The sequence below is a fragment of the Ochotona princeps genome, chromosome 16, assembly GCF_030435755.1.
Source record: "Ochotona princeps isolate mOchPri1 chromosome 16, mOchPri1.hap1, whole genome shotgun sequence".
NCBI classification, from domain to species: domain Eukaryota; kingdom Metazoa; phylum Chordata; class Mammalia; order Lagomorpha; family Ochotonidae; genus Ochotona; species Ochotona princeps.
Window position 1 is genome coordinate 51205811 of NC_080847.1, and position 71505 is coordinate 51277315.

At 50.0% G+C, this 71505-nt stretch overlaps 1 protein-coding gene and 1 long non-coding RNA gene across 2 annotated transcripts; both read left to right on the forward strand.

The window, feature by feature from the left end:
• The first annotated feature begins 11902 nt into the window (after positions 1 to 11902).
• Positions 11903 to 15853, forward strand: LOC131482156 (transforming growth factor beta-1 proprotein-like). The gene is made up of 4 exons (XM_058673929.1): positions 11903 to 12269; positions 13261 to 13421; positions 14946 to 15063; positions 15843 to 15853. Exons 1-4 carry the CDS (start codon positions 12023 to 12025, stop codon positions 15851 to 15853), a joined length of 537 nt encoding a protein of 178 aa, XP_058529912.1. The 5' UTR covers positions 11903 to 12022.
• A 907-nt stretch (positions 15854 to 16760) lies between these two features.
• On the forward strand, positions 16761 to 44096 carry LOC131482233 (uncharacterized). The gene is made up of 3 exons (XR_009246827.1): positions 16761 to 16838; positions 18125 to 18247; positions 44021 to 44096. It is a non-coding gene; the product is annotated as an uncharacterized LOC131482233 (long non-coding RNA).
• Positions 44097 to 71505: the final 27409 nt, after the last annotated feature.

Here is a 71505-nt window from a genome sequence, read left to right on the forward strand (position 1 = left end):
AACTTGCTCCCTTTTGAAAGGTCCCTTTAGGGACCTGCCCCACAGTTCACATTTTCTGGCCGTTGTGGATATCTGGGGGATGCACTGGTAGATGGAGGATTTCTCTCTAACTTATACCTCTTTTAATTCTGCATTTAAAATCAAGGTTGACTTCAGAAATAATCGCAGGTGGAAGGGGTAGGCAGACAGAGAGAGCTTCCATCTGCTTGTTTTCTCACACAATGGCTGGAGCTGGGTCAAACCAAACCCAGAGCAAGGAACTCCATCACGGCCCCAGCATGTGAGCATATAGTGCTGCTTTTTCAGGCTCATTTGCACGAAGATGGATCAGAAGTGGAGCAGCCATGGGCCTGGCGCAGTAGTCTAGTGGCTGAAGTCCTCACCTTCCACGTCCAGGTCGCATATGGGTGCGTTTGTGTCTCAGAGGACTCGCTTCCCATCCAGCTTCCTGCTTGTGGCCTGGGAAAGCAGTTGAGGATGGTTCAAAACCTTAGGACCCTGACCCACATGGGAAACCTAGAAGAGGCTCACAGTTTCTGGCTTTGGATCAACTCAGCTCTGGCCATTGCGGCTTCTGGGGAGTGAACCAGCAGACCGAAGATCTTCTTTTCTCCCTCCTCCTCCTCTCTGTATATATATTTAATAAAAATAAACAGATCTTTAAAAGAGAAGAAGAGGAGCAGCCGGTGGCCCAGCATTAAGCTCAGGCACAGGAGGGTGCCTCTGCCTGAACCCCACAAGGACTCCTGGCCAATGCTCAGCTGCTCTGCTTCTACTCCAGCTCCCTGCTGCCCTCTCTGGGAGAACAGTGGAACTGCAGCCAGCTGGCAAATCCTGATGCTGAGACCTGGGAGGGAAAAAGTGGGTTCCCCCTTCTTGGGTCACTATTCCCGAGGGAGGGCATGAAGACTGGGACAGGGGCTGGGATGGCTAGATAGAGAGGCACTCAACAACACCCGTGAGGGCTGGATGGTTGAGTTGGTTAGATAGAACTAAGCTTTAATACCCATTGACACGTACAAGAGCCAAATGGGATGGGGGACAGACTGGTCTTCTGCTACACATACTGGCAAATCAGGGTAGGGGGCGGGCCTGGTGGGGGTTATTGTGGGTCGCCCCGACTAGGCTGCAGCTCCCACTGGTTTGTGTGAGGACCGAGTACGTGCTGGGCAGAACCAGACTGGACTGCAACACCCATTGGTTCCAGTGCAACTCGGACTGAAAACAGAACCAACCCAGCAATTGCAACCACCAGCTGATCGTGGTGATGGACTGTGCCGGGCCCTGTGCTTGCTAGAGCATACAAGAAACTAGACTGGGAATACCTCAAAGTTTCTTTGGAGATCTCCCTAATCGAACTGCTGGACTCAGAACTCTAATCAAGAAAAGACAGAAGACAGAGCAGATCAATCATTCATCTCAGCTATATGTTGGCAGCGATATATGGGGCAAACGGAGACTTTATGATGGACCATATCAATCAGTGGACGACCTCATCGAGCGAAACTGGCAGCGATTCATAACCGGAGAACTATTAACACCACTCGAGCACATATCTCAGAGCATGCCCCACATCCAGGACTCGGGGTGGGCGGGAAACGGGTGCGGCTTCCCCCTCAATATCCCCCTTTACCTCAGATACAAGATGGAAACAATGTGGACATAATAGTATTACCCACTTCCCTATCCCCCTGAACCTTTTTTTTTCTTTTCTTTTTCTTTCTTTAACTGTAATTAACTATGTAAAGATTGTCAACAACACAATAAAATAGATTATAAAAAAAAATAAAATAAAATAAAACTCTTAAAAAAAAAAAAATCCTGATGCTGCTCCTGGCCTTCCCTGGGCCAGCCATGGCCTTGGAGGTCATTTGGAGAGTGAACCAGCAGCTGGAAGTTGTGTCTCCCTTGCTTGCCTAGAACTCTGCCATTCAAATAAAGCAATGGTTAGGGGATGGCACAGTGGCATTTCTGGCTAATGCTTTCCTTGTGTCACTGTCATCCCAGATGGATGCTGGTTCTGGTCCTGGCTACTCCACTTTCATTCCAACTCAGCCCTCATGGCCTGGGAAAGCAGCAGAGGATGCTCAAGTCCTTGGGCCCGTGCACCCATGTGGGAGACCCAGAAGTTTTGTTAGTTCCTGGGTTCAGATAGGCTCAGTTCCAGGCAGAGTGACCTTTTGGGAGGAGGAAACCAGCAGATCTCTCTGTCTCTCCTTCTCTTGGCATATCTGCCTTTCAAATGCATAAATAAATAATACATTTTATGAAATATTTTTAAAAATAGGCAGTACTTGAACTAGTATTCTGATGGGATGCCAGTATCAAAGGCATCCATCTCCTCAATCCCACAGGGCCATTCGAGGTGTTCGGCCTAACCCGCGAGATCTTGGGTGACAAAGTAGAAAATGTTCTCCACAAGGACATCAGTGGTGAGTATAAAATGCTGACCCAACCCATGACTTCAGTGATCTGGGTGTGAGCCTGTGTGTGCACGTATGGGACACCGTCACGCCAGACCTGCCCTGTGCCACTGCTCCATCCACCTGAGAGTCCCCACCCCACACAGGGATCACGCCCAATGACCATGGTCACCATGATGACAATGACAACAGGAACCGACCCGTGCTGTTTCTCCTGACCCGCCAGCTGAAGCAGGCCCAGCCCATGAACAGCACCCAGCACCCCTGAGACCCAGGTAAACTCAGGCCCTTCACTTTTGCGTTCCTCTGACATCCCTGAGGGGACTGCCTTGGTTGAGGCCTCTGTTTATCCTAAATTTTGGGCCCTGGATGCTGGTGTGTGGGATTTAGCAGGTTTACCATGTAAGTCCTGAGGGGCTTGACTGCTGAAGCAGGGACAGCAGGCAGTATCTGAATGCCAATGCGGAGCTGGTGTTCCATGTGACAAGGTGACCTTATTGGAATTGGCCTTTGTCTACAGGGGGATACGCTGAATGCTGGGATTCCAAATCTCTGGAGTCAGTGTCTGTGACTGGCAGTGAGGCCATTGGGGAGGAGGAAGCTGCAGTGTGGGGGAACCTGGAACTAGATGATGGTGTGTTTCGGGTTCCTGCTGCACTGGCAGATCAGAGAGCCCAGGGCCGGCCCCCTGGCCTCCTGGGACACTGGGCTCTGAGTGGTGAGAACCTGGGCTGAAGTGGTAGCAACAAGTGTCCCTCTGACATATATATCCTTGAAGCATGAAAATGAAAATGCTGAGCCACAGCATGCATGGCGCCATGCAGGGATGTAGGAGTTCCATTACCTTCAGGTGGGGCCTCGCATATTCTGCTACCAATGTCCAGGGTTGGAAGAAAGGTTGGATCGTGGGATCTCAGGGCAGCCAGGCACCTGGATTGCAGGCAAGCGGGAAGGATGCCCAGGATAGCAGCGTCTGGGGAAGCTTGAGAGCTATGAACTAAGAGAGCATGAAGTCAGGTGGACCCAGAGAACTGAAATTCAGTGACAATGATGAGGGGAGAGAGAGCTGAGCAGGGACCAGTAACCAGACCTCTTCCCTGCAGAGAGCCCTGCAGTAATGTCATGGTCTTTATTTCAGGGTGTTCCAATGCTGTGCATTGGTCCCTTCCCCATGGTTCTCTCACCATCATGTCTTACTCCCTGTGTCTGAACCCCCAGAGAGGGAGGGGCTGAGGGGCTGTGGATCCTCCCCTCAGCGAGGTAGGCCAGGGGCTCAGCACCGAGGCAATTGCTAAGAGTCAGACCTGAGTCTCCTCCGGACGATGGATGCATCTTGCTCTCTTCCAAATCGTGGAGCAAGACCACGGGGAGGCAGCCCACAAACACCAGACCCTGGGAGACCAGAGCCAGGGACATCCCTCGCACACAGGGACTAGGGATTCAGAAAATTAATAGAGAAATGGAATCAAAGGCCTTTGTTTTTCATGTGCAAGAAGGTTCCTGAAGTCTATACATAGTTCAATTTGCATCAAAAAAATAGTTTTTCTAAAATACTATCTATCTGTAGATACTCTAGGGGCCAGCTGTGTGGTGTCACAGGTAAAGCCTTCCCTCCTGCCCTAAAATTAGGCATTATATACACATGGATATCACCCCATATGGGCACCTGTTTGAGTCCGGACTCTTCCCCTTCTCATCCTTCTCCCTGCCACCAGGCCTGCAAAGCAGCAGAAGATGGCCCCAGGGCTTGTGCCTGAGCACCCACGTGGGAGAGCAGCATGAACTCCTGGCTCAGGCCTGGCCCAGCTCTGGCCCTTATCTCCATTTGTGGAGTGAACCAACGGATGGAAGCTCTGTGTCTCTGTCTACTTCTCCCTGTAACTCTGACTTTCAGACAAAATGCAAATAAATGAATAAGCAAACAAATATTCTCTGTTATATATATGTAATAGTTCTTTAAATGTAGATACAGAAATATATGTAGAACACACAAGGATATTAATCCTATATGTATTTAAAGGATATTTGCACCATCAAATCGAAACTTTATATTATGGTTAGGATAGTTATACTTGCATCTAATTATGCATGATATCAATTATAAAGCACATACTGAGGTGGATATAAATACATTATTAGAGTAATTGTCAAGTAGATAATACTTATACTATTTTAATGAGCATTATGCTAAATAGTATACAGAAATATAATTAGCTATTAATACACATATGAATTATAGAAAATATCTGCTAGATATTAAACTGGCATATTGTGTGCCCTTAGATATTATATATAAACAGATATTCTCTATGAAGGATATTGCGGTAACACTGTGGTTCTGTATGAATAGATGCCGCCTGCTCTGTGGGCATCGCATTGGGGTCTGGTTCAGGTCTGGCTTCTCCCCTGGAGATCATCCAGCTCCCTGCTCAGGGGCCTGGGAAAGCAGAGGAAGGGGGGCCAGGTCCCTTGTCCCTCCTCACCCCCACCCATGTGGGAGACCCGGATGAAGCTGAGGCTGCAGAGCTGGAGTGTCCCAGTGGGGCCACGATGGACCTTTGGGGGTGAACCTGCAGAAGGATGATCTGTGCCTCTCTGCAGTTCTTTCAAATCAACAGATGAATGAATCTGTGGGGAAATAAAGGATCCTGAGAGCTATTTAACAAAGCACAGATCTGGTTGGGACGTTGATGAAGCTTGGACTGACACAGCTGAGGCAACTGAAAAGGCCCGAACCCTTCAGGGTGATGACGAGAAGGAGCTAATATGATTTTTCACGGAGTTCTGTCTGCTTCAAATTGCCTTTGCTTTCTCTGAGTCCCACTCTGAGCCAAATTTAAACAGGCCACCAGGCCTTACTGGGCTCTGGCTTCCTCCTTGAGCAGGAGGGGTGCCTCCCGCAGCTGAGCACCCCTGTCCCTGTCCCCGTCGCTGTCCCTGTCCCTGTCCCTCTCTGGAGGCTCCAGAGTCTGGGATTTCAGGTGTCGCATTGGGCAGGCTCAGCGGGAGCAGTCTGAGGGAATATTCCCACCTCAGAACACCTCGGGCGCTTCCCACTGCAGCTGCTATGGCTTCTGTGCCTGTGTGTGAGCCTGTGTCATGAAATGTCTCCATGTCCACGGGGCTCAGGGCGCTTGTGGGGAAGGAACCCCTGAGGGACCTGGGAGGACTCTGGACATCCCTGGGGCTGACAGACTGAGGGACAGGACCTGTGTGAGAAGGGGAGGGCTCAGTCAGTCATGGCCCGGAGGCCACAGGCCAAGGCCACCCCAGGTCCTGCAGGTATACTCTGGATTCACATCCAGGTCCCCTGGAGTGCGTGTTCCCCACAGGTGCCCTGTTGAGGTGTTTCTCGCACACACGTGCTCATGCACTGTGGCTGCTGCTGCTGGAATGGGAACCCTGTGGATGTGACGGAGGTCTCCGGGGTTCCATGTTGGCACCCTGCCTGTGACATGGACAGGACAGCTGTATCTCCTCAGGGTGGCTGCCCCTACCTGCAGGGTCAAGGCCAGAACCTTCTCCCTAGCAGCCCATGCCCTCCCATGTGCTGGCCTTCCTGAGGCCTCGTCCCTGGGGGTAGCCCTGGTCAAGAGCAGAAGGAGCCACTGAGGCCCTAGCCAAGCTGCTGGGCTTCTTGGACTCCTGCCCCTTCCTCTGGCATGTGGCCAAGGTTAGGTGCTTGTCACTCCGAATGTCTGTTGGAGCCTGTTGCCCCTGACCTACCCCAAGGGGCTGATGGCTCCCTTGGTGCCTACCGGGGAAGCAGGGCGGGCAGGAGGGATTGTGCTGTGTTCTGCTTCCCTCACACTGGGCTTGCAGTGTGACCCATGTGAGTGTGAACTCCATCCTAGCTTCAGACTGTGGACCCTTCCCAGAGGACACGGGTAAAGCTACAGACGGTGTAGAGGGATGACAAGTGCCCTGAGCTAAGAACTGTGGAGAGCCTCAAGTAGTTGGTAACATTGGCTCCAGACTTAATAGGAAATTGAACCTGCATGTGGAGACAAGATGAATACTGGTACCATGCTAAGAGATTTGGAGATAACAAGTGGCATCACTTAAAAAAAAGATTTCTCTTTTGAAAGGGGGAATTACAAAAGAGAGAAAGAGAGAGAGAGAGAGAGAGAGAGAAAGAGAGAGAGAGAATGAGAGACTGGTAGCTCTTCCATCCACTGCTTCATGTCCAAAAGCACACAAAAGCCAGGGTTGCACTGGTCTGCAGCCAGTAGGCAGGAAATGACGTCTCCCATGTGGGTGCAGGGGTCCAAGAGCACTTGGGCCGTACTCTGCTGCTTTCCCAGGTGGCGTCACCAGGAACTTGGGGTGAAGTGCAGCAGCTGAGACTCAAATCAACACCCACCCACATGGGAAGCCACTGCCACTGATGGAGGTTACATCTGCTACATGACAGCTAGTGGCCACAGTTTGTCTTAAACGCTATGCCAAATGTCTGCTCCATGCAACCCCATTTAAATTTAGGTTTTGTTTTGCTTTGCTTTTGATTTTTGTGTCCTTGCTCCCCATACAAGCTGTCTCCACCTCAGGGCTTTTACTCTGAGATGGTTAGCAGTTAGGGAGTTCAAGCTTGCCCCTGTGAAATCATCGACAATGAATGAAAAAGTCACCATGCTGGATCACTCATGCCTCAATGCTCACCTTGCAATGGAGGCACCCGGTGGGGGTGCTAGTTCTAGTCTTGGCTGCTGCCATCCAGCTTCCTACTTGTGATCCTGGAAAGTAGTGGTAGAGGATAACCCAAAGCCTTGGGGCCTTCACTTGTGTGGGAAACCTGAAAGAAGCTCACGACCCTGACTTCAGATTGGTCAGCTCAGGTACATTGTAAACATTTAGGGAGTGAACCACCAGAAGGAAGATGTTTCTGTCTGTCTCTCCTTTACTGCATAATTCCTATCTACCTTTTCCAATACATAAAAGAAAGAAGAGAGTGTGGCATGATGGCATAGTGGTAAATCCTTGCCTTGCATGAGCGAGGACCCCATGTGGGTGCCTGTGCAGGTCCCCGCTGCTTCACTTCTGTTCAGTTCCACGCCTGCAGCCCGGGAAAACAGTAGAGTAGACGGTGGCCCAAGCCTTGGCACCCTGTGCTCCTGTGGGAGACTGGGAAGAAGCTCCTGGCTCCTGGCTTCAGATTGGCTCAGCTCTGGCCATTGTATTCACTTATTTACTGAACCAGTGGATGGAAGATCTTTCTGTCTCTCCCGCTTGCTGCCTTCCCAAGAAAAAATTTCTAAAAATCTTTCAAAAGAAGGAAAATGAATGACAATCCCTGGGGTGAACAGGACACTTCCTGGAGACAGGAGTTACAACTTCCCCTAAAAGAATCAAGGTGAAGAATGCCAAATCCATCTAACTCCTTCATGCACCTGGGATATACAAGAATGTTCTGGAATACCTCACACATATAGACATGCCATTCTTGGGCTTTATCAAACACTGGCATCACAATGACGTCTAACCTAGCTGTGAGCTCTCAGAGCCCAGGTTACCAGATGTCAGAGGCCAACCCGTGGATGTCCTGCTGACCCCAGAATGCTGGCAGCCTGAGCCTGTGCCTGCAGCCCTGTGGTGGGTGTTGTGGGGTTAGTGTGGAACAGGAGGGTTCTGGGTCCTTCTCCATAGAATCCGCTTCACTTCTGGAAACTTACAAGGAGGACCTAAAACCCCAGGCATGCACAGACACTTCAATGGAATGATAAGTGAAAGGAGATTGGGAGGATGGGGTTAGGGCAGGGTCAGGGGAGCCCTAAAGGGGCTAGAGAAGGCACAAAAACCATTTGTGGTCTGGAGGGTTGCTTGGAGGATGATTGATCTGAGAATTACAGGATAATTCCTATGGTCAGGTGTAGTAGGGAGCAGTGGGCAGAGAGGGGCACCAAGGGTCAGAGCTGGGACGTGGCAGGATCTCCCCTCTCTGGGGCTTTGTCAAGTCCAGACACACAGCCCAGGCCTGCAGGCAGGAGGAGCTTAGAAAAGATCACTTACTCAGTTGAAACATCTGTATCCCACATCTGCCCTCCAGGAGGGCCCAGGTGTGTCTCTATCTCTGACTCTTTATGGCCCGAGGCACCATGCACAGGTCATCTCCTGGTCCTGTGGGTCAGCTACTATCACGTTGCAGGGGTAAGGCAGCTGAGGGGTAATGGCAACAAAACTTAGGAAGGGTCTAGAACAGAACATCCTGGGGTTTTCAAGGCAGGTGATCCCAGGGAGGATGGTCCCTCCCTGAATGCTCTTAAGCTGTCTTTTTATTAATAAAACATTTAATAAGATGTTGTATTAGTAAATATTTAATGAATTATTTTAAAAATATTAAATAATTAAAAAGTAAAATCATTTTGGTGTGAACCAGTGGATGAAAGAGATCACTCTCCTTCTCTCTCTCCATCTTTTTGATAATTGAATGAATCTTCAGTAAATAGAGTACAGACTTTTCAGGTCTCCTCTTCAGGAGGTGGAGCCTAGGCCCATCCCTTGGGCCTATCTGGTCTTGGGGCCTGGCTTCTCAGCACAGTGCTGGGATGTGACTCCCTGGGCTCTGTCAGATATGAATGTTTCAGCCAATTAGGGAGTGAACCAGTAGAAGGATGAGCTCTTAATCTCTCGTTCATTCTGTAAATCTACCTTTCACACAGAAAACATAATATACCTTAAAACTTATTTAGGGCCCAACGCAATAGCCTAGTGCTAAAGTCCTGGCCTTACATGCACTGGGATCCCATATGGGTGCAGGTTTGTGTCCTGGCAGCCCTGTTTCCCATCCAGCTCCCTGCTTGTGGCTTGAGGAAGCAGTCGAGGATGGCCCAAAACCTTGGGACCCTGCACCCATGTAGGAGACCCTGGCTCTGGGCTTTAGATCAGTTCGGCTCTGGTCATTGTGGCTGCTGGAGGAGTGAATCAATAGACAGAAGATCTTCCTGTCTGTCTCTCCTCCTCTCTGTATATCTGACTTTGGAATTAAAATAGGAATAAATCTTTTAAAAATATATTTATATAAACCCAGCACCATAACCTAGTACCTAAATTCCCAGCTTGTATGCACAGGGACCAAATGGGTGCTGGTTCATGTCCTAGCTACTCCACTTCCCTCCCAGCTCCCTGCTTAAGGCCTGAGAATGCAGCAGTGGATAGCCCAAACTTCGGATCCTGCACCTACATGGGAGACTGAGAAGATCCTCATTTCAAATCAGCTTAGCTCTGACCATTGCGGCCGCTGGGGGAGTGAACCAATTAACAGAATATTTATATCTGTATATGTCTTCTCTTTGTATATCTGCCTTACCAATAAAATAAATAAAACATTAAAATGTCACATTCTTTTAAATAGGGTACAGAGCAATAAAATAGATGGTTAAGCTTCCACATGAAGCTCAAGCACTAGATGGGGGACCCAAGCACTAGATCAGGACCTTTGGGTCCTGATGCTCCGTGTCCAACCCAATTCTCTGTACAAAGCTGGCCAGGTATTTGGCCTCTCCACACGTGAGGGAGGCTTCAATGAAGCTCCTGCCATTTGGGATTCAGCCCAGCTCTCCCATGGCTCTGATAACTGGCTTGAGAAAATTAGAGAAGCTGGGACTCCAACTGCACCTAATATGGATACCATGTCACAGACAATAGTTTGGCTCACTGTGCCACTATGGTAGCTAATGAACCTGGGCTATACAAAAGTGTTCTAGAATGCCTCGCACACATAGGAATGTCATTCTTGGACTTTATCAGACACTGGCGTCACAATGACATCTAACCTAGCTGTGAGCTCTCAGAGCCCAGGCTACCAGATGTCAGAGGCCAACCAGTGGATGTCCTGCTGACCCCACAGAGCTGGTGACCTGAACCTGTGCCTGCAGCCCTGTGGTGTGTGTTGTGGGGACACAATGTTGAGCAGGAGGGCTCTGGGTCCTTCCCCATGGAGTTCACTTCACTTCTGAATGAAGAGGTTGGGGGGAAGAAACCCAGAGGCAGAGGAATTGGTGGTATCCAGGGAAAGGAGGCTGGGGGCCAACACCTTCAACTGCAAGAGCTCTAAACATTACATCTAGGCTCTGGTCATCTTCTGGCTACTCCACTTCCCATTCAGCTCCAAAATAGTACCAGGTTTTGCACATATTTTGGGGTCCCTGCACCCACTTGGAAGGATGAAGACATGAGATAAAGATGTTTCCAAAGAGGGAGTGATCTTTTCTAAGCTCCTGCTGCCTGCAAGCCTGGGCTGTGTGCCTGGACTCAGCAGAGCCCCAGATGGGGAGATCCTGCCACATAACAGCTGATGCGAAGCTGGGATCAGCCATTTTCCCAGGTCTGCTACATGTGTGCACTCAAGCATTTTCCACTCAAGGATCAGAAGTGCAAAAGCCAGGACAAGTCATGCCTGCTCTAGCAGGTGAAGGATTAGCCTAACATGGCACTGAACTATGCCCAAAATTAAAGTTTTAAAGCAGCAACCAACATTTACCTCTGACAGTCTTCTTGTAAGTCAGGGACATGTCTACAGCCTAGCTGGGTGACACCCAGGGTCTCTCCTGAATTAGCAGTCAGGTGTCAGCCCAGGCTGTAGGCACACAGAGACCACATTAGTGCTGGGAGAGCTGCCCCTCACATGGCCACTCACCCCAGGCTGCTTGCTGGCCTGTGCGTGTCTCTCTGTGGCTGCTTCTCTCTCCTCATCCCTCCCCTCCGCACCACAGCGTGGCACCACTGAGAAAGAGATGACATGGCACTTCCAGATTCTGTGTCTTATTCGCTAAAGATTTGCTTATTTAGGTAAAAGACAAAGGGGAGAGGAGGGGAGAGAGAGAGAGAGAGCCAGGAGAGAGAGAGAGAGAGAGAGAGAGAGAGAGAGAGAGAGAGAGAGAGAGAGAGATCTTCCATCCACTGGCTCACTTCCCAAAGGCAGTTGTAGCAGAGTCTTGCAAGGCTGAAGGAAAACACCCCAAAGCACAATCTTGGTTTCCATGCAAGTGACAGGACAAGATTCTGGAGCCACTGACCATTGCCTTCTCAGGGGCATCAGCAGGAAGCTGGATGAGAAGTAGAGCAGCCAGGGTTCCCAATGGGATCTCTTATGGAATGCATTATTCCCCAGGGCATCTGACAGACAGCTGTGCATCGGTGCCCAAGGTGGGAAAAACTGGGACATCTTTCAGGGGTATCCCTAGCTCAGGGCCACGTGGGTCATGGGCAGGACCAAGCTGAGAAAGGAACCACCAAACAACTGCCTGAGGCCAGAGTGTGAAGTGAGTGGCAGTTTTCACTGTGGGGAGGAGCAGGAGGAGGAGTTGGAGGAGGGCCAAATGGATTGGGATAAAAGTACATGTTGTGAAACTTTTCCACTGCACCTGGGAGCCTCAGTGCCGACTTGTCAGAGGAGGCAAGGTTTGGGGACACCAACCCACCCTCCTCCTACACCACCACCCCGGCTCTCCTGTTCCTGATGCTGACTAGGTGAAAGGATTTGCCTCGCCTGTCGGACCCAACCAGCTCCCCTGCTTTAGATAAAGACTGCTGGTATCACAGCCTGCCCATCACCGTCTTGGTTTTCTTGTGTATCGCTAAGACTCCTCCACCAGAGCCTCCTCATGCTGCCCTCTGGGCAACAGATGCTGCCACTGCTGTGGTTTCTACTGTGGATGCCCAAATTCGGGCTCTCTAGTAACATAGGCCTGTGGGACATATTTGCCAACCCAAATGATGTGAACATACCCTCCCGGTATACCAGAGCTTGTGAAGGAGTGAACAGGGAAACCACCGAGAAGGATGCAGAGACCAATGGTGACTCCTTCAATGATGACCTCGCCATGGAGTCAATGGTGGACATCAACAATGGTGAGCTGGGCAATGTGGGAGCACTGCAGGGCAAGGTAGAAGATACTGGCAAGAGGAAGAGGCACTCCTCCGGGACAGGGAACACGGTGGCAAGGGTATCCTAAAGGGGTGTTCTGAGCTCCCTATTCATTAGCAATGTGGTCTGAGATAGTGTGGCAGTAAGACAAGACCCACCACGTGCTGAGGGAAGGTCCCAGGGGAGAAGCCATGAGTAAAAATGTGGCCTACCTTTAGGTTCATCACCAAGTTGACCTGGAGTGACCTGCATAGAGGGCCACTCTATGGGGACAGGTCACACCCATAAGCTTTGGAAAAGGAAGCCGATGGAGAAAGTCGATGCAGAATTGTGGGTGGTTTGTAAATAGGAGTTTAAAGAAGCAGAGCTAGGAAAGTGACACCAGCAAGGTGCCAGGAGGAGTGGCCCCACCTCCACGGCACAAGGAAGATGTGGGACTGCAGGGTCCATGAGGTTCGAGCTGGTGGGCTTTGTGATGAACGGAAGAAATGGGTGTGAGGTAGATAAGAAGGAGGAGGTTGGTGAGAGAAGAGGAGACCCAGCAGGGATGTGCGCCTACGGTCATGTTGTTTTATGACAGAACAAGAGACATATAATAGGAAAGCCCTGGAAGCTGAGAATCCTGGGACAGCAAAGAGCTTCCAGGCCGACTCACGTGGGGAAGGGGCAGTTTAGGGGGCACAGGGAGGCGGTACAGCCCTTGGGACTGAACGGGTCCAAGGTAGAGGAGTTGGAATAAATCTGGACTTGCTGGGAGAAGTGAGTCACACAGTACCTCTCCGGGCAGGTGGAGAGTGGCTGCAGGCAAACGGGGAATTAGCACCCATTCTATATGGGAGGGCCCACCCAAAGGGAACAACTACTGGCCCCAAAGTCCCACAGCTAAGTGTGAGAGTACAACCCCAACCCTCTGGGCCATCCTGCAGCTTCCGCCTCTGCCAATCCCCTGATATTGTTCTCTGCTCCTTCTTCTAGAAATTTATCAACAATTTACAAAGAGCTGGCAAAGCGTGTACATGGTCTTCAACAAAACAAATCTCCGGAAAGCTGTGCCTGACCCATCGTTGCTGTGCTTGGCAGAGTTGAATATGAAGAGACAAAGGAAAACCCATAAGCAGCTACTGATGCTGTATGAGGTGAGACGGGAGCCTGAGCTGAGGCCAGGGTGGGAGGAGAGTGCTGCCCTGCAGAGAGTGGAGGAGCTCAAACCAGGGACTCTTGAGGGCTTCAGAACTCGCAGATTCTTGACAGCATGCTTCAGTGCTCACAAGGTTGGGGGTGTAGGAGTTGGACCTTTAAAGAAGACAGGAGTCTCAATCATGAAATCTCTGGGAAGGTTGGAGGCTCCAGAACCCATCTGTCCACAAAGGGACCCACTGGCCACATGCACCTTGCTTAACATGTAAATGAAGGAGCAGAAAGTATTATCAGGGCTCTCAAATCACAGAGGTAAGGGATATTATTTTTTAATTCATGTTCCTTGAGGTTTCTTTTAAAGATGTACATATTTACTTGAGCAAGTAAATTATTTCTGAGTGACAGAAATAGAGACAGAGACAGAGGTAGGGGCAGAGCTGGAGGTAACAATATAGATAGAAAGATCTTGCACCTGTTGCTTCTCTCTCCAAATGGTCACACTGACTAGGACTGGGCCAGGCCAGAGCCAGGAGCCTGGAATGCCACTTGGGTTTCCCACCTGGGTGTTCCACATGGGTGCCAGGAGCCCACGTACTTGGACCATCTAGTGCTGATTTCCCAGGGCGTTGTCAGGGAGCTGGAGCACAGGTAAGCAGCTGGGGCTCTCAGCTGTGTCCAGGGGGATGCCTGAGTCACAGGCCACAGCTCTACCCTCTGCACCACAACTCCAGCCCCTGACTTCTCTTGTCTGATTATGTATTTGGGAGACAGGAAGGTATAGATGGAGAGTGTGCCTATGCTGGTTCACTCCACAAAATCCTACAATGTGCAGGGTGGGGCCAGACACAATCCAGGAGCTTGGGCCTCCATCCTGGTCTCCACCGTGTGTGGCAGAACAAGTCACACATATTCCATTGCATGCCCAGGCGCATGAGCAGAGAGCTGGATCAGAAGTAGAACAGCTGGACTCACACTGGTCCTAATATGAGATGCTGACATCACAGGCTGTGGCTTAGCTCTCTGTAGCACACGCCAGGTCATGTTCTTGGAATTGTACAAGATTGTTCTAGAACATCTTACTCTCATGTGTGCGTCCTTCTTGGTCCTTATCAAGCACTGGGGTCACAGAATGAGGTCTAACATAGCAGTCATCTCGCAGAGTATAGACTCAGGACTGCGTGCTGTTTCCCCTGATGACCCAGAATGCTGTTCCCACATGCCTGTGTTGGGGCTGTGCTAGTGGGGAGGGGCTTAGCCTGGCAGTGGTACCTGGGACCTCAGGGGATTAGAACACCCCACTGCCCTCAGAGAGTGGGGACAGGTGAAGTAGCCCTGGGGATCCCAGATTTCTTCTCTCTGGGGGGCGGTGGTTGTAGAAGGGAGGATCAGTGGACTCCGGTGTGAGTGAGTGAGTGGGGGCAGGGGCTGTGGCTGGCATGGGAGCAGGTAGAGGGGCTGGCATGCTCCTTGTGTAAGGATGGACAAGTCTCTGCATTCCCTCTCCCCTGTTCTTTGTCCTCCAGAGACAAAGAAAGAATTCCTGGAACTACCGTAGCCTTCGTTTTCTGACCCACAACGACACATCAAATTGGTTGTGGTTTGATGTCACTGAAGTTGTACGACAGTGGATAAAACAAAAATGTGAGGATTGCTGTCTCTCCCACCCTTGCTTCTCCTGGGAACCCCTGCCTCGCACCCTGACCTCTCCCCTCCCCGATGCTACTATCAGACATTCAAGGCTGGGTGACACTGAGGGGTCTGTTAGGGTGACTCCATCCTAGAGCACCTGCTGTGCCTGCCCTGGGATGGGAGATGAGGAACAGACATAGCGTGACCTCACAGCCCAGTCCTTGCATTTGTCCCACACGACAACACGGATGGTCCTGCTGTAGCTTTGTCTTCTACCCATGGCCCTTATGGAAACACAGGCAGGTCACTTCCTTTCCATGTGTGCATCACATACCAGTATGTATGATGGTCAGGGTGACTGAGGGTTAAAGGTGGTGACAGCACACATGAAAGTTCTAGGACAGAGCATCTGCTACTTGGATTCTGCGCATAGGTTGGAGTTAGGAGAAGGTTCATTGCTGGGTCCTCTCAATCGCCTCATAGGATGTTTGTTGCTTATTTCAAGATTTATTTATTGAGACCAATGCTGTCACTTAGTGGACCCAATCCTCTGCCTGTCATGCAGATAACCCACAAATATCAGATGGAGTCCCTGCTGCTCCACTTCCAACCCAGATCCCTGCTGACACGCTGGGGAAGCAGTGGATAATGGCCAGGTCTTTGGGACCCTACACCCTTAACATGAAACTTGCCTCTCTCTTTTGCATTATCTGGCCTTTGGGGATATTTGTAGGTTATTCAGGTGGATGAAGGATCTCTCTGTGTCTTTCCCTCACCCCTTAACTCTGCAGGTAAATGTTAAGGTTGACTTGAGAAGCATTTGCAATGGGATAGGGGTAAGCAGACATGGAGAGACTGTCCATCTGCTTGTTCTCTCCCATAATGGCTATGCCTACGTCTAACCAAGCCCAGATAAAGGAATCCCATCAATGCCCCTGCACGTGGCCATCTGTTGCTGCTCTTCCAGGCACATTCGCAGGGAGATGGATCAGAAGGGGAGCAGCCAGTGGCCCAGCATTAAGCTCAGGTCCAGGAGGGTGCCTCTGCCTGAATCCCACAAGGACTCCTGGCCAATGCTCAGCTGCTCTGCTTCTACTCCAGCCCCCTGCTGCCCTCTCTGGGAGAACAGTGGAACTGCATTCAACTGGCAAATCCTGATGCTGCTCCTGGCCTTCCCTGGGCCAGCCATGGCCTTGGAGGTCATTTGGAGAGTGAACCAGCAGCTGGAAGTTGTGTCTCCCTTGCTTGCCTAGAACTCTGCCATTCAAATAAAGCAATGGTTAGGTGATGATGGCACAGTGGCATTTCCGGCTAATGCTTTCCTGTGTCACTGTCATCCCAGATGGATGCTGGTTCTGGTCCTGGCAACTCCACTTTCAATCCAACTCAGCCCTCATGGCCTGGGAAAGTAGCAGAGGATTGCTTAAGTCCTTGAGTCCTTGCACCCATGTGGGAGACCTAGTTGCTGTTCCTAACTTCTAACTTCAGATTGACTCAACTCCAGGCAGAGTGGCATTTTGGGAGAGTAGACCAAAAGCACTCGCTCTCTCTCTCTCTCTTTCTCTCTCTCTCCTTCACCTGTATATCTGCCTTAAATAAATAAATAATAAAAATTTTGCAAAATAGTAAAAACATAAATGAGGAGAACATTGATCTAGGGCTCTAATGGGATGCCAGCATCAAACCCATCTTTCTCCTTACTCTCACAGGGCCAATCGAGGTCTTCCGTTTAAACCGTGTAAGCTTGGGTGAGGAGGACGAAAATTATCTCCGCATGGACATCAGTGGTGAGTACATGGTGCTGACCCAGCCCATGGCTTCTGTGGTCTAGGTGTGAGCATGCGCGTGCATGCCGGAGGCCAGCTCTAGCCCAGTTCGGATCTTGATAAGGGGGAGTGGAGTCGGCAAAAAGATACACAGACACAGTCACCTGGCACCTTCTTGTAACAGCTCAAGAAACCCTATTTTTTTATTTACTCGAACACATCACAAGCCTTTGCACAAATGTTTGAATGTTCTAGTTTTAAAGTCAGGACTAAATGGATATGCACAGATGTTTGATTATTTTATTTTTTATTTTGTGTTCAACCAGATGTTCTTGAAGATAATTATATAGATTACCATACTGATTTTCTTCAGAGCAGGTCATTTATTCATTCTTCAGTAGTAGCCATTGGGCAACAACCATGACTCTGAGACCAAGGCACATACGATCACCTGCCCATCAGTAATGCGTTCCTACTACATTTCTGTTTCTACAACTTGCTCATCACACAATGGAAATAATACTCACAAGGGAAAAACCATAAGCATCCAAGACAAGTTTCAAATATTAAATCCCCATACAACTACAGACTCTACAATCCCAGAAACAATCAAACAATAAGTAAAATCATATCTCTATGATAGTAATAAAAGCATCCTTTAATTCCTCTAGCTAAAAATCATATAAGTGACTAAAACAGATATATTTCCTATGCGCCGAAGAATTTGGAAAGACAGGCTAGCCTTTAAGGTTACAGTAACTGTATTTATCGCCACAGCAGTATAGCTCATACTCCCATCATTTTCATTAATTTTCAGGATTCTTATCAAGCTAATTCCCAGAAGGTGTGCTACGTGTCTGGATCAGATTCTGAGGCAAGGGGTAGGCACACAATAAGGTGTCCAGAAATGGAAAGGCTTAACTGTACTCCTGTGTGTAAATTGTTAAAGGCCCACTCGCCAAGACATTATCAGCAACATTAACTTCCAGGCTCACATTGATTGCAAAAACCATCTCACAGGGACAAACAACAATGCCTCAATACATTATAGAATTCTTAGTAAGGTAGTTGAGTGTCCATGCAAAAGGGGTGAGACTGTGTCGAGGTGGTTGGAGAAACACCTGCCAGGCCTTGCCATACAGCTGGAAACTCCTTGTGTCCTTGGCCACAGGGGAGCTGTTCTCTTCACACCTTTTTGTCATCCACACCCACTGCACGGACCCCAGCATGTGCACTTGTGTGATGCCCTCACCCCAAACCTGCCTGGTGCCACTGCTCCAGCCACAGATATTTCCCACTCCATACAGGTGTCACACCCAGTGGCCATAGTGACCATCCTGACAAGGAAAGCAGGCCCTTCCTGTTCATCATAACCTCCCGGCCAAAGCAAGCCCAGCCCGTGACCAGCTCCCAGCACCCCTGAGACCCAGGTAAACACAGGGCTCTTCACTGGGGCCTTCGGCCGACATCCTGTGGGGACTGCGACAGGATAAGTCTCTATTTATCCTGAGAGTTGGACTCTTAATGCTGGATTTTGGAACCTACAAGGCTTACAATGCAAGTGCTAAGGATCTAACCTGTTGCAGCGGGGGAAATCACACAGCAACAGAATGCATGTAGGGGATCGGGAGTTTCCTGGGGCAAGGTAGCCTTGTTAGAGTCCGCCTTTGTGTGCATTGTGAATGCTAGGGTTTTGAATCACTGGAGTCATTGTCTGTGACTGACAGTGAGGACTGTGGGGAGAACGAACTGTAAGTGTGGGGAACCTAGAACTGTAAGACGGTGCGTGTCATGTTCCTACTGCACTGGCAGATCAGAGAACACAGGGCCAGGCCCTGGACTCCTGAGACACTAGGCTCTGAATGATGAGACTCTGGGATGAAATGGTAGCACCCTGTGCCCCTTCCATGCATACATCCTGGGGCAGAGAGCATGGAAAAGCTGACCCTGGGGCTGCAGGTCTCCATGTTGGGGTATGGAAGTCCTTTTAGCTGCAGGTTGGGGTCCCTCATCTGCTGCTGTCCGTTTCAAGGGCTGGGATGATCATGGAAGCTCAGGATAGCCAGGTGCCTGTATCACTGGCAAGTGGGATATTAGGCCGATAGAGTAGTGTCCTGCAATACTGGAGCTCTGTGGGCTCAGGGAGCTGAAAGTCAACTGGGGTCCAGTGCCCTGAAATTTAATGATGGGGGGAGGAGAGGTTGAGTAGGGCTCTGGGACCCACCCCTTCCCTGCTGAGAGTCCTGCTGTGGTGCCCTGGCCTTTATTTCAGGGTGTTCCCGGGCTGGGAGTTGGCCCGATCCCCGTGGCCCTCACCACCACATCTTCCTCCCTGGGCATGCACCACAGTGTTCCAGGAGCTGAGGGCCCACCCTCAACGAGACAGGCCAGGGACTCAGCACCAAGGCTGTTGCCAAAGTCAGACCTGAATCTCATCCTGGTGATGGATGCATCTTGCTCTTCTCCAAATGATGCGGCAAGACCACAGGGAGGAAACCTGCAAATTCCAGACCCGGGGAAACCTAACCCAGGGACACTCCCCACACAAGGGTCAGGGATGCAGAAAGTTGATACGGAGTTGGAATTGCAATCCAAAAGTTTTTCAGGTGCGAAAAAAATCTGATTTTCTATGCATAGTTCTTTGTAATACACATATTCTGTGGATTATGAAAACAAGTTTGCATCAAAAATTTATTTGACCAAATGGCTAGATATGTGTAGATACTCTAGGGGCCAGCTGTGTGGTGTCACAGGTAAAGCCTTCCCTCCTGCAGGGAGCACCTGCACCCCATATGGGCACCTGCTTGAGTCCTGACTCTTCCCCTTCTCATCCTTCTCCCTGCCACCAGGCCTGCAAAGCAGCAGAAGATGGCCCCAGAGCTTGTGCCTGAGCACCCATGTGGGAGAGCAGCCTGAACTCCTGGCTCAGGCCTGGCCCAGCTCTGGCCCTTGTCTCCATTTGTGGAGTGAATCAATGGATGGAAGCTCTGTGTTTCTCTCTCTCTCCTTGTAACTCTGACTTTCAAATAAGACAAAATAAACCTTTAATGCAAATAAATAAGTCAATAAGCAAATATTCTGTTCCTTAATAGTTACATTGATAGAGATACAGAAATATAGGGAGAACTATGTCAAGATATTAATCATATATTCTTATACATACATATGGACTTTATATATTATAAAATGGATATTATGTTACTGATGATAACATATATAGCTAAAGATAATATATAGATAAGATAATATATATAGATAAGATTATATATAGCTAAAATTATACATGACATAAAATACATATTGAGGTGAATAGGAATATATACTATAGAAGATAATTATGAATTTTTATGAGTAGATAATATTTATATACCATATGCATGAATATGATAGTACATATTATATATGTACTAAATATACAATTAAACACATACAAAGTATATCAATGTAAACAATCTATACTTAAAATAGATATTGTATATATATATGGACATCATATATAAACAGATATTCTCTATAAAGGGAATCACCGTAGCACTGTGGCTCTGCAGGAATACATGCGAACTGCTCTGTGGACACCACATATGGGGTCTGGTTCAGGTCTGGCTTCTCCCCTGGAGATCATCCAGCTCCCTGCTCAGGGGCCTGGGAAAGCAGAGGAAGGGGGGCCAGGTCCCTTGTCCCTCCTCACCCCCACCGATGTGGGAGACCCGGATGAAGCTGAGGCTGCAGAGTTGGAGTGTCCCAGCGAGGCCATGATGGACCTTTGGGACGTGAAGCAGTGGGAAGAAGATCTCTTCAACCTTGACTTTCAAAAAAATAAATAAATGTTGAGGGAAAAAATGGATTCTGAATGATATCTATCAAAGTGTAGACCTGGTCCTGGCTCATTGGCTCAATGGCTTGCAAGCCTGAGAATACCACATTGGTGGTGTTGGAGTCCAGCATGGAAAGACATCTTTAATCTTTTACAAAAAAGTTAGTTGAATCTCCTCTGGAAGGCCCGGGAGCAGTTGATATGGAGATGAATGGACAGGAAACTTCCTGGTCCACACGTTTAGATAAAGGGCTTCCTTGATGAACTGATTGTGTATTGGGGAGCTGTCTCTTGCTGTTGAAATTGAATGGATCGGACCTCCCTCCCCTGAAGCCTACTGGACAGCCTTTTTGAAAAAGTCCGATGCTGGTAATAAACTTTGACTACTGACCGTCTTCAGTAGTCAATGCGTGTTATTATCGGTTCCATGCACCAAACCCATCGCTGCAGGACAGCGAATGTTCCAGCTCCCTGCTTGTGGCCTAGGAAAGCAGTAGAAGATAGCCCAAAGGTGGGGACCCAGCACCTACATGGAAGACCTGGAAGAAGCTCCTGGCTTTAGATCAGCTCATTTCTTGCTGCTGCAGGCATTTGGGAAGTGAGCCAGAGGATGGAAGACCTTTCTCCTTATATCATTTTTTATTATTAAATTTGTAATAGAAAGGCAGATTTATGCACAAAAGGAGAAACAGAAAGATCTGTCCACTGGTCCTTTCCCCCAAGTGGCGCAATGGCCAGAGCTCAGCCAATCCAAAGCCATGAGTCAGGAGCTTCTTTTGGGTCTCCCGGGTGGGTGCAGTGTTCCAAGATTCTTGGGCCGTCTTCTATTGCTTTCCCAGACCATAAGTAAGGAGCTGGATGGGAACTGGAGTCACCAAGACACGAATAGGCGCCCATACGGAATCACAGCGTGTGCAAAATGATTGTTTAGCCACCAGGCCACCACACTGAGCCCTGTATCAGCTCTGTAAATCCAATCTGCTTTTGCAATAAAAATAAGTTAATCTTTTTTAAAAATGCAGAGCTGATGTGGATCTTTAAGAAACTCATAAAGATGCAGTTGAGGCCAGAACCCTTCTAGGTGATGTCGCAAAGGAGCCTCATGAATTCTCACCGAGTTCTGGCTGCTTCAAATCGCCTCTGCTTTCTCTGGGTCCCTGTTAGGAAATAACACCACCAACCCAAGCCCCCAAAAGCAGTGAGTCACATAGGACGTTTTTATACCAGCAGGAGAGGTGGTAACGGGGAAATGAGAGACAACAGAGAAGCAGAGAGCAGCAATAGAGAGAGAGAAAGAGAGAGGGAGAAAAAGAGAGAGAGAGAGAAAAGAGAGAGAGAGATTTCCCATCATAGTAGCAGTAGAGGACTCCCAGGGAGGGCAGTGGGTGAGCAGAGCACAGAGGACTGGCAGTCGGGAGAGCTGTGGCATTCACGTTGGGCAGGCTCAGCTGGAGCAGTCTGAGGGAATATTCCCACCTCAGCACACCTCAGGCGCTTCCCACCGCAGCTTCTGTGACTGTGTCATGAAAAGTCTCCATGTCCACACAGCTCAGCGCACGTCCTGGAGATGAACCCCTGAGGGACCAGTGAGGTTGCTGGGTGTCCGTGGGACTGACAGACTGAGGGACAGGACCTGCCCGCAAGGGGAGGACTCAGTCAGTCAGGGTCCCGGAGGCCACGGCTCAGGGCCTTCCCAGGTGCTGCAGGGATGGACTAGGTACACATCCAGGTCCTCCGGAAGGCATGTTCCCTGTGGTAGCTGTCCCTCGTGTGCCCAGCTGAGGATTTTCCTGTACACACGTGCTTATGTGCTCTGCCAGCAGCTACCGGCAAGGTGAGCCCTGTGGAGAACCACTGAGGGGTGTGACAGGGTCCCCCGGGGTCCACATCAGGGTGCCCCATGAGCCCTGAACAAGAGAGCTGTGTCTCCTCTGGGCAAGCGCCCCTTCCTGGAGGGCCAAGGCCAGAACCTTCTCCCCAGCAGCCTGTGCCCTCCCCTGTGCTGGCCTTCCTGAGGCCTCTTCCTCTCGGGCGGCCCCAGCTCAGGAGCAGAAGGAGCCACTGAGGCCCCAGCACACAGGACAAGCTCCAGGGCTGTTCAGACTCCTTCCCCTCACTGGGCTCTGGCCATGGCAAGACACCCTGGGAGTGTCTGTGTCACAGCCTGTCGCCCCTGACTCACTCTAACGGGCTGATGGCCCCGTTGGTGCCTGCTGGGGAAGCAGGGTGGGGCAGCTAAGAGTAAACAGAGCTGACGGGCCCAGCCTTCCCCCAGAGGCAGCTAATACTGTGGGCTGTTAGTAGTTATGCTGGATGATGTATTTTATATCATAAGTAATTATACATACAAAAATATTATAGTCAATAATATGGTATACATTTTGTAATATACAAATGTCAATATGTATAAGAATATATAATTAATATCCTTAACTAAGTTCTATATATCGCAGTATATTTATCAGTATAACTATTTGCATAGCAGAATATTTGCACATTGACTCACTTATTTGCATTAAACATTTATTTCGCTTTATTTGAAAGTCAGAGTTACAAGGAGAAGTAGACAGAGACAAAGAACTTCGATCCGTTAGTTCACAAATGGAGACAAGGGCCAGAGCTGGGCCAGGAGTTCATGCTGCTCTCCCACGTGGGTGCTCAGCCACAAGCCCTGGGGCCATCTTCTGCTGTCCAAGCCTGGTGACAGAGAGAAGGATGAGAAGGGGAAGAGTCAGGACTCAAGCAGGTGCCCATATGGGGTGCAGGTGCTCCCTGCAAGAGGGAAGGCTTTACCTGTGACACCGCACAGCTGGCCCCTAGAGCATCTACTGATAATAATTATTTAGGACAAAGTAATTTTTCTGATAGAAACCTGTTTTCTTAATCCACAGAAAATGTATGTTATAAAGAACTATGCATAAAATTCAGGAAACTTCTTGCACATGAAAAACTGGGACTTTCCATTTTAATTCTGTTACATTTTTCAATCCCTGGTCCCTATGTGTGTGGATTTCCGAGCCTGCAGTCTCCCAGGGTCTGGAATTTGAAGGCTTCCTCTTGCTGCATCATTTGGAAAAGAGCAAGATGCATCCATCACCAGATACATTCAGGTCTGACTTTGGCAACAGCCTTGGTGCTGAGCCCCTGACCTGTCTCGATGAGGGTGGGCTCTCAGCCCCTCAACCCCCATTTTCTGGGGGTCCAGGCACAAGGAGGAAGATGTGGTGGTTAGGGAGTTATGAAAAGGGGGCCATCTCTGGCCCAGGAACACCCTGAAATAAAGGCCAGGGCACCACAGCAGGACTCTCAGCAAGGAATGGGTAGGGTGCCAGGGCCATGCTAAACTCCACATATTCTCACTTAATTCCAACAATCTGGCATCAACTAACATTCAGTTATTTGAGCCCAAAGCACTCCAGAGTCCCAGGACATTGCTATCCTGGACATGTTTTGCAAATACCAGACGTCTAGGTGCCAGGCTGTCCTGAGATGCCACGATCCAACCCTCTATCCCAGCCCTGGCCGCTGGAGGCAACACACGTGAGGCACCAACTAGAGGTAAGGAGACACCCACAGCCCAGCATGGCATCATGCATTCTGGGCTCAGCACTTCTATTTTCATGCCTCCAGATGTGTGTGTGTGAGAGGGGCACAGGGTGCTGTCATTTCAACCCAGCATTCAGAGCAGTGTCCCAGGAGGCCATGAAGTCGGATTTGGGTTCTCTGATCTGTAACTGGCTTAAAAACCCAAAACACACCATCTTCTAATTCTGAGAACCTCACACTGCAGCTTCCTCCTCCCCGGTGGCCTCACTGCCAGTCACAGACACTGACTCCAGTGATCTGGAATCCCAGCAATCAGAATGTCCCAGTGCACAAAATGGCAGACTCCAACAAGGCCATCTTGCCGCAGACAAATTGCAGTTCCTCCAAACACATTCTGATGCTGCCGGATTCCCACACTGCAGCAGACAATCCCCTTAGGACTTACACTGTAAGGCTCCTAGGTCCCACACTCCAGCATCCAGGGCCAGACTGCACGAAGCACAGAGACCTCACCCAGGTCACTCCCTGTCCCTCAGAAATGTCCACTTAAAGCCACAGTGAAGGGCCCAGTGTTTACCTGGGTCTCAGGGCTGCTGGGAGCTGTTCACGGGCTGGGCCTTCTTCCGCCGATAGCTCAGAAGGAGTAGGAAGGGTCGTTTACTGTTGTCCTTGTCAGAATGGTCACTAGGATCACTGGGTGTGAGCCCTGCATGGGGTGGGGACTGTCAGTGGAGGAAGCAGTGGCACAGGGCAGGTTTGGGGTGAGGGTGTCACACACCTGCACACGCGTGCTCACACACACATCACTGATGCCATGGGCAGGGTCAGCATCGTGTACTCACCACTGAAGTCCATGTGGAGAGCCTTTTCCTCCTCCTCACCCAAGAATTCTTCCCTCAGGCAGAAGACCTCAAATGGCCCTGTGGGAGAGACGAGATGGATGCCTTTGATGCTGGTAGCCAACAGAGCACCAGTTCAAGTGCATTCTCTCTTTTTGTTACTATTTTGTAATTGTATGTATGTATGTATGTATGTATGTATGTATTTGAATGTGGATATACGAAGAAAGCAGTGAAAAAGAGAGATCTGGTGGTTATTCCCCCACAAGCTCATTCTGCCTGGAGCTGGGCCTATCTGAAGCCAGAAGTCAGGAGCAAACTCTGGTTCTTTCAGATGAGTGCCAGGACATAAGGACTTTAGCAAGCCCCTGCTACTTTCCCAGGCCATGAACTGAGTTGGATTGAAAGTGGAGTTGCCAGGACCAGAACCAGCATCCATCTGGGATGACAGTGACACAGAAAAACATTAGCCGGAAATGCCACTGTGCCATCATCCCCTAACCATTGCTTTATTTGAATGGCAGAGTTCTAGGCAAGCAAGGGAGACACAACTTCCAGCTGCTGGTTCACTCTCCAAATGACCTCCAAGGCCATGGCTGGCCCAGGGAAGGCCAGGAGCAGCATCAGGATTTGCCAGCTGGCTGCAGTTCCACTGTTCTCCCACAGAGGGCAGCAGGGGACTGGAGTAGAAGCAGAGCAGCTGAGCATTGGCCAGGAGTCCTTGTGGGATTCAAGCAGAGGCACCCTCCTGTGCCTGAGCTTAATGCTGGGCCACTGGCTGCTCCCCTTCTGATCCATCTCCCTGAAAATGTGCCTGGAAGAGCAGCAACAGATGGCCGCGTGCTGGGGCATTGATGAGATTCCTGGCTCTGGGCTTGATTAGACCCAGGCACAGTCATTATGAGAGAGAACAAGCAGATGGAAGTCTGCCTACCTCTTTCCTGTGAAACTGCTTGTCAGATCAACCTTAATTTAAATGCAGTATTAATGGAGTGGGGCAAGACAGAGAGAGATCCTCTATCCACTGGTCCTTCACCCAAATAGCCCCAAAGGCCTGAAAATGCCAACTGCTGGACAGGTCCCAGAGGGAGGCAAGTTTTTTTTTTTTTTTTTAAGGATGTAGGGACCCAAAGACCTGGCCATTATCCACTGCTTTCACAGCATATTCAGGCAGCTGGATTGGAAGTGGAGCAGCAAGGACTCCATCGGATATTCTTGAGGAATATATGCATGACGGGCAGAGGATTAGGTCAGCTAAGTGACAGCGCTGGTATCAGTAAATAAATTTTGAAACAAGGAACAAACATCCTATGAGGCTATTGGGGTGACCCAGCAGATGGACTATCTCCTAACCCCACATTCTGCCTCTAAACAACAGAATCCACAGTAGCAGATGCTCTGTCCTAGCCCCTTCATGGGTGCTGTCACTACCTCGAACTCTCAGCCACCCTGACCCTCCAACAGAGGTGGTTGCTGATGCACATGGAAAGGAAGTGACCCTCCCATGGTCAGACAAGAGACAAAGCTCCACCAGGACAGTCCATGCTATACGTGTGGGACAAAAGCAAGGACTGGGCTTGGTAGTCATGCTGTGTCTGTTCCTCATCTCCCATCCTAGGACAGGGACAGCAGGTGCTCTGGGATGGAGTCACCACTAACAGACTCTCAGTGTCACCCAGCCCTGAGTGTCTAATAGCAGCATGGAGGATGGGAGAGGTCAGGGTGCGAGGCAGGGGTTCAAGGAGAAGCAAGGATGAAACAGACCACGATCTTCCTCTTTTGGGTTCATCCACTGTCGCACAACCTCAGTGACATCAAACCACACGGAAAATGATGTGTCATTGCGTGTCAGGATGCGGAAGCTTATGGATTTCCAGGATTCGACTCTGTGTCTCTGGAGGACAAAGAACAAGGGAGAGGAAATGTAGAGACTTGCCCATGCCTCATACACAAGGAGCATGCCATCCCTCTCCCTGCTCCCAGGCCAGCCTCCAGCCACAGACACCACACACCCACCATGCAGTCCACAGCTCCACCCTCCCACAGTGCCCCAGAGAGAAGAGGTCTGGGATTTATGGTGCTGTTTAGCCAGTCCTGATTCGCTGAGTTGCACAGTGATCAAATTCCCCTGGAGGCCATAGGCCCCACTGCCAGGCTAAGCCCCTCCCACTAGCACAGACCCCTAGGCCAGGCACCTAGTCCAGCATTCTGGGTCTGCAGGGACACAACAGATAGATCTGACAGCCTGCACCTGAGAGCTCACTGCTATGTTATTCCTTATTCTATGACCCCAGTGCTTGATAAGGACCAAGAAGGACACACGTAGGAGCCTGAGGAGTTCTAGAATAATCTTGTACAACTCCAGGAACATGGAGACAATGTGGTGCTACAGAGAGTTAAGCCACAGCCTGTGATGCCAGAATCCCATATGAGGACCAGTGTGAGTCCAGCTGTTCTACTTCTGATCCAGCTCTCTGCTCATGAGCCTGGGCGTGCAATGGAATATGTGCAACTTGTTCTGCCACACACATTGGAGACCAGGATGGAGGCCCAAGCTCCTGGATTGTGCCTGGCCCCACCCTGCACATTGAAGGCATTTATGGAGTGAAGCAGCATAGGCACACTCTCCATCTATACCTTCCTGTTTGCCAAATACAAAATCAGACAAGAGAAATCAGGAGCTGGAGTTGTGGTGCAGAGGGTAGAGCTGTGGCCTGTGACTCAGGCATCTCCCTGGACACAGCTGAAACACCCAGCTACTTACCTGTGCTCCAGCTCCCTGACAATGCCCCTGGGAAATCAGCACTAGATGGCCCAAGTACCTGGACTCCTGGCACCCATGTGGGAAACCCAGGTGGCATTCCAGGTTCCTGCCCTTACCTCTGTCTCTGTCTCTATTTCTGTCACTCAGAAATACTTTACTTACTCAAAGAAGTATGTACATCTTTAAAAGAAACCTCAAGGAACATGAATTTTAAAATAATAAAAATTATCTCTGTGATTAGGGAGCTCTGAAAATATTTCCTGCTCATCCATTTACATGCTATGCAAGGTGCATGTGGCCAGTGGGTCCCCTAGTGGGCAGATGAGTTCCAGAACCTCCAGCCTTCCCAGAGATTTCATGATTGAGACTCCAGTCTTCTTCAAGGATTCAACTCCTAAAACCATTCTTGTGAGCACTGAAACATCCTGTCAAGTATCTGAGAGTTCTGAAGTCCTCAGGGGTCCCTGGTCTGAGCTCCTGCACCCTCTGCAGGGCAGCACCTTCCTCCCACCCTGGCCTCAGCTCAGGCTCTGTCTCACCTGGTACAGCACTAGTGTTTGCCGCTGGTGCTCCTTGAGCCTAAACAGGTGCAGCTCTGCCAGGTACATCAAAGATGGTTTAGGCACAGCTTCCTTAAGCTTAGTTTTGTTGAAGATCATGAACACATTTTGCCTGCTCTTTTTGAATTGTTCATAAATTTCTAGAAGAAGAAGCGGAGAAAGATGTCAAGGGATTGTCAGGGAGGAATGCAGATGTGGACCCTAATCAAGATTTGGCCCAAGTGGTTGGAGTTGGACTCTCACTGTTAGCTGAAATGCCCTGGGGACAGTAGTGGCCCCTTTAGGGTGGGCCTCTGCCCTGCAGGATGGGTCATAACACCCTGTCTGCCTGAGGCACCCTCTCTACCTGCCAAGAGGGGTACTGTGTGACTCCTACCTCCCAGCATGCCCAGACTTACAACAAATGCTCTACCTTGGACCCATTCAGTCCCAAGAGCTCCACCACCCACCTCTGATTCCCAAACTGCTTCTTTTCCATGTTGGACCACTCCCTGGAAGCTATTTTACATTCCAGGATTCTTAGTGTCCTGGGATTGCCTACTCTGTGCCTTCTCATCCTAGGAGGAAAAACCATGACCATTTGGATGCATCCTCCAAACAGCTTCCAGAACTCTGATTTTCTCACCAACCTCCTCCTTTCCCCAGCCTCGTGTCTCTTTCTTGCGTTCATCACAAAACCCACCATCTCATGACTCAAGGACCCTGCAGTCCCTCATACTGCTTGAGCCCAGGATGAGGATCCACTCCTCCTGGCACTTTGCTGTTGTACCTCTCCCAGTTCTGCTCCTGTAATCTTCCATTTCACACCCATCCCCAAATCTGCATCTGCTTTCCCCACTGGCTCCCTTTCCCAAAGCTTAGCATCTCAGCCTGTCCCCACAGAGCAGCCACATCTGCAGCTCCCTCCAGGTGACCTGGGAGCTTCAACAACCTAAGGGAGCTCACTGCCTTCCACCCATGGCTTCTCCCATGGAAGATTCACCCAGCACTTGGTGGATCTTGTCAACACACCTCATTGTTCCAGACCACATTGCTAAGGGAGAGATCAGAATCCTCACTAAAGGATGCCCATGCCCCCATGTTCCCTGTTCTGGAAGAATGCCCTTCCTCCTGCCTTTTTCTTCTCTCTTGCTCTATGGTACTCCCAGATTGCAGCTCACCATTGTTGATGTCCACCATAGGTACCTGGGTGACCACCTCTTCATAAAAGCTAAAATTGGTCTCTGGAGTCTTCTTAGCGGGCTCCACGGTCACTTTGTCAACATCTTTGTTCTGCAGGGAGTACCAGGACTCATGCAGCAGGGCCTTCTTCACATAGTCCGGGAGGAGGATACTGGAGACCCCGGATTTGTGCGTCCACAGTAGAAGCCACAGCAGTGGCAGCATCTGTAGCCCAGAGGGCAGCATGGGGAGGCTCTAATGGAGGAGTCTCAAGGACCCACAAGAAAACCAAGGACACAATGTGTGAACCGTGGTAAAGACAGGTCTTGGTCTTGGTCTCCAACAAGGGAGCTTGTGGGATCCTTCCAGCCAGCCAGTTTCTGCAAAAGGAGAGCTGTGGTGGCGGTGCAGGAGGAGGGTGGGCTGGCGTCCCCCAACCCTGTCCCCCTCTGGCCAGTGGAATGAGCCTCTCAGGTGCAGTGGAAAAGTTGCATAACGTTGTGCCTTTTATGCCAACACATTTGGCCCTCCTCCCACTCCTCCTCCTGCTCCTCCCCACAGTGAAAAATGACACTCACTTTGCACTATGGCCTCAGGCAATTGCTTGGTGGCTCCTTTCTCTGCTCTGGCCTTGCCCTGGCCACAGATGGCCCTGAGGCAGAGGTAACACAGAAAAATATTACAGTTTCCCAACTCAAGGCACTGAGGCTCAGCTGTTTGTCAGTGACCCTGGATACTATTGCATCCCATATGAGACCCCATTGGGAATAGTGGCTACTCTGCTTCTCATCCAGCTTCCTGCTAATGCCCCTGAGAAGGCAATGGTCAGTGGCTCCAGCATCATGTCCTGTCACTCGTGTGGAGACCAGGATGTGTTTTCGGGTGCCTCCCTTCAGCCTGGCCAGGCCTTACTACAGCTACCTTTGGGGAGTGAATAAGTGCATTATAGCGTTCTCTCTCTCTCTCTCTCTCTCTCTCTCTCTCTCTCTCTCTCTCTTTAATACCCTATACCTTTTACCTAAATAAATGAATCTGTAGAGAATAATACAGAGTCTTATAGACTTTCCTTCAGGAGGTGGCACCTAGGGCCTCCCCTTGAGCCTGGCTGGTCTTGGGACCTGGCTTTCCACCCACCGCACAGTGCTGTGGTATGACCCCTAGGCTGGATCAGGGAAAGTGCTGAAGTCCCCTCCAAGCTCTCTCTCAGCGGGTGCCACACTGTGGTGTGGAGGGGAGGGATGAAGAGAGAGAAGACCTGAGTCTGCGCCCAACAACCAGCCCGGAGTGAGTGGCCCATGGGGGGTGGGGGCGCAGTTCTTATAGCACTAAGCTAGTCTCTGTGTGCCTACAGCCTGGACCGACCCCTGACTGCTTATTCAGGAGAGACCCTGGGCCACAGCCATCCAGCCAGGCTGTGGACACGTCCCTGATTTACAGGGAGACTGTCAGAGATAAATGTTGGTTGCTTTAAAATGTTTTTTTGTTTGGGGCCAGTTCAGCACTGGTTCATGCTAATCCTTTACCAGGTTCCACAGGCATCCATCCCATTTGGGCACTGGTTCATTCCTGGTGCTGCACCTCTGATCCTGGGGTGGGAAATGGCTCAAGTCTTTGGGGCACTGCACACATGTGGAAGGCCTAAAAGAAATTGCTCTATCCTTGATGAGATCAGCAGAAATTTGAGGAGTGAACCAGCAGATCGTAGTGCTCTGTTTCTGCTAATCTCACTGAATGATCTGTCTTTCAAATAACACTAAGTATACCTTTAAAAATTTAATGCAAAAATATGTGTTTATTGGGACCAGTGCACTAATATACTTTAGTTAAGCTGCTACCTGAAGCACTAGAATTGGATGGAGGACCCTGTTTGAGTCCTAATACTCCAAGTTCAACCCAGTTCACTACCTGGGGAGGCACCAGCTGCTGACCTATATATGTGGGCACCGTCAAACATGCGGGAGGCCCAGGCAAAGCTCTGGCCTCCGGCCTCCGGCCTCCGGCTCTATAGCCCTTTGATGAGTAGAACACTGCATGGAAGATCTCTTCTGCCTCTCCCTGTCTTCCTTTAAAGCTGCCCTTGTGTGCTACACCTAAAGAGCGAGCAGCATCTCCTCTGTTTATTTGTGAATAATCGGGGCCTGAATTGGGAAGCCACTGTCCAGAGGCCACACGGCAAGATGCTTGAAATGACCCAGAACAGCCTTATGACACCTGAGAATCAGCACATCACCCACTGCCCTGTCTTTAGCCTCCTTTTCTTGTATTTTTAGTTTTAACTAGTTTATTTTATTGTAAGTCAGATTAACAGAGAAGTAGTGACAAAGATCTTCCATCTGCTGGTTCATTACCCAAATGGCCGAATGGTCAGAGCTGAACAAATCAGATCTAGAAACCAGGAACTTCCGTATTCTTTCACATGTATGCAGGGATCCAAGGACTTGGACCATCCTCTGTTGCTTGCCTAGGCAATAAGCAGAATGGGAAGTGAAGAAGCCAAGATATGACCAGAGCCCATATGGAATATTGGGATTCTTTTTATTATTTATTTATTAATTACATTGCATTATGTGACACAGTTTCATAGGTGCTGGGATTCTCCCCACCCCTCCCCAAACACTCGCATTTATTTTTAACATATTGGTTACTCATTACTATGTCAATTAATTCCATAATGATGTAAATTTTCGCTGATGGTATGTTGGAGCTTTTAATTGACCGGGATGACACTCTGCTGGCTCTCTCTTCAAACCAAAGAGGGTATACCTAAGAAGCCGTTGAACTTGACTGGACAATAAGATGCTGGACTCTATGTTTGATATATGCTTGCAATGAGGGAATCTCAACTGAACTTGAACTGTGGTTATGCAACAAACAAGGCGGAGGAATCCACCATGGGAATATTGGGATTCTTACAGGAGAAGGTTCCTGTTGAACCACCACACTGGCCCCAGCCTCCTTTCCCTGGATGCCACCAACTCTCCCTCTGCCTCTGCTTCTTCCCCCCCAATCTTCATTCAGCAAGGACCACAGACCTGGGTCCCACCTGTTGCTCCTAGGGCTGCTGTTCACTGTCACAAGGAAACACCCCAGTGTGTTCACCTGCAAATGGGGATAAAAACGGAGCAGTGGGAAGAAAGAAAGCTAGCAAGGAAGAGTGGAAATGATTTCCACGTGACTTGGGGCACTCAGTGAGCTCCTGGTGATCTCTGTGCAAAGCTACCCAACCTCCTTGTACCCGTTTTCATCACAGGACAGCAGAGGATAACATGTTCCTTGGAAGTTCCCAAGGAATGGTTAGGAAAGTTTATGAGTTCATACAAAGCATGTAAACCAGGGTCACAGCTGCCATGGCTTTTACTGAATATGGCCAGTCAGCATAAGTGGAACACAGGTGGGAGACCTTGGGATTCTCTCATACCACATCATTAGGGCCTTGGTTTAAGAGATGTTAGTAGGCAACACTCAACTAGTTTGACTATGGGATGCCGCATCACAGGCTATAGCTTGGCTTCCTGAGCCACTGTGCTAGCTTCACGCACCTCAGGCTCATGGGCATGCTATTCCTGGGCTTTATCAGACACTGGCGTCACAATGACGTCTAACCTAGCTGTGAGCTCTCAGAGCCCAAGCTACCAGATGTCAGAAGCCAACCAGTGGATGTCCTGCTGACCCCACAATCCTGGCAGCCTGAGCCTGGACTTGCATCCATGTTGTGGGTGTTGTGGGGACAGTGTGGAACACACCACATCTTACATACTAACAAGCAGGACCTGACACATTCTTAGTATGTAAGGATACTTTGACTGATGAATGAACTGAGATTCAGTGCATGGGGCTGGGGCACAGTTAGGGGAGTGCTAATTGTCCTGGGGGCATAAAAAAGCATACAGAATCATTTGGGCTTTGAGGGCTGTCTGGAGGAGGGTGACTGTGTTGAGACTCACAGGATAATTCCTTTCCAGTTATAGAAGCAAGCCATGGCACACTGGCACCAAGGATCAGAGCTGATGCATGATTCTGCTAAGTCCAGGCACATAGCCCAGGCCTGCAGGCATGAGGAGCCTAGAAAAGATCACTTAATCTTTGGAAACATCTGCATCCCACATCTGCCCTCCAGGAAGGCCCAGCTGTATTTTTATCTCTGACTCTTTGTCGCCTGTGGCACCATGTACAGGTCATCTCCTGGTCCTGTGTGTCAGTGACTAGTGCTGTCCCATGGGCAGGGTGACTGAGGGGTAATGGCCACAACACACAGGACGGTCTAGGACAGAACATCCTGGGGTTTTCAAGGCAGCTGGAGAGGATGGTCTCTCCCCAAAATTTCTTAAGCTTTCTTTCTATTAATAAGATTTAATAAGATATTTTATTAACATATATTTGATAAATTATTTAATCAATATTAAATATTAAGTATGTTTAGGCATGAACCTGTAGATGAAAAAACTCTCTCTGTCTGCCTTTCAGTGAATCTTCAGAAATAAAACATAAGATTCCTGTGGACTCCTGGTTCAGGAAGTGTCCCTAGGCCCTCCCCTTGATCCTGGCTGGTCTTGGGACCTGGCTTAACAGCCACACTGCGATGCTGAGTTGTGACTTCCTACGCTGCGTCAGAGATGAATGAATGTTGCAGCCAATTAGGGAGCAAAGCAGCAGAATAAAGATCTCTTTCTCTATCTCCCCTTCATTCTGCAAATCTGCCTTTCACATAGGAAACAAAACATTAAAACCCTTTATAAGTGTCCTGCTCCATAGCCTAGTACCTAAATCCTCACCTTGCATGTATGGTCATCCCATATGGCGCCAGTCCATATCCTGGCTGCTCCATTTCTCTTCCAGCTCCCTGCTTGTGGATTGGGAATACAGAAGAGAATGGCCCAAACTTCTATTCCTGCCCCAATGTGGGAGACCCAGAAGCAGCTCCTGGCTTTGTATCTGCTTAGCTCTGGCCATTGCAGCCACTTGGGGAGTGAACCAACTGATGGAAGATCTTCTCTCTCTGTGTCTTTCCTTGTGAATCTGCCTACCCAATAAAATAAATAAATCATAAACAAAAAACCATTCATTTATTGGACCCAATTAAGTGATACATCTCCTTAAGCTGCCAAGTGAAGCAAAAGCATTGAATGGGGACCCTGCTCAATCCTGACAAACCGTGCATGTACAACCCAGCTTCCTGCCTAAATGTACCAGAATCTGACCCACAGCTTGGGCCCTGCCCCACAGGAGGGAGGCCTGGATGAAGCTCCTGCCTCCTGGGCTTCAGCCTGGCTGCTTGGCTCTGATGCCTGGGATTTGGGAGAAGTGTAACAACTGACCCTCAAACTAACCTAATATTGATGCCACCACATAGTATATAGCTTGGCTCACTGTGCCACTATGCTAGCTTCACGCTGCTGGGATGTGTGGAAGGGGCACAGGGTGTTACCATTTCAGCCCAGGGTCTCACCATTCAGAGTCTAGCATCCCACAAGGGCAGGCAGGTGGCCCTGTATTCTCTGATCTGCCAGTGCAATAGGAACCCAAAACACATGGTATTCTATTTGTAGAATCCCCAAGCCAGAGCTTCCTTCTGCCCAATGACCTCACTGCCAGTCACAGACACTGAATTTATTGATCTAGAATCCCAGCATTCAGAAAGACCCCTGTCCACAAGGCCCCTTTGCCACATGGAGTTCCAGTTCTTCCACCCCGCGTTCTGATGCTGCCCGACTCCCACTCTGTAACTGGCAAGCCCCCTGAGACCCACCATACTGCTCATGCAGGTTCCTTTAGCATCCTGAAAAGATTCAAAGAGGGAGGCCCCAGAACCTAATGCAGCAGTTGGTGTCCAGGTTTTGGTGGCGACGGTGCCACATGGGTGGTCTTGAAGCACAAGGAAGGCTGGTAAAAACTGACGCTCTCATTGTCAGAAGATTCAAGATGGCACTTGAGTGGGATCCCCGCATGGGGTTGCGATCTCAGGTGAATGGAGCAAATTCAGCTGCACACCCATGCATACGTGCACACACATGCTCACATGCATAGTATTGACACCATAGCCTAGGCCAGGACCGTGTACTCACCACTGATTTCCATGTGGAGGACACTATCTGTGTTGTCAGGGTGTCTCTGGGCTCTTAGGCGCAAGACCTCAAATTCCCCTGCGGGAGTGAAGAGAAGGACACCAGTGTGAGTGTGAGGCTCAGCAGGCCCCTGGAGGAAGAGGAGGGAAGAAGCACACTCCAGGGGGGCTCCTCCTGCCTGGGACACCCCTCACCACCACACACACTCCAGCTCTCTGCCATGCCATGCCCGCAACTCCCCCTTCAGGTCTCAGCTCCCATGTCACCTCCTCACAGGGGTCCTCCAGGGTGCACACCCCTTCCTGGCCATGATGTCACTGATTTATCCAGAGCATGTGACCTATGGAATGGGTGTGTGGCTGTTTATTTTTCTCTCCTGATCTCAGCACAAAGTAGGATATACCTGGCTAGATATCCATAACTTTCATTTTCCCGTAGTCCTTGGTTCCCTGTTTAGAAAACCAGTGTGTATGGGAAAGCTTTGTGGAGTGGTGGGTGAATCAGCTGCCTTTGATTCTGCCATCCTACACGAGCACCAGTTCACCTTCCAGCTGGTTCATTTCATTTAAAAAAAATTTTTTAACTATTTGTGTTTGTTGTTTTTGCTTGTTTGTTTCAATGAATAACGAAGTTCTAGAAAAAAAGGGAGGCACATCTTCCTGCTGCTGGTTACTCCCCAGATGGCCTCAAAGGCCAGGACTAGGCCAGGCTGAAGCAGGAACATCCTCAGGATTTCCCAGCTGGGGGCAGTTCTGCTGTTCTCCCAGACATGTCACAGGGAGCTGGGTCTGGAGTGGGGCAGCTGGTATTGAACAGGAGCCCTTGCAAGATTCAAGCACCACAGGAGGCAGCCTAAACCACCATGCCTGAATGCTGGTGAACTGGCTGCTTCCTTTCCAGTCCACCTACCTGCTAATGGACCTGCAAAAGCAGCACAAGATGGCCACGTGCTGGGGTCCTGATAGAATTCCAGGAACCAGCTTAAAGCCTGACCCAGTCTCACATATAGCCGGAATTTGGGGAATGAACAGGCAAATGGAAGCTTTCTCTCTCTCTCCCTCTTCGCTGTAAGCAGGGTTCAGCACAAAAACCTAGAAGATAAAGTCCTTGCCTTGTATACCTGGGATCCCATATGGGTGCCGATTCGTGTCACAGCTCTTCTACTACCCATCCAGCTCCCTGCTTGTGGATTGGGAAAGCAGCCAAATGGCCCCAAACCTTGGAACCCTGTACCCACATAGGTGACCCAGAATAAGCTCCTGGCTCCTGGTTTCTAGTCAACTCAGCTCCAGTCGTTGTGGCCACTTGGGCAGCGAGCCATCAGATGGAGGATCTTTCCTTCTGTCTCTCCTTCTCTCTCTGAGTCTGACTTTCCAATAAAAATAAACCTTTCAAAAAACAAAAGAAGAAAAACCCTAGGGGTAGAGTTGTGGTGCAGAGGGTTAAGCCGTTGCCTGTGACTCAGGCATCCCAACTGGGCACAGGGTAAAGTCCCAGCTGCTCTACTGGTGCTCCAGCTCCCTGCTCTTGCACCTGCTAAAGCAGCAAAAGATGGCCCAAGTGCCTGGGCTCCTGGAGCGCAGCAGGGAGATTCATCTGTGCTGCTCACCTGGACTGTGCTCCAGGAGCCCTCTCTGTGCAATCTCTCAGTGTCTGGTGCAGCACCTTCTGCCTCACCTGGCCTCAGATCCGGTTCCCTCATCACTTGGAAAAGCAGCACTTGACTGCGCCCCACGCTGATTGAAACTGGGGAGTTGCAGTTCCACCCAGGACAGTGATGATGACTCAGCCATAACTTTTTCGATTGCCCTGTCGTTGAAGACCGTGTACACATTGTGCCAGTTCTTTCTGAATTGTTTATAGATGAATATGAGGAGGAGCAGAGAGAGGCATCAGGGGAATAGCAGGGGTCCATGCAGCTGGCTGACGCAAGTTCAGAGTGGACCAGAGGGTTGGAGTTGGACTCTCACATTCAGTCAATGGACCTTGGGGTAATAGTGTCCCTGGTTGTGGGGCCTCTGCCTTGCAGAATAGTTCCTAACGCCCTGTCTGCCTGAGGTCCCCCCATGTGCCTAGGAGGATGCTGTGTGTGCCACTTCTCAAAGAGCTTCAGCCCCAAAGGCGCATCGCAGTGCAACAGGAAGGGTCCTAGGGACAGGCTGAGATCGAGAAATGCGTCTGTGGCCTCTCTGACCCAGGCAGAAGCTCTTCCTCAGATCCTGAGTTTTCAGTCAATGTCTGAGTGGCAGCATTAGCATCTGTTCTATGCCTCCCCACTCCTGAGAGGAAGCCCTGATGTCCTAGATGGGAGCAGAGCCACATCCGTAAGTGGAATTAGCTCCAGGATCATAGTGAAAACAAGGGAGACTGAGCAGAGGATGCACTGTTCCACGGGGTCTGTCCCTCCAGGATGGAGTCAGCACTGACACACAGGTCACACCCTGGCCCTCAGCGATGTGGGACAGGACCCTCCCTCTTGCTAGTTTCCTGTGTCAGCAGTTTCCTCCTATGTCACCTGCACTGCGGCACTCCCAGGTCCCCCAGCTCACTGTTGCTGCTGACCAACCTTAGGACATTTTGGACATCTGTGGGGTGGTACTCAGGCTCCCACCTGGTTCCTCTTCAGTGTTCCGCTCACTCACTCCCTCTGGCTCTACTCCGATGGTCTCCTCACTCACTCTGTCATGGGCTCTGTTGTACAGGATGGGCATGTCTTCATGTGCCAGGTCAATTGTCACGGCCCCCCGTCGGAATACATCGAACAGCATAGCTGGCACAGCGGAGACCTGTGGGAGCCTGTTGAGATGAGGTTCCAGGAAAAGAAGAGGCAGACAGCATCTCGCCCAGTGCATGTTCTTGCCCCCAGTGAGTCCTAGGATGTGTTTTCATGCTCTTCTTGATGATAGGTGAACATCTGCGCTCTCTCTGGTCAGTCAAGGGCAGACAGTATTTCTTCTCTAGTTCCAACTTCGATGCTTTGACCAGGTCATCCTGTTAGTCTCCTTGAATCCTAGCTCCCCGACATCATCTAATTCTGAGTTGTGTCTGAACTATTGTTTTACTAAGTGTACAAGAACTGTAACCCTGGAAATCAACTTTGTCAGTTGCCTAAGAGAGCACTGACCCAGATTTCTTTGGTCACATCTCCCCAGGAACCCACAAGATAAACTTGCAAGGGGACTGGAGAGCCCAAACTAGGGAGTCCACAGTTGAAACCACAGCAGCAGCAGCATCCGTACCCCAGAGGGCAGCTGGGGAGGCTCAGATGGAGGAGTGCCAGTGATTCACGAGAAAATTGAGCAGAGATAAGCGAGCTGTGGTACCAGCAGGTGGATGGTCTCCAACAGGGGAACTGTGCAGGTCTGAGTATGTCTAAACAGAGCCTTTCCTGCAAAGATCATCTTCAATGGGAGTGCTGGGAAGTCGGTGTGTGGAGGGTGGGTTGAGGTCCCCAAACCCTGCCTCCTCTGACCAGTTGACAGTGAGGTTCCCAGGTGCAGTGGAAAAGTTTTACAACGTGTACTTTTTACTCCAACCAATTCCAACTTCTCCTCCTGCTCCTTTCCACAGTGAAAAAAATGCCACTCTCTTCACACTCTGGCCTCAGGCAGTTGCTTAGTGGCTCTTTTCTCTGCTCTGGCCATGCCCTGGCCTGGCCACAGGTGGCCCTGAGCCAGGAGTACCCCAGAGGATGTCCCTGTTTCCATACTCAAGGCACTGAGGCACAACTGTTTGTCAGATGCCTGGAAACCACTGCATTCCATTTGAGATTCCACTGGGAACCCTACTGCTCTCCTTCTCATCCAACTTGCTGCTAATGTCCCTACGAAGGCAATGGTTAGTGCCTGCAGCATCATTTCTTGTCACTCATGTGGACACCAGGATGTGGTTTTGCATGCCTCCCTTGAGCCTGGCAAGGTCCTGCTACAGTTGCCTTTGGGGAAAACCAATGGATGGAAGATTCTTTCTCTCTCTGCCTTTTAGATAAATAAATGAATCTTCAGAAAACATGTTGGTGCAGACTCCTCTTTCAGGAGGGGGAGCCTAGTGCCTCCCCTAGAGTCTGGCTTGTATGGGGGCCTGGCTTCTCACCCACAGCACAGTGCTGGGAGGTGACATCCTAGGCTCGGTCAGAAGAATGTTATATCCACTTAGGGAGTGAACCAGCAGAAAAAAGACCTCTTTCTCCCTTCTCTGTGTAAAGTGCCCACATAGAAGATAAAAATTATCTTAAAAGGGAAAAAAAATCCCCACATTGTTGATTGGGATCAGTACACCTGCATGAAGAAACAGAATTGGACAGGGGACCCTGATGCAGTGTGGTGGTAGTTCAAGACAGGAGTGCCAAAGCAAGGAAGGTTTTCAGTCACATTCCAGGAGAGGTCAACAACCATCCTGAGCTAGTCCAAATCCTACTGTCAGAGCAATGCCTGCTCAGATCAGCCTAATCAAAATACCCCAAGGTCATCCTTTGCTTTGATTTAATACTAAGATCTTCACTGAGGGGAGAGGTTAAGCCTCATCACCATAAACTGCAGCAAAGTTTGCCTTGACGCAAGCTTCTGAACAACACCTGCGAGGACTTGTACCCACCCTTGCCTGTGACGTCAAGAACTTGTCCTCTCACATACTCGTCGATCCAAAATAAAAGATACTCATCGCCCCTGCTCATTCAGTCACACTTTGGAAAACATTCACTCTGGTATCCCTATTTGCTGCAAATGAACTCTTTTGCGTGACAGTTCATTCTGATGAATTTCTGAGACTTCGCCAGAAACCAGGTCTATAATTTTGTATAATAGCTTCACTAATTCATGTTATTTCAGAAGTTATTCTGGAGGTGGCCATTTACCTGGCAGTAAAGATGTGTTTATGTGGTGGGCAGTCAGCCTGGTGAGTCAGATACCTGTTAAGGTCCTTGAGTTTCATTTCTAGCTCTGACTCCAGACCCTAGCTTCCTGCTAATGCAGACCCTAGGAGGCAGTGGGGATGCCTCAAATAGTTGGGGCTCTACCACCAACTCAATGGATCTTGATGGAGGTTGTGGATCCCAGCTTCCACCTAGGTTGGATCGTACTATTGCAGGCCATCAATGAGAACTCCAATGCTTGGGATCTCTGGTTTCTGTCTGTGTGATTCTCTGATTCTCAAATTTAAAAACAAAATTGTGTTTTGAAGACTTGATTCTTGAGTGCTTGTGAAGGTTCCAGATGCTGAAGGTTAGCTGTGGTTTAGCCTTATGAAAACCTGGCCCTGGGGAGGATTCAAGATGGTTGATCACAGAAAGCTGGTATAGCTGCATGTGAAGAAAGCCTAGGGAGAGAATCCAGATGAGTGGAGAGCTGAAAGAAGAGAAGTGCTTGGCAAGGCGTTTGAAACTCCCTGGAGTTCACTGGAGAGAGACAGGTGCCATGAAGGTGAGGAAGAGCAATTGCAGAACTCAGGATAGCAGCCAACAACCCAGGAGGGTGAATAACCATTGCAACCAGTGAAGTAGACAAAGCCCAGGTAGTTTTGAATCCATACATGAATTCCCAGCGGGAATCTCTCCTCCCCAAGGAAACAGAGGGAAGCAGAGGAGCCCAGAGTATAAAACACTGGTGAAGAAAAGCAATCTGAACTATAACCCACAGGCACCTGATCAGGTGTTCCCCAGACCACCAAAGGTGACCCCACTGGAGAGGAAACAGCTGGGGAGTGGACGATTTGCAACAGGGACACACCGAGTGAGAGCTAAGCTGCTGACACCCGAAGAATCTGTACCCTGATTTCCTTGGAGAGAGACCAGGAACACATGACAGGGAGACAAGGATCTCTTGGGGACAAAGCGTGACGTGGGGGCTAAGTCGTGGGGAAGTATGGATACCAGTCACATAACTGGCCCGGTTGGCAAGCAAAATCCCACCGCTTGCCCCAGGGTTCAGCTGCAGGCTCACTGGATCCGTATAGGGCCACAAGCACCAACTGCTCCCTGAAGACAATGAAAAACATTGGGAAGAACTTAAGGAATTCAAGAATAACATCCTCACAGAGATAAAACAGCTCCAAACTGAAACACTAGGGCTAAAGAACACAATAGAAAGCTTGAACAATAGCATGAATGCTGCAGAAGAAAGAATATCAGAAGCGGAAGATCACCCATTGGAGAACACAAACTAATCAGGCCTTTGGAAGAAAATCTGAATAAAGTAAAACAAAAAAATCCAAGAAGGGAATGATACCATGAAAAAAATCAAATCTTAGAATTCCCGAAGGCGTGGAAAGAGAGGCCGGATTGCAGGAGGTATTCAATGAAATTATAAAAGAGAACTTCTAAAATGCTGGGAACAGAATGGGAAGCCAAATAAAGGAAGAGCAGAGAAATCCTATTATGTAAGATCCAACAAGACCCTCACCCAGACACATTGTGGTCAAGCTTCCCTCAAAAGATTATAAAGAATACTGAATCAAGCAGGAAAAAAGCAACGGGGCAGAGCTAAACCATTTTCTAGTCTGCGGCCAGGAGCTTCCCCGCATCTCCCACACAGGTGAAGACGCCCAAGGCTTTGGGCCATCCTTTGCTGTTTTCCAAGCGCACAATCAGGGAGCTGAACAGGAACAGACAGGACTAGAATTGACACCCTTATGGGATGCCTGCGCTTGCAAGGTGAGCGTTGAGTCATTGAGTGATCCTGCTGGTCCTTTTTCATTTAATTCCAAGGGCTTCACTGTGGCAAGGGTGAACTTGTTAACTGCTAATGGTCTCATGGAGGTCTTTAGCCTCACAGACAAAAGAATTTGCAGCAAGAAAGATAGTGTCCTCCACATGGAAATCAGTTGTGTGTACGCAACCCTGGCTCAGGCCTTGGCCTCAGGGCTCTGTGTGTGAGCATGTGTTTGCACGGGTGTGCAGCTGAAACTGTTTCTTCCACCTGAGATCCCAGTACCATGCAGGGATCCCATGCTGGAATTTCTGATGATGATGGTATCAACTCTTACCTGCCTGCCTTGTGCATCCAGATCAGCCCAGTTGCCCAAGCTGAGCAATTGGATTGCATCTATCACCACTGACACCTGGACACCAGCTGCTGCGTCAGGTGAACACAGGGGACCTGGACTGTGAATCTGCCTAACACCATCCTCTGCGGAACCTCTCTACAGGATGCTGGGTATGGGGCCTGGGTGGGCAGCAGGGTGGGTCTCAGGAGGCTTGTCTGTACATAGTGGGGTTGAGCAGCATCAGAATGTGGGGTGGGGGACCTGGAACTCCATATGACAAGGCGGCCTTGTAGGCAGGGGGCATTCTGAATGCTGGGATTCCAGATCAATGGAGTCCGTGTCTGTGACTGGCAGTGAGGCGACTGGGGAGAGAAAGCTGCAGTGTTGGGAACCAAGAACAAGAAAATGGCTTTTTTCAAGTTCCTAACCCTCTGGCAGATCAGAGAACCCAGGGCCTTCCCCCTGGCCTTCTGGGACATTAGACTCTGGCCGAAAACAGTAGCAGCCTGTGTCCCACACACATCCAGGGCAAAAAAAAAAAAAAAAAAAAAAGGGAATGTTGAACCCCAAAATGAATGGCTGCATGCTGGGCTATGGGGGTCCTGTTAGCCCCAGGTGGGGTCCCGTATGTGCTGCTTCCCATAGCCAGGGCTGGGACAGAGGATTGGATCATGGAAGCTCAGGACAGCCAGGTGCCTGGATCACGGGAAAGTGGGAAGGATGGCCAGGATAGCAGTGTCCTGGGATGCTGAAGCACTGTGGGGCCAGAGAGCTGGAAGTCAGCTGGGGTCCAAGGCCCTGGAATTCAGTGATAATGAGGGTTGTGGGGAAAGAGCATAGTCCTGGGATCACACCCCTTCGCTGTTCAGAATCCTGCAGTGGTGCCCCTGCAGGTTCTTCGTGGGCTGGGACTTGGCCCCTTCCCCATAGCTGTCTCCACCACATCTTACTCCCTGTGCCTGGACCCCCAGAAAAAGAGAGTTGAGGGACTGAGAGCCCTCTGCTCAGTGAGGCAGTCCAGGGGCTCAGCACTGAGACCACTGTCAAGAGTCAGGCCTGATCTCATCCTGGCAATGGATGCACCTTGCTCTTTTCCAAATCAAGCAGCGAGACCATAGGCAGGCAGCCCACAAACTCTGCAATTTGAAAGATCTGATTCCAGGACACCCCCCACACAGCGAGCAGAGATACAGAAAATTAATATGGAATTGGAATGAAAATCCAAAAGTTATAGGGTACAAAACGATTCCTGAATTCTACGCATAGTCCTTTATGCTACATGTTTTCTCTATATTAAGAAACAAGTTTGCATCAAATAATTACTTTGTCCTAAATAGTGATCTATGTGTAGATACTCTAGGGCCCAGCTGTGTGGTGTCACAGGTAAAGCCTTCCCTCCTGCAGGGAGCACCTGCACCCCATATGGGCACCTGCTTGAGTCCTGACTCTTCCCCTTCTCATCCTTCTCCCTGCCACCAGGCCTGCAAAGCAGCAGAAGATGGCCCCAGGGCTTGTGCCTGAGCACCCACGTGGGAGAGCAGCATGAACTCCTGGCTCAGGCCTGGCCCAGCTCTGGCCCTTGTCTCCATTTGTGGAGTGAACCAACTGATGGAAGCTCTGTGTCTCTCTCTCCTTGTGACTCTGCCTTTCAAATAAAACAAAATAAATCCTTAAAGCAAATAAATGATATGTAAGCAAACTAATATTCTGTATTATATATGTAATAAAGATGTAGATATAGAATTATATGTAGAAAACGTAAGGATATCAATAATATATATACATTAAATTGACTTTTGAATTATCTTTTTTTAAGATTTATTTATTTTTACTGCGAAGTCAGATATACAGAGAGGAGGAGAGACAGAGAGGAGATCTTCCGTCTGATGATTCACTCCCCAAGTGAGCCGCAATGGCCGGTGCTGTGCCAATCCGAAGCCAGGAACCAGGAACCTCTTCTGGGTCTCCCACGCTGGTGCAGATTCCCAAGACTTTGGGCCATCCTCGACTGCTTTCCCAGGCCACAGGCAGGGAGCTGGATGGGAAGTGGAGTTGCCGGGATTAGAACCAGAGCCCATATGGGATCCTGGCGCATTCAAGGCGAGGACTTTAGCTGCAAGGCCACGCCACCGGGCCTGACATTTGAATTATCAAATGGACTCTCCCTATAGATTATATTAGGTATACTTGCATCTAATTATGTATCATATCCATATATAAAGCATATATTCATGTGGATATAAATCATGCTTATTAAACATGGAACTATAAATGGCTGTTATGCTATACATTGTATGGAAATATTATTGGCTATTAATGCACATATTAACTATATAATGTATACTACATATTAAAAAAGGAGAGTGGGTACACATAGTTGTCATATATAAACAGATATTCTCTATGAAGGGAATTATAGCACCATGACTTAGCATGAATAGATGCCACCTGCTCCGTGGGCATCGCATTAGGGTCTGGTTCAGGTCTGGCTTCTCCCCTGGAGATCATCCAGCTCCCTGCTCAGGGGCCTAGGAAAGCAGAGGAAGGGGGCCAGGTCCCTTGTCCCTCCTCACCCCCACCCATGTGGGAGACCCGGATGAAACTGAGGCTGCAGAGTTGGAGTGTCCCAGCGAGGCCATGATAGACCTTTGGGGCGTGAACCAGCAGATGCAAGATCTCTGTCGGTGTTAAGTCTTTCAAATAAATAAATAAATACAACTTGTATGGGGAAAATAAAAGATCCTAAGAGATGGTTAACAAAGCAGAAATCTGATTTGGATCTATACAATAGCGATGCTGTGGAAGCAATGTGGAGCCCTGAACCCTTTTGGGTGATGACATGAAGGAGCCTCATGAATTCTCACCAAGTTCTGGCTGCTACAAATCACCTTTGAATTCTCCAGGTCCTACAAAAAACCATTTTCAGGAAACCTGCGTGGCCAGCTGGGCTCTGGCATCCTCTGCATGGGGAGGAAGAGTTTGGGCATCTTCCACAGCTGAGCGTCCTTGTCCCTCTGGAGGCTCCACGGTCTGGGATTTCAGGTATTGCATTGGGCAGGCTTAGCTGGAGCAGTCTGAGGGAATATTCCCACCTCAGAACACCTCGGGCGCTTCCCACTGCAGCTGCCATGGCTTCTGTGCCTGTGTGTGAGCCTGTGTCATGAAATGTCTCCATGTCCACACAGCTCAGGGTGCTTGGTGGGGAAGGAACCCCTGAGGGACCTGGGAGGGCTCTGGGTGTCCCTGGGCTGACAGACTGAGAGCAGGACCTGCCCACAAGGGGAGGGCTGTCAGTCATGGCCCGGAGGCCACAGGCCAAGGCCATCCTAGACCCTGCAGGGACCTTCCGGGCACACATCTGGGTATCCCAGAGGGTGTGTTCCACCTGGCACTGTCCCTCCTGTGTCCAGTTGAGGCATTTCTGGTAAAATGAGCTGTCGGTGAGGGGAACCTCTTGGAGGACCATTGAGGGGTGTGACAGGGTCCCCAGGGTTTACCTCAGGGTTTCACTGGAGCCCTGGACAGGAGCGCTCCCCTGCCTGGAGAGCCAAGGACAGAACCTTCTCCCAACAGCCTGCGCCCTTCCATGTGCTGGCCTTCCTGAGGCCTCTTCCTCTCAGGCGACCCCAGCTCAGGAGCAGAAGGAGCCACTGAGTTCCTAGCCCATAGGTCAAGCACTGGGGATGTTCTGGTTTAATACAAATTGTGGACAAGAGTTGTCGTGTAGTAGATGCAAGGCCCCTGAGCAGGGAGCTGGATGATCTCCAGTGGAGAAGCCAGACCTGAACCAGACCCCAATGCGATGCCCACGGAGCAGGTGGCATCTATTCATGCAGAGCCACAGTGCCATGGTGATTCCCTTCGTAGAGAATATCTGTCTATATATGATATCCATGTGTGTATAATATCTATTTTAGTGCAGATTATATACATTTATTTACTTAATATGTGTAGAACTATATATATCTATGACATACTATAATATCCATGTATGTAGTATATAAATATTGTCTATACAAAAAGCACATATTTATCTACTATAATACATATTACTACTCATCTCAATCTATAATTATATCATATGTAGTTACAGCTATAAAATATTATAATCCATAATATGGAATCCATTTTATAATATACAAATGTCAATATGTTTGTGTAATAATACATGACTAGGGCTTGGTACGGAAGCCTAGTGGTTGAGGTTTTGCCTTCCATGCACTGGGACCCCATATGGGTGCTTTTTCTATTCCTGGAGGCCCTGCTTCCCATCCAGATCCCTTCCTGTGGCCTGGGAAGGCAGTCGGGGATGGCCCAGAACCTCAAAACCCTGCACCCACTTGGCAGACCTGGAGGGGGTTCCTGGCTCCTGGCTTCAGATCGGAGCAGCTCTGTCCATTGCGGCCACATGCGTGGTGGGTCGGCGAATAGCTGATCTTCTTCTCTGTCTTTTCTCTCTGTATATCTGATTTCCAATGGAAATAAATAAATCTTTTTTTTAAAGAATGCATGGTTAATATGCTTACATAAATTCTATATATATTTCTGTATATGTATCAGTGTAACTATTATATTGTTAGATCTGCCGACCACCAGAGGAAGAAAATACCAACCAACTGCAAATAGACCTTCATTATGCAAGAGAAGTCCGTTCCTGGGCCTTTCTCATGCAGTGGAGGAGTGAACAGGAGAGAAGAGAATCGCAAGTGGGAAAGACAAGCTGAGTAGCCAAGACAAAGGTTTTATACCCCCTCTGCCATGGGTGCTGGCATCGCCCTGCTTGGGTCCTGACAGGACACGGAACGTTGGCCTGCGTCCGTCATTGACCTTTACGTGGCCTTGGCTGCCTTGGGGGAGTGCCAGATCTCTGACTGAGGTCACTGTGGTGTCCATTAACTTTCTGTAACCGCGGTAACCATCATATATAACAGAATATTTCCGTATTGACTAATTTATTTGCATTAAACATTTATTTCGTTTTATTTGAAAGTCAGAGTTACAAGGAGAGAGAGACACAGAGCTTCCCTCCATTGATTCACTCCACAAATGGAGACAAGGGCCAGAGCTGGGCCAGGCCTGAGCCAGAAGTTCATGCTGCTCTCCCACGTGGGTGCTCAGGCACAAGCCCTGGGCCATCTTCTGCTGCTTTGCAGGCCTGGTGGCAGGGAGAAGGATGAGAAGGGGAAGAGTCAGGACTCAAGCAGGTGCCCATATGGGGTGCAGGTGCTCCCTGCAGGAGGGAAGGCTTTACCTGTGACAACACACAGCTGGACCCTAGAGTATCTACACATAGATCACTATTTAGGACAAAGTAATTATTTGATGCAAACTTGTTTTCATAATACCCAGAAAATGCATATTATGAAAAACTATACATTGAATTCAGGAAACTTCTTGCACATGAAAAACCGGGGCCTTTCATTTTAATGTTTGTTATGTTTCTGTATCTCTGGTACCTGTGTGAGGGGTGTTCTAGCTCCAGTCTCCCAGGGTCTGGAGTTTGCAGGCTTCCTCCCTGTGGTCTTGCTGCATAATATTGAAAAGAACAAAGTACATCCTTCGCCAGGATGGCCTCGGTGCTGATCCCCTGGTCTGTCTCGGGCCCTGAGCCCCTCAGCCAATCTTTCACTGTTGGTGCAGGCACGGGGAGTAAGATGTAGTGGTGAGAGAGCCATGGAGAAGGGGCCAACTCCCAGCCCACGAACATCCAGAAATAAAGGCAAGGGCACCACTGCAGGGCTCTCAGCATGGAATAGTTAGGACCCCAGTGCCCTGCTAGGCCCCACATTCTCCCTTAATTCAAGTGCTTAGGACCAGCCAACTTCTAGCTCTTAGAGTCAAAGTGCTCCAGAGTTCTGGGACACTGCTGTTCTGGCTCTTCTTCCCAAATACCAGCCATCAAGGCACCTGGCTGTCAAGAACTACCATGGTCCACACTCCATCCCACAATGGGCACAGGCGGCACCACAAGCAGGGCCCCACCTGTTCCTAACATGACAGCCACACCCCATAATGAAACCCCACAGGCTCAGGGTCAGGATTTTCAAGTTCTCCGCCCACAGGTTGTGTGAGAGAGGGGCACAGGGTGCTACAATTTGAGCCCAGGGTCTCACCACTCAGAGCCTAGTGTCCCAGGAGGCCAGGGGCCAGCCTTGGGTTCTCTGATCTGCCAGTGCAGTAGGAACCTGAAACGCACCACCTTCTACTTCTAGGATCCCCACACTGCAGCTTCCTCCTCCCCAATGGCCTCGCTGCCAGTCACAGACTCCAGAGGTCTGGAACTCCAGCATTCAGAACACCTTGCTGTGGACAAAGGTGGACCCCAACAAGGCCACCTTGCCACATGGAATTCCAGCTGCTGCTTCATTCCAACCCTGCAGCAGGCAAGCCCGTTAGGACTTGCATCGTAAGCCTCCTACTTCCCACACTCCAGCATCCAGGGCCGACTCTCAGCATAAACAGAGGCACAGTCCAGGGATCTCTTCCCAGGGATGTAAGCAGAAGGCCACAGTGAAGGACCTTGTGTTTACCTGGATTTCAAGGCTGTTGGGAGCTGCTCACTGGTTGGTCTTGCTTCAGCCGGGTGTTCAGGAAGAGCAGAAAGGGTCGATTCCTGATGTCATTGTCAGGATGGTCACTAAGGCCATCAGGTGTGAGCCCTGCATGGGGTGGATAGAGCAGTGGATGGAGCAGTGACACCAGACAGGTTTAAGGTGACAGGGTCACACAAGTACACACGCAAGCTCACACCCAGATCACTGAAACCATGGGCTGGGTCAGCATCATGTACTCACCGCTGATGTCCATGTGGAGATCAACTTCTTCCTCCTCACCCAACAATATGGTCCTTAGGCGGAAGACTTCAATCGGCCCTATGGGAGTGAGGAGATGGATGCCTTGATGCTGGCATCTCATTGGAGCAAAGTTCAAGTACCTTCTCCAGTTTTTTTGTGGTTGTTGTTGTTACAATTTTGTAAAGATATTTGATTATTTATTTATTTACTTAGTTATTGTTTATTTCAATGCAGACACACAAAAAAAGGAGAGAGAGAGAGAGAGAGCTGGTGGTTTACTCTCCCACATGCTCATTCTGCCTGGAGCTGAGCCAATTTGAAACCATGAGACAGGGTCTGGCTAAACAGCACTATAAATCCCAGACATCTTTTTCCTTCAGGCAATGTGGGAGGGTGGAGCTGTGGACTGCGTTGTGGGTGTGTGGTGTCCATGGCTGCAGCCTGGCCTGGGAGCAGGTAGAGGAGATGGCATGGGTCTCCCACGTGCAAGGACCCAAGGACTTGAGCAATCCTCTGCTGCTTTCCCAGGCCATGAGGACTGAGTTGGAGTCAATGTAGAGTAGCCAGGACCAGAACCAGCATCCATCTGGAAAAAAAAATAGCCCTAGGTACTACTGTGCCGTCACCTAACCATTGCTTTATTTGAATGGCAGAGTTCTAGGCAAGCAAGGGAGACACAACTTCCAGCTGCTGGTTCACTCTCCAAATGACCTCCAAGGCCATGGCTGGCCCAGGGAAGGCCAGGAGCAGCATCAGGATTTGCCAGCTGAATGCAGTTCCACTGTTCTCACACAGAAGGCGGCAGGGAGCTGGAGTAGAAGCAGAGCAGCTGAGCATTGGCCAGGAGTCCTTGTGGGATTCAGGCAGAGGCACCCTCCTGGGCCAGACCTTAATGCTGAGCCACTGGCTGCTCCCCTTCTGATCCATCTCCCTCTGAATGTGCCTGGAAGAGCAGCACAGGATGGCCACGTGCAGGAGCATTGATGGGATTCCTGGCTCTGGGCTTGCTTAGACGTAGGCATAGCCATTATGGGAGAGAACAAGCAGATGGAAGCTTTATCTCTGTGTCTGCCTACATCGTTCCAACCACAAATGCTTCTCAAACCAAGCTTGATTTTACCTATACAGTTAAGGGGTGGAATGAAGACAGGGAGAGCCTAAATCAACCCATTCATCCCAGAGATATCCACAATGGCCAGAAAATGTGAACTGCTGGGCAGGTCTCAAGAGAGAGACAAGTTACATCTTAAGGGTATAGGGGCCCAAAAACCTGGCCATCCTCCACTGCTTTCCCAGCATATCAGCAGGGATCTGGGTTGGAAGTGGAGCAGCAGGGACTCAATCTGATATTCTTGTGGAATATTTGCATGACAGGCAGAGGATTAGCTCCACTAAGTGACAGTGCTGCTCTCAGTAAATAAATTTTGAAATAAGGAACAAACATCTTAGGAGGCAACTGGGGGAGACCCAGCAGATGGACCACCTCCTAACCCCAACATCTGCCTCTTAACTACAAAATCCACAGTAGCAGATGCTGTGTCCTAGCCCCTTCATGTGTGCTGTCACCACCTTGAACCCTCAGCCACCCTGACCCTCCTACAGAGCTGGTACCTGAAACACATGGAAAGGAAGTGACCTGCCTGTGTTCCAACAAGGGTCAAGGGTAGAAGACAAAGCTCCACCAGGACAGTCCATGCTGCACGTGTGGGACAAAAGCAAGGACTGGGCTGTGGTTGTCATGCTGTGTCTGTTCCTCATCTCCCATCCCAGGGCAGGGCACACTAACAGATCCATTAGTGTCACCAGCATTGAAGGTCTGATAGCAACATGGGTGGAAGTGTGAGCAGGGGAGAGGTCATGGTGCTTGGCAGGGGTTCCAGGAGAAGCAAGGGTAGGACAGACCACGATCTTCATCTCGTTGGTTCAGCCAGTGCTGCACAGCCTCAGAGACATCAAACCACACCCAATTCGATGTGCTGTTTTGGGCCAGGATGCGATAGCTGAGGTAGTGCCAGGATTTGACTCTGTATCTCTAGAGCAAAAGAACAAGAGAGGAAATGTAGAGTCTTGACTTGCCTCCTATACCAAGACCATGCCATCACTCTCCCTGCTCCCAGGCCAGCCTCCAGCCATGGACACCACACACCCACCATGCAGTCCACAGCTCCACCTTCTCACAGTGCCCCAGAGAGCAGAGATCTGGGATTTATGGTGCTGTTTAGCCAGTCCTGATTCGCTGAGTTGCACAGTGATCAAATTCCCCTGAAGGCACAGGCCCCACTGCCAGGCTAAGCCCCTCCCACTAGCACAGACCCCTAGGCCAGGCACCTAGTCCAGCATTCTGGGTCTGCAGGGACACAGTAGGCAGATCTGACAGCCTGCACCTGAGAGCTCACTGCTATGTTATTCCTTATTCTATGACCCCAGTGCTTGATAAGGACCAAGAAGGACACACTTAGCAGCCTGAGGAATTCTAGAATAATCTTGTACAACTCCAGGAACATGGAGACAATGTGGTGCTACAGAGAGCTAAGCCACAGCCTGTGATGCCAGAATCCCTGACTAGGACCAGTGTGAGTCCAGCTGTTGTACTTCTGATCCAGCTCTCTGCTCATGCGCCTGGGCATGCAATGGAATATGTGCAACTTGTTCTGAAACACACACATTGGAGACCAGGATGGAGGCCCAAGCTCCTGGATTGTGCCTGGCCCCACCCTGCACATTGTAGGATTTTGTGCAGTGAACCAGCATAGGCACACTCTCCATCTATACCTTCCTGTTTCCCAAATACATAATCAGACAAGAGAAGTCAGGGGCTGGAGTTGTGGTGCAGAGGGTAGAGCTGTGGCCTGTGACTCAGGCATCCCCCTGGACACAGCTGAAAGCCCCAGCTACTTACCTGTGCTCCAGCTCCCTGACAATGCCCCTGGGAAATCAGCACTAGATGGCCCAAGTACCTGGACTCCTGGCACCCATGTGGGACACCCAGGGGGCATTCCAGGTTCCTGGCTCTGGCCTGGCCCAGTCCTAGTCAGTGTGGCCATTTGGAGAGAGAAGCAACAGGTGCAAGATCTCTCTGTCTATATTGTTACCTCCAGCTCTGCCCCTACCTCTGTCTCTGTCTCTATTTCTGTCACTCAGAAATACTTGACTTACTCAAAGAAGTAAGTACAGCTTTAAAAGACACCTCAAAAAGAGTGATTTTGGGTCCAGGGCGATAGCATAATGGTTAAAGTTCTCGCCTTGAACACACTCGGATCCCATATGGGTGCCAGTTCTAATCCCGGCAGCTCCACTTCCCACTCAGCTCCCTGGTTGTGGCCTGGGAAAGCAGTCGAGGACAGCTCAAAGCCTTGAAACCCTGCACCCGCGTGGGAGACCCGGAAAGAAGTTCCTGGCTCCTGGCTTAGGATCGGCGCAGCACCGGCCGTTGCAGCCACTTGGGGAGTGAATCATCGGACGGAAGATCTTCCTCTGTCTCCTCCTGTTTGTACATCTGCCTTTCCAATAAAATAAATAAACCTTTTTTTAAGTGTGATTTTTACAAAATAGCTGCCTTATCTCTGTGATTTGAAACATCCTGAAAACATTTCCTGCTCATCCATTTACATGTGAAGCAAGGTGCGTGTGGCCAGTGGGTCCCCTAGTGGGCAGATGGGTTCTGGAGCCTCCACCCTTCCCAGAGATTTCATGTTTGAGACGCCTGTCTTCTTCAAGGGTCCAACTCCTCCGCCCCCAACCTTGTGAACACTGAACCGTCCTATTGAGAGTCTGAGAGTTCTGAAGTCCCCAGGAGCCCCTGGTCTGAGCTCCTGCACCCTCTGCAGGGCAGCACCTTCCTCCCACCCTGGCCTCAGCTCAGGCTCTGTCTCACCTCAAACAGCAGTAGTATTTGGCCCTGATGCTCGTTGCGTCTGCGCAGGTGTAGCTCTGCCCTGGACAGCAATGATGGTTCAGGCACGGCCTCCCTGAGCTCTGTTTTCTTGAAGACCATGTACACACTTGACCAGCTCTTTTTGAATTGTTCATAAATTTCTAGAAGAGAGAGCAGAGAGAGGCATCAGGGGACTGTCAGGGATGGAAGCAACAATCCCTCCTGGTCAAGATTCAGCCCTTTGGGTTGGAGTTGGATCCTCAGACTTAGCTGAGGTGCCTTGGAGACAACAGTGGCTCCTTTGGGATGGCTCCTGTCCTGAGAATGGGTCATAACACCCTGTCTGCCTGAGGCCCCTCTCCACCTTCCCAGAGGGGTACTGGGAAGCATGCCCAAACTTACTCCAACTGCTCTACCTTGGACCCATTCAGTCCCAAGGGCTCCACCACCTCCCTCTGCCCCATAGACTTCACTTTTCCCATTCAGGTTCCTTCCCTGGATGCCCTTTCCTATCCCAGGATTCTCAGTTTCCTGGGATTCCCTACTCCGTACCCTCGGGTCCAAGTGTGAAACACCATGACCCTCATCGTACATCCCGTTCACCCCTTCCATGTCTCTGATTCCTTACACCAGCCCCCTCCTTCACACCGGCCCTTGTCTTGCAGTCATCACGAAGCCCAACACCTCCTCTCCACAGAACCTGCAGCTCATCATGTTCCTTGCTCCCTGGAGTGGATCCTTCGCTCCTGGTTCTGTGCTGGAACCCTCACCCAGCTCTGCTCCTTCAATCTACCCATTTTTCATTCCCCAAACTCCAGGTCTGCATTCCCCCACTGGCTCGCTTTCCCAAAGTGTAGCATCTCTGCCTGTGTCAACAATATGTCCCTTTCTGCAGCTCCCTGCAAGTGACCTTGGAATTTAAGTGCCGTAAGACAGGCCACTGACTTCCACCCATGGCTTCTCCCCTGGAAAATTCACCCAGCACCTGTTGGATCTTGTCCACTTGCCTCTCTGTCCCAGACCACATTGCTAAGGGATAGAGAGATCAGAATCCTCACTAAAGGATGCCCATGCCCCCATGTTCCCTGTTCCTGAGAAATGCCCTTCCTCCTGCCAGTTTCTTCTGCCTTGCACTGTGGTGCTCCCAGATTACCCAGCTCACCATTGTTGATGTCTACCATTCGCACAAGAGTGACCACCTCTTCATAGATGTCACCATTGGTCTGTATAATCCTCTCGGTGGTTTCCCCGGTCAACTTGTCAAGGGCTGTGTTGGGCAGGGAGGGTCTATCCTCTTGGGGAGGGCTGGTCTTTATATTCCCCACGTTTAGGGGACTGGGAAGACCCAGTTTGGGTGTGCATAGTAGAAACCCCAGTAGCAGCAGCATCTGCAGCCCAGAGAGCAGCATGGGGAAGCTCTGATGGAGAGATCTCAGGAACCCACGAGAAAACCAAGATTACGATGGGCAAGCTGTGGTATAAGCAGATAGATATTCTTTGCCTCCAGCAGAGGGGCCTGTGAGGTCTGAGAGAGGCGAGGCAAACCCTTCCCCACAGGAGAGCTGGGGTGGCAGTGCAGGAGGAGGGTGGGCTGGCGTCCCTAAACCCTGCCCTTCCACTGCCCAATGCAGTGAGACTCCCAGGTACAATAGAAAAGTTTCAGAACTTTATGGCTTTTATCTCAATCCAATTGGCCCTCCTCCAACCCCTCCTCCTGCTCCTCCCCACAGTGAAAACTGCCACTCACTTCACACTCTGGCCTCAGGCAGTTGTTTGGTGGCTCCTTTCTCTGCTCTGACTCTGCCCGTGACCCAGGTGGCCCTGAGCCAGGAATACCCCAGAGGGACAGCCCAGTTTCCCCACATGAGGCACTGAGGAACAGCTGTCTGTCAGTCACCCTGGGGACTACTGCAACCCCGATGAGATCCCAATGGGAACCCTGCTACAGCTGCCTTAGGGGAATAAACTAGTGGATGGAAGATTCTCTCTCTCTCTCTCTCTTTCACTGACTCTCCAACAATTTGTCTTTTACATAAATAAGTGAATCTTCAGGGAATAACACACAGAGTCTTGGGGACTCCTCTTTCAGGAGGTAGAGCCTAGGGCCTCCCCTTGAGCCTGGCTGGTCTTGGGGCCTGGCTTCTCACCCACAGCACAGTGCTGGGTGTGACTCCCTAGGCTGGGTCACAGAAGGCACCAGAGTCCCCTCCCAGCTCTCTCTCAGGGACTGCCACACTGCGGTGCAGAAGGGAGGGATGAAGAGAGAGAAGTCACCAGAGAGACACACACAGGGAAGACCTGAGTCTGTGGCCAACAACCAGCTCAGGTGGGTGGCTTATGTGGGGGGCAGCTCTCCCAGCACTAATCTGGTCTCTGTGTGCCTACAGCCTGGGCTGACACCTGACTGCTAATTCAGGAGAGACCCTGGGCCACAGCCATCCAGCTAGGCTGTGGACACGTCCCTGACTTACAGGAAGACTGTCAGAGATAAATGTTGGTTGTTGCTTTAAAACATTTGTTTTGGGCCTGGTTCAGTGACATTTCGTGCTATTCCTTCACCTGCTAGAGTCTGCATCCCCTATGGGCACTGGTTCATGTCTCAGCTTCTCCACTTCTGATCCTGGAGTTGAGAATGGCTCGAGTGCTTGGGTCACTGCACACATGTGGGAGACCGGGAAGAAGTTCCTGGCTCCCAGCTTCTCAGTTCAGTTGTTACAGCCTTTGCAGAAATTTGGGGAGTGAACCAATAGATGAAAGTGCTTTTTCTCTGTTTCTGATAATCTCACTGAAAAATCTGCCTTTCAAGCACAAATAACTATACCTTTTAAAACAAACAATAGCAGGGCCTTGCGTGATAGCCCAACAGCTATAGTCCTCACCTTGCACGCAACAGGATCCCATATGGGCACCGATTCTAATCCCGGCAGCGCTGCTTCCCATCCAACTCCCTGCTTGTGGTCAGGGAAAACAGTCAAGGATGGCACAAAGCCTTGGAACACTGCACCTGTGTTGAAGACCCAGAGGAAGCTCCTGGTTCCTGGCTTCAGATCGGCTCCACTCCAGCTGTTTCAGCCATTGGAGAGTGAATCATTGGACAGAAGAGCTTCCTCTCTGTCTCTCCTCCTCTCTGTATATTCGAATTTCCAATAAAAATTAAATCTTTAAAAAAACACATAGCAAAAATGTTTATAGGGAGTAGTATAGTGATACATTTTGTTAAGCTGCTACCTGAAACAATAAGATTGAATGCGGAGCCATATTTAAGCCCTGATGCTCCATGTCCAATCCAGCTCCCTACCTAGGAAAGCAACAGAACCTGGCCCAGGTGTTTGGGTTCATGACCTACATGAGGGAGTCCTGGGTGATGCTCCGGCCTCCTGATTTCAGCCTGGCTCTGCCCTGGCTCTATAGCCCTTTGACGAGTAGAACACTGCATGGAAGATCTCTTCTGCCTCTCCCTGTCTTCCTTTAAAGCTGCCCCTGTGCACCACACCTGTAGTGCCAGCAGCATCTCCTCTGTTTTATTTATCAAGAATTGGGCTCCGAGTAGGGAAGCCACTGTCCAGAGGTCACACAGTAAGAGGCTTGAAAGGCCCTGGGACAGCCTCAGGACACCTGGGAGGCAACACATCACCCACTACTCTTCCTTCAGCCTCCTTTTTTAATTTTTTTTGTTATAATTAGTTTATTTTTACTTGAATGAGAGATTAACAGAGAAGCATAGACAAAAACATCTCCATTCATGGGGTAATTGCACAAATGGCTCAATGGTCAGAGCTGAACCAGAATAAGCAGAAAGCAGAAACATGCTCAGCAATTTGCCATGTATATGCCGAGACCCAAGGATGTGAGCAATCCTCTGCTGATTCCCCAGGTTGGAAGATGGATGGGAAGTGAAGAAGCCAGTACATGACTGGAACCCATATGGATGTTGAAGTTCTTGCAGGAGAAGATGCCTGTTGAGCCACCACACTGGCCCCCAGCCTCCTTTCCCTGGATGCCACCAACTCTCCCTCTGCCTCTGCTTCTTCCCCCAACTCTTCATTCAGCAAGGACCACAGACCTGGGTCCCACCTGCTGCTCCTAGGGCTGCTGTTCACTGTCACAAGGAAACATACCAGTGTGTTCACCTGCAAATGGGCATGAAAGCAGAGCAATGGGAAGGAAGAACAGAAAATGCTTTCCATGGGTCCTGGGTCACTCAGAGAGCAAACAGAGATCTCTCCGCAGTTGCCCAACTTCCCGGTGCCTATTCCACATCACAAGATAGCAGATGATACCATGCTCCTTAGTGTTCTAGGAATGCATCAGAAAGTGCATGAGTTCATACAGAGCACGTAAGCCAGGGGCACAGCTGCCATGGCTTTTACTGATTCTTGACCAGAGAGAATAAGGGAAAAGGTTACGGGACATCTTGGGGGCCTCTGAGACACACACTTGGGCCTGGGTTTGCGAGATCTTAGTAGGCACCACTTAAGTTTTAAAATGGAATGCCATGTCACAGGTTATAATTTGGTTCCCTGAGCCACTATGCTAGCTTCATGCACTGGGCTATACAAGAATATTCTAGAATGTCTCACAACCACAGGCATGCTGTTCTTGGGCTTTACCACTGTCGTCAGAATGACGTCTACCATAGCCGTGAGCTCTCAGAGCCCAGGCTATCAGATGTTAGAGGCCAACCAGTGCAGGTCCTGCTGACCCACAAGGCTGGCAGCCTGAGCCTGGGGCTTGCAGCCTTGTGGTGGACATTGTAGAGACACAGATGAGCACGGGGGCTCTAGATCCTACCCCATGGAGTCCACTTCACTTCTGGGATATAGCCCTGCTGTATACATATATTTCAAATGTCTGGTGAGTGAACTGAGATTGAAAGGCATGGGGTTGAGGAAGAGTGAAGCAGGCAGTTCCTGTCTGGGAGCCCAGAAAAGGCACACAGACACATTGGGGCATGCAGGGCTGCTTAGAAAAGGGTTTCTAGACTGAGACTCTCAGGACAATTCTTGAGGCCAGGTGTAGTAGGGAGCAGTGGGCAGAAAGGGGCACCAAGGGCCAGAGCTGGGACGTGACAGGATCTCCCCTAGCTGGGGCTCTGCTGAGTCCAGGCACACAGTCCAGGCCTGCAGGCAGCAGGAGCTAAGAATAGTTCACTCACTCTTTGGAAACATCTGTATCCCACATCTGCCCTCCAGGAGGGCCCAGCTGTATTTTTATCTCTGACTCTTTATCACCTGAGGCGCCATGTACAGGTCATCTCCTGATCCTGTGGGTCAGTGACCAGCTGTGTCCCATGGGCAGGGTGACTGAGAGGTAATGGCCACACACCCCAGGAAGGGTCTCGGATAGAACATCCTGAGATTTTCACTGGAGTTGGAGATGATGATCCCTCCCCAAATATATCTTAAGAGGCTTTTTGAAAGTAAAAATGTAATAAAAATCTTTATTAAATAAAATGCTCCATATTTGACAGGCAGATTTGCAAAAAGAAACACAGAGAAACAAATAAATCGAGAGAGAAAATGAATGAATCTTTCAGTTGCTAGTTCTCTATTGAATCAACCAGAAGTGCTGCATCTGTCCTAAGATGAGCCAGGAGCCTGGGACTCCAGTCAGGTTGACAACAGGTGCAGGGGCCCAGGCACACTGTGGCACTAGCACTACTGCCCCAGTCCCAGGGTCTTGGGTCAGAAGTTGAGCTGCTGGGACTTGAACCAGTGCCCTAGTGACATGCTGGCATTTCAGGTTTCTCTCAACACACAGCACCATGTTGCTGGTTCCATCATCCCTGCTCTCTTCCTGTCCTTGCTTTCCAAGTGCTCAGCATCTTCCTAGGTTGCCGCTCAGCTCCACACATCCATATACAAGGCTCAAAACAAAGAAGGGGACAGAGAGTGTCCCTCATTGACTGAGCCAGGGTTGTGTACTCATAACTGATTTCCATGTGGAGGACACTATCTTTCTTGCCACAAATTCTTTTGTCTGTGAGGCTAAACACCTCCTTAGCAGTTAGCGAGTTCACCCTTGAAATTAAATGAAAAAGGGGCCAGCAGCATGGCTTCATGTATCAGTGCTCACCTTGCAAACACAGGCACCCCATATGGATGCCAGTTCTAGTCCTGGCTATTCCTGTCCAGCTCCCTGCTTTTGGCCTTGGAAAGCATCAGAGGATGACCCAAACCTTTGGAGCCTGCACCAGTGTGGGAGACCTGGGAGAAGCTCCTGGCCACAGACTAAAAATCGGTTTAGTTCTGCCCCCATTTTGGATATTTGGGGAGTGAACCAGAGGAAAGATCTTTTTCTGTCTCTCCTTTGCTATGTAATTTTAAATTAGCTGTTTATTAAAAGAAAGAAAAAAGAAGGCACGACACCACAGACTAGTGGCTAAATCGCTGTCTTACGCACCGCGACCCACACGGGTGCCGGTGCGTGTCTCAGCTGCTCCACTTCTCTGCAGCTCCATGCCTGTGGCCTCAGAACGCAGCAGAGGATGGCACCTGGCCTTGGGACCCTGAACCAGCAGATGGAAGATCTTACTTTGTGTCTCACTCTCCATATATCAGCTTTTACAAGAAAAAAAAATAAAGAAATCATTTAAAAAATAGATAAAGGAAGAAAATGAATGAGAAGCTCTGGGGTGAGTGGGAGTCTTCTTGGGGACAGGAGTTGCCGCTTCCCCTAAAGCGACCCAGGAGACAGATCCCAGGCCCTTCCTTCACTGGCGACTGATGGGACTGACTGGATTTGTGGGCGGCAGGCAGTATAACTGTGGGAGGAGGTGGTGGCCAAGGATGCCCATGCAGGCCCCTCCTGCTCACAGGACCTGATGTCCAGCAACAGTGCCGCAGTCTGAATGGTGATGGCTGATTCTCCCTGGTCCACGTCCTGACCACCTGGGGCCTGGCTGACATCTCCTTGCTCTCCTGCTCCAGACCTGTGGACATTGCGGCCTCTGCATGTCCAGGTCAGTCTACGTATGCAACTGGGAGAGGAGTGGGCACCGGGAGGAGAGAAAATGCAGAAAAACCCCCAAATAGCAGTAGCTGTGTCAATGGGTGGACTGAGGCAAGGACGGGGAGAGGGTCCATGCAGAAAACCCGGGAGTGGAGTGAGGTGCATTTCAGAGGCTGCCCTGAACCGGAACTCTGAGCCTGGCTCTGCCCTGTAAGAGCTCAGGCAAGCCCCCTGTTCTCCCTGTGCCTCAGCTTTCCTCAGCCGTGTAATGGCAATGCCGAAGTCAGGGTTGTTGTGAGAATCACATGAGGTGGAGGATGGGGCACAAAGAAGGTGTTCCTGTCAGCCAGTGTCCTGTGACATGCGAGCCTGCCCCACGGTGAGCATCACAAACATAAACACAAAATGAGTGATTCGACCGGTGAAGGTCGTATTGGAGGGCAAGGTCACGGCCTGAAGTTCTGGGAAGCTGAGGTTTGAGGGGATGCTGGGGTCACCACTGCCCTCTGCTTCTGCTGACCAACAAAGCCTAGGGGACATCCAGGGGCAGGGGCTGCCTCCTGCTGTGCCTTCCTGCTGGGGTCCTGGCAGTGGGGCTGACGCTGTAGACACAGCAACAGGTTGGTCAGCATCATTAGTGTCCCAGCAAATGGGAACTGGAGCCAATGAGGGATGCTTTCTGCTGTATCCTTTGCTCTGAGCCTCTTGTATGGACACATGAGAGGAGCCCCAGCCCAGGAAGATGCTGAGCACACGGAGGCAAGGTCAGTCTAAGAGCAGGGGGTGATGGGGGCCAATGTTTTGTTATCACGTTAACAGAAGTATGAAACGCCAGCATCTCACATGCACACTACTTCAAATTCCAGCAGCTCCCCTTGTGATTCAAGTCCCTGAGAATGGTGTAATGCTGCTGGTGCAACAGTGTGCCCAGGAACCTGCAACCTGTAGTCAACCCAAGTGGAGTTCCAGGCTCCTGGCTCAGCCTGGGGCGGACTCAGCTGCTGTGGTTCATTCAATAGAGTACCAGCAACTGAAAGATTCATTCATTTCCCCTCTCTGCTTCTTCGTCTACCTTCCTGTCAATCTGCCTGTCAAATATATAACATTTTATTTAATATTTTTATTAAGTCTTTATTAACAAAAATTGAACTTAAGAAATATTTGGGAAGGGATCATCATCTCCAACACCCTTGAAAACTAGGGGATTCTGACCTAGACCCTTCCTGGGGTTTGTGACCACTACCATATAACAGCCAAGCACATGCGACAAGGCTAGTAGCTGACACACAGGATCAGGAGATGACCTGTGCATGGTGCCTCAGGACATAAAGAGTCAGAGATAGAGACACACCTGGGCCCTCCTGGAGGGCAGATGTGGGATACAGATGTTTCAACTGAGTAAGTGATCTTGTCTAAGCTCCTGCCTGCAAGACTGGGCCGTGTGCCTGGACTCAGCAGAGCCCCAGATGGAGGCAATCCTGCCACATGCCAGCTGTGGCCCTTGGTGCCCCTCTCTGCCCACTGCTCCCTACTACTTCTAGTCATAAATTATCTTGTGAGTATCAGCACAATCACCCTCCTACAGGCAGCCCTGCAGGCCAAGTGATTCTGGCTCCCTCCTCCAGGCCTCAGCACAATCCAGTGAACATGCCCCAACCCCACGTGTCCCTATCTCAGTTCACCCAACAGAGATTCAGTATCTGTACTGCAAAGGCACCTTCAGGACCTCCTTATAACTATTTCAGGAATGAACTGGACTCTGGGGGAAAGGGGCCGGAGCCCTCCTGCTCACCGCTGTGCCCCCATAACACCCACCACAGGGCTGAAAGCTCAGGCTGCCAGCATTGTGGGGTCAGCAGAACATCACTGGTTGACCTCTGACATCTGCTAGCCTGGGCTCTGAGAGCTCACAGCTACATTAGATGTCATTGTGACGCCAGTGTCTGATAAAGCCCAAGAACGGCATACCTATGGGTGTAAGGCATTCTAGAACATGCTTGTATAGTCCAGGTACATGAAACTAGTCTAGTGGTTAATTGAGTCAAGCTATACTGTGAGACACGGGATCCATATTAAACTAGTTTAGGTACTGGCTACTAACTTCTCCCAAACCCAGGCCACGGTGCTGTGAGCTCAGAATCCCCAAAGTCCCCCACACCTGTTACCCTTATGCTCACCAGCCAAAATCAACTACAGCCATGGCAGGTGCACCCTGGTTGTACATGCTCTGTGTGAACTCTTGCTCTTTCCTATGCATTCATTAGGACAACCAAGGAGTGTGTTATCCTCCGCTGTCCTGTGATGGAAACAGGTACAGGGAGTTCAGGTAACTTTGCTGAGAGCTCACCACCAGTTCACTGAGTGACCCAGGCCCCAGGGAAATTGTTTTCCATTTTTCCTTCCCAGCATTTCTTCCTTCCCATTGCTTCGTTTCTATCCCCATTTGCAGGTGAACACACTGGGGTGTTCCCTTGTGACAGTGAACAGCAGCCCTAGGAGCAGCAGGTGGGACCCAGGTCTGTGGTCCTTGCTGAATGAAGAGTGGGGGGAAGAAGCAGAGGCAGAAGGAGAGTTGGTGGCATCCAGAGAAGGGAGGCTGGGGGCCAGTGTGGTGGCTCAACAGGCACTTTCTCCTGCAAGAGCCCCAGCATCCCATACGGGCTCTGGTCATGTCCTAGTTGCTTCACTTCCCATCCAGCTCCCTGCTTATGGCCTAGGAAAGCATCAGAATTTGGCTCAAATCCTTGGTTTTCTGCACCCACATGGAAGAGGAAGCTCCTGGTTTCTGGATTTGGGTTGGTTCAGCTCTGATCTTTGGGCCCTTTGGGCAATGAACCAGCATGTGGAAGATCCTTCTGTCTGTCCTTCTCTCTCAATCTGACTTTCAGGTAAAAATAAATTAGTGTTTAAAAAGTGAAGAAAGGAGGCTAAAGAGAGAGCAGCAGGTAATGTATTGACTTTCAGGTGTCATGAGGCCATCCCGGGTCCATTCAAGCCTCTTGCTATGTGGACCTCTAGAAAAAAGCTTCCCCTATCCCAGAACCCCGAAGTCTTCATCTGTAAAACAGAGGAGAGGCTGCTGGCCCCACAGGTGTAATGCACATAGGGCAGCATTAAATAAAGTCAAGGAGAGGCAGAAGAGATCTTGCATGTGCTGGTCCATTTCCCAAAGGGCTACAGAGGCAGAGCACAGCCAGGCTGATGTCATGAGGCAGGAATTTCACCCAGGCCTCCTCATGTGAGGCAGGGGCCTAAGACCTGAGCCAGCTACAGGTGCTTTCCGACGTAGGGAGCTGGGTTGGACACGGAGCATTAGGACTCCAACAATATTCTCTGTTCAACAGTGGCACTTCACAAGGCAGCCTACCCTGGTATATCACTGACCTGTCCCCAATAAATGCACATTTTTGCTTTGTGTTTTTTTTTTAAGGTAAGATTTACTTATTTTTATGTGCTTGAAAGGCAGATTTTTCAGTGAGATTATCAGAAACAGAGAAAAAGCACTTTCATCTATTGGTTCACTCCCCAAATTTCTGCAAAGGCTGTAACAACTGAACTGAGAAGCTGGGAGCCAGGAACTTCTTCCAGGTCTCCCACATGTGTGCAGTGACCCAAGCACTCAAGCCATTCTCAACTCCAGGATCAGCTGAGACGTGAACCAGTGCCCATAGGGGATGCAGACTCTAGCAGGTGAAGGAATAGCACGAAATGTCACTGAACCAGGCCCAAAACAAATGTTTTAAAGCAACAACCAACATTTACCTCTGACAGTCTTCCTGTAAGTCAGGGACGTGTCCACAGCCTAGCTGGATGGCTGTGGCCCAGGGTCTCTCCTGAATTAGCAGTCAGATGTCAGCCCAGGCTGTAGGCACACAGAGACCAGATTAGTGCTGGGAGAGCTGCCCCCCACATGGGCCACTCACCCCGTGCTGGTTGTTGGCCACAGACCCAGGTCTTCCCTGTGTGTGTCTCTCTGGTGACTTCTCTCTCTTCATCCCTCCCTTCTGCACCGCAGTGTGGCAGTGCCTGAGAGAGAGCTGGGAGGGGACTCTGGTGCCTTCTGTGACCCAGCCTAGGGAGTCACACCCAGCTCCGTGCTGTGGGTGAGAAGCCAGGCCCCAAGACCAGCCAGGCTCAAGGGGAGGCCCTAGGCTCTACCTCCTGAAAGAGGAGTCCCCAAGAATCTGTGTGTTATTCCCTGAAGATTCACTTATTTATGTAAAAGACAAATTGTTGGAGATTCAGTGAAAGAGAGAGAGATTGATTTTCATCCAGAAAGCTGAATGAAAAGTGAAGCAACCAGGGCTCACCCTCGGACGGATCTCGTATGGGATGCAGTAGTCCCAAGGGCATCTGACAGACAGCTGTTCCTCAGTGCCTCATGTGGGAGAAACTTGGACGTCTTTCGGGGGTACCCCAGACTCAGAGTCACCTGGGTCACGGGCAGGGCCAGAGCAGAGAAAGGAGCCACCAAACAACTGCCTGAGGCCAGAGTGTGAAATAAGAGGCAGTTTTCACTGTGGGGAGGAGCAGGAGGAGGAGTTGGAGGAGGGCCAAATAGGTTGGGATAAAAGGAACAATGTTGTGAAATTTTTCTACTGCACCTGTGAGTCTCATTACGCTGGTCAGAAGAGGCAGGGTTTGGGGACACCAACCCACCCTCCTACAACACCGCCACCCCAGCTCTTCCGTTCCAGTTGTTCTGTGGGGTACAGATCTTGCCTCATCTCTCTCAGACACAACCAGCTCCTCTGCCTTAGAAAAACAACATCTACCTGCTGGTAGTACAGCTCGCCCATCACCATCTTGGTTTCTTGTGGGGCCCTGAGAACCTTTTAACATAGCCTCCTCATGCTGCTACAGATGCTGCCGCTGCTGTGGCTGCTACTGTTGACGCCCAAATTGGGGCTCTCTAGTTCCATAACCCTTTGGGACATGCTGGTCAGGTGGAGTCATGAGAACATACCCTCTCGGTACACCAGAGCCTGTGAAAGAGTGATACAGGAAAATATCAAGAAGGATCCAATGACCAGTGCTGACTCTTATGAAGATCATGTCTCAATCAAGCGAATGGTGGACATCAACAATGGTGAGCTGGGCGATCTGGGAGCGTTGCAGGGCAAGGAAGGAAAAGCTGTCAGGAACATAGGGCACTCTTCCAGAACAGGAAACTGAGAATCCTGGGATGGGAAAGGGCTTCCAGCGAGGGGACTAACATGGGAAAGGGGCAGTTTGAGGAATGCAAGGAGGTGGTGGAGCCATTGAGACGGCTTAGGTTCAAGGCACAGCAGTTGGAATAGGTCTGTGTGGGCTGGCAGAAGTGAGTCACACAGCACCCCTCTTATCAAGTGGAGAGGGGCCTCAGGCAGAACGGTGTTAGGACCCATCCTATAGGGAAGGTACACCCCAAAGAGACCACTGATGATCCCAAGGTCCCTCAGCTAGTGTGAGTTCAACTCCAACTCTCTTGGCCCATTCTTAGCCGAGGGTACCTTGCAGTTTCCACCCCTGCCAATTTCCTGACATCTCTCACTGCTCCTCCTCCTTCTAGAAATATATAAACAATTCGGAAAGTACCATGACAGTGTGTACATGGTCTTCAACAAAACAAAACTCCTGGAGGCTGTACCTCAACCGTCATTGCTGTGCTTGGCAGAGCTGCATCTGCTCAGGCGCAGGAAACCCCAGGCACAGCTACTGAAGCTCATTGAGGTGAGTCCATGAGGGGAGGAAGGTGCTGCCCTGCAGAGGGTGCAGGAGCTCAGACCAGGGACTCCTGGGAACTTCAGAACTCTCAGACTCTCAATAGGATGGTTCAGTGCTCACAAGGTTGGGGGACCTAGGAGTTGGACCCTCGAAGAAGACTGGAGTCTCAAACATGAAATCTCTGGGAAGCCTGGAGGTTCCAGAACTCATCTGCCCACTAGGGGACCCACTGGCCACATGCACCTTGCTTCACATGTAAATGGATGAGCAGGAAATGTTTTCAGGGCCCCAAATCACAGAGATATTGCGTATTATTTTGTAACTCATACTCTTTGAGCTATCTTTTAGAGATGTACTCACTTCTTTGAGTAAATAAAGTATTTCTGAGTGACAGAACTAGAGACAAAGACAAAGGTAGGGGCAGAGCTGGAGGTAACAATATAGGTAGAGAGATCTTGCACCTGTTGTTTCTCTCTCCAAATGGCCACAGTGACTAGGACTGGGCCAGAGCCAAGAACCTGGAACGCCCCCTGGGATTCCCACATGGGTGCCAGGATCCCAGGTACCTGGGCCATCTAGTGCTGATTTCCCAAAGGCCCCAAGTGCCTGGTGTTGGAAGCTGTGCTTGGCCTGGTGGTGGTGCCTATGCCCTCGGGGGATTCGAACTCCCAATAGTCCTCAGCGAATGGGTGCCTGTGAAGAAGCACCAAGAATGCCAGGTCTCTTCTCTCCAGGAGCACTGCGGGAGCGTAGAGCCGTGGACTCCATGGTGTGTTTGGGGTAGGGGCTGGAGGCAGGGCTGGAGGCTGGCCTGGGAGCAGGTAGGGCACGTGGCATGGTCTTTGTGTGTGACACATGGGCAAGTGTCTAAATTCCCTCTCCCCTGTTCTTTATCCTCCAGAGATACAGAGGCCATTCCTTTCGCTACATAAGTCATCACAGCATGGCCCCCAGCAAAATATCATATTGGGTGTCGTTTGATGTCACAAAAATTGTTCGGCGGTGGCTAAACCAAGAAGGTGAAGATCGTGGCCTCTCCCACCCTTGCTACCTCTGCCTAGCACCCTGACCTCTCCCCTCCCCTATGCTTCTACCACACTCAGGGCTGGGTGACACTGAGGGGTCTGTTAGTGGTGACTCCATCCCAGAGCACCTGCTCTGCCTGCCCTGGGATGGGAGATGAGACACAGCATGACCACCACTGCTAAGTCCGTGCTTTTGTCCCACACGACAGCATGGACTGTCCTGGTGAGCTTTGTTTTCTAGACTTTGCCCTTGTTGTCCCACGGCCAAGTCACTTCCTTTCCATGTGCATCAGGTACCAGCTCTGTAGGAGGGTCAGGGTGGTTGAGCGCTCAAGGTGGTGACAGCACACATGAAGGGGTTAGGACAGAGCATCTGCTACTGTGGATTCTGTTGTTAAGAGGCCAATGGTGGGGTTAAGAGATGGTCCATCTTCTGGGTGCTCCCAGTTGCCTCCTAACATGTTTGTTCCTTGTTTCAAAATTTATTTACTGAGACCAGTGCTGTCACTGAACGGACCTAATCCTCTGCCCATTGTGCAAGAATGACCAGACAGAGTCCTCCATATTCTACTTCCAATACAGCTGCCTGCTGACACGCTGGGAAAGCAGTGGAGGATGGCCAGGACTTTGGGCCCCTACATCCTTAAGATGAAACTTGCTCCCTCCTTGGGACCTGTCCAGCAGGTTGCATTTTCTGGAAATTGTGTACCAGTGGATGGAGGATCTCTCACTGTCTTGCCCCACCCCCTAACTGTGAAGTTAAATTCAACGTGGTTTTCAGAAGCTGTTGCAGGAGGAAGGTGTAGACAGAGAGAGACCTTCCATCTGCTTGTTCTCTCTCATAATGGCCGGGGCTGGATCAAGCCCAGAGCCAGGAATCCCATCAATGCCCAGCACATGGCCATCCTGTGCTGCTCTTCCAGGCACATTCGCAGGGAGATGGATCAGAAGGGGAGCAGCCAGTGGCCCAGCATTAAGGTCTGGCCCAGGAGGGTGCCTCTGCCTGAATCCCACAAGGACTCCTGGCCAATGCTCAGATGCTCTGCTTCTACTCCAGCTCCCTGCTGCCCTCTGTGAGAGAACAGTGGAACTGCACCCACCTGGCAAATCCTGATGCTGCTCCTGGCCTTCCCTGGGCCAGCCATGGCCTTGGAGGTCATTTGGAGAGTGAACCAGCAGCTGGAAGTTGTGTCTCCCTTGCTTGCCTAGAACTCTGCCATTCAAATAAAGCAATGGTTAGGGGATGGCACAGTGGCATTTCCGGCTAATGCTTTCCTGTGTCACTGTCATCCCAGATGGATACTGGCTCTGGTCCGGGCTGCTTCACCTACAACCCAGTTCACTCCTCATGGCCTGGGAAAGCAGCAGAGGATTGCTTAAGTCCTTGGTTCCTTCTAATCATGTATGAGACCCAGAAGTTGCTCTTGGCTACTGGCTTCAGAGTAGCTTAGCTCTAGGCAGAGTGACATTTTGGGAGAGTGAACCAGCAGCTCGCTCTCTCTCTCTCTCTCTCTCTCTCTCTCTCCCCTTCTCTCTCCCTCTCCTTTCTTTGTGTATCTGCGTTCAAATACATAATAAAATATTGTTACAAAATTGTAACCAAAAAAAAAGGGAGGAGGTGCGTGAACTACTACTACAATGCGATGCCAGCATCAAAGCCATCTCCTCACTTCCACAGAGCCAATTGAGGTTTTCCTGCTATGGTCCGCATTGATGAGTGAGCATAAAGAAAATGCTCTCCACATGGACATCAGCGGTGAGTGCACGATGGTGACCCAGCCCATGGCTGCAGTGATCTGGGTGTGAGCATGCATGGGCACTTGTGTGACACCTGCTCTTAACCTGCCCTGTGCCGCTGCTCCGTCCACCTGAGAGTCCCCACCCCATGCAGGGCTCACACCCAGAGAAAACAGTGACTATCCTGATGATGACAACAGGCTCCGGCCCTTCCTGTTCCTCCTGACCACCCAGAAGAAGCAGCCCAACCCAAAACAGCTCCCAGCAGCCCTGACACACAGGTAAACACAGGGCCCTTCACTCTATGTGGCCTTCTGCCTGTATCACCAGGGCACTGCCCTGGGTGAGTCCTCTGTTTGTCCTGAGGGTAAGTCCTTGGATGCTGGGGTGTGGGACCTAGGAGGCTTACAATATAAGTCCTGAGGGGTGCCTACTGCCCCGTGGGAATCAGGCAGCATCCGGACGCGAGTGGGAAAACTGGAATTGCCTGTGTCAAGGTGGCCTTGTTGGAGTCTGCCACTGTGAGCAAATGGGCATTCTGAATGCTAGGATTCCAGATCTCTGGAGTCAGTGTCTGTGACTGGCGGTGAGGCCACTGGGGCGGAGGAAGCTGCAGTTGGGGATCCAAGAACCAGAAAATGCTGGGTTCCTAAGGCACTGGCAGCTCAGAGAATCCAGGGCTAACTCTCTGGCCTCCTAGTACATTGGGCTAATGAATGGTGAGATTTTGGGCTAAAATGGTAGCTCCCTGAGCTCCTTGCACTCACACATCCTAGCTGCAGAGAAAACAAAAATTCTGACCCAGAGAATGCATGGTTCCATCTGGTCTGTGGGTGTCCTGTTAGCTCCAGGTGAGGCCCCAAATGTGCTGCTTCCCGTAGCCAGGGCTGGGATGGAGGATTGGATCATGGGAGCTCAGGAGAGCCAGTGACTAGATGGTGGAAAATTGAGCAGGATGGCCAGGATAGCAGTGTCCTGGAATGCTGGAGAGCTTTGGGCTCAGAGAGCTGAATGTCAGATCAGCCCAGAGTTCTGGAATTCGGTAAGAATATGGGGGACTGGGCATGGCACTGGGACCCAACCCTTGCCTGCAGAGTGTCCTGCATGGTGTCCTGGACTTTCTTTCAGGATGTTCCTGGGCTGGTAATTGTCCCTTTCCCCTTGACTCTCTCACTACCAAATCTTATTCCCTATGCCAGCAGCACCAGGGAGGGAGGGGCTCAGGGGCTGAAGGCCCTTCCAGCAACGAGGTAGCCAGCAGCTCAGCACTGAAGTCATGTCAAGATTCAGACCTGAATCTCATCCTGGTCATGGATACACCTTGCTCTTCTCCAAATCATGCAGCAAGACCACTGGGAGGCAGCCTGCAATTTCCAGATGCTACGATACTGGAGTCAGGGACACCCCAAGCACAGGGAGCAGAGATACAGAAAGTTAACAGAGAAATGGTATGAAAACCCTAAAAGCTTTTCAGGCGCAAAAAGATTCCTGAAATCTATACATACTTCTTTATAATATGAACTTCCTGTGTATTATGAAAAAAGGTTGCATCGAAAAACTACATTGTACTAAATAGTGATCTATGTGTAGATACTCTAGGCCCAGCTGTGTGGTGTCACAGGTAAAGCCTTCCCTCCTGCAGGGAGCACCTGCACCCCATATGGGCACCTGCTTGAGTCCTGACTCTTCCCCTTCTCATCCTTCTCCCTGCCACCAGGCCTGCAAAGCAGCAGAAGATGGCCCCAGGGCTTGTGCCTGAGCACCCACGTGGGAGAGCAGCATGAACTTCTGGCTCAGGCCTGGCCCAGCTCTGGCCCTTGTCTCCATTTGTGGAGTGAACCAACTGATGGAAGCTCTGTGTCTCTCTCCTTCTCTCCTTGTAACTCTGACTTTCAAATAAAACAAAATAAATATTTAATGCAAATAAATGAATCAATGTGCAAATATTCCGTTATACAACAGTTGCATAGATATAGATACAAACATATATATGGAACTTATATGTGAATATTAATCATATATTCTTATACATACATATTGACATTTGCATATTATAAAATGAATACTATATTATGCATTATAATGTTTTATGGCTTTGATTACAAATGACATAAAATATATATCTAGGTAGAAAGAAATATATGTTACAGTAGATATTTATGTACATTTATGAGTAAAAATATTTATATATTATATTCATGGATATTATAGCATTTAATATATGTATATATAAACCTGATACATATTAAGTATATAAATGCATATAACCTGCACTAAAAATAGATATTATATACACATGGATCACATATATAAACAGATATCTCTATGGAGGCTATCAAGTTAGCACTGTGGCTTACCATGAATATATGCTACTTGCCTACTCCGTGGACATCACATATGGGGTCTGGTTCAGGTCTGGCTTCTCCCCTGGAGATCATCCAGCTCCCTGCTCAGGGGCCTGGGAAAGCAGAGGAAGGGGGGCCAGGTCCCTCGTCCCTCCTCACCCCCACCCATGTGGGAGACCCGAATGAAGCTGAAGCTGCAGAGTTGGAGTGTCCCAGCGAGGCCATGATGGAGCAGAGAGGCGTGAACCAGCAGATACAAGATCTCTGTCTCTCTTTAACTCCTTCAAATCAACAGATAAATGAATCTGAGGGGAAAAGAAAGGATTCTGAGGGATATTTAACAAAGCACAGATCTGCTTTGGATCTTTATGAAGCTTGGACTGACGTAGGTGTGGCAGTTGGGGAGCCCTGAACCCTTCAGGATGATGACAAGAAGGAGCCTCATGAATTCTCACCAAGTTCTGGTTGCTACAAATCACCTTTGAATTCCTCGGGTCCCACACTGAGCCATTTGCAGGAAAGTTCTGAGACC

Excerpts from the sequence above, each read along its gene's own strand:
- LOC131482156 (XM_058673929.1), top strand. The coding sequence starts at position 12,023 with ATGCTGCCCTCTGGGCAACAGATGCTGCCACTGCTGTGGTTTCTACTG. Across the intron at positions 12,270-13,260 it reads AATGGTGGACATCAACAATG|AAATTTATCAACAATTTACA; the intron begins GTGAGCTGGGCA and ends TCCTTCTTCTAG. Across the intron at positions 13,422-14,945 it reads AGCTACTGATGCTGTATGAG|AGACAAAGAAAGAATTCCTG; the intron begins GTGAGACGGGAG and ends TTTGTCCTCCAG.